The 72,089-nt window shown below is 43.1% G+C and overlaps 2 protein-coding genes across 4 annotated transcripts in view; one reads left to right on the top strand and one right to left on the bottom strand.

The window, feature by feature from the left end:
• Positions 1–31,642: 31,642 nt before the first annotated feature.
• On the bottom strand, positions 31,643–65,965 carry LOC110587267 (solute carrier family 4 member 1 adaptor protein). Its single transcript, XM_021697482.1, has 14 exons — positions 65,303–65,965; positions 64,893–65,085; positions 62,880–63,002; positions 61,815–61,875; positions 61,362–61,501; positions 48,320–48,480; positions 47,488–47,557; positions 46,316–46,502; positions 41,320–41,431; positions 39,273–39,513; positions 37,431–37,517; positions 36,240–36,307; positions 34,557–34,626; positions 31,643–31,962 (listed from the first exon to the last, which is right to left on the bottom strand). Exons 1-14 carry the CDS (start codon positions 65,963–65,965, stop codon positions 31,913–31,915), a joined length of 2,226 nt encoding a protein of 741 aa, XP_021553157.1. The 3' UTR covers positions 31,643–31,912.
• Positions 65,966–67,336: 1,371 nt separating this feature from the next.
• The window catches only part of SUPT7L (SPT7 like, STAGA complex subunit gamma), a 9,959-nt gene continuing 5,206 nt past the window's right edge, over positions 67,337–72,089 (top strand). Inside the window, exons 1-2 of one of the 3 annotated variants that reach the window (XM_044918643.1) lie at positions 67,337–67,350; positions 68,398–68,802. In XM_044918643.1, coding sequence (XP_044774578.1) covers positions 67,337–67,350; positions 68,398–68,802 — 419 coding nt within the window. Of the gene's footprint in view, positions 67,351–68,209; positions 68,803–72,089 lie in introns of those variants that run through there. The other 2 variants (XM_044918644.1, XM_021697445.1) reach the window with 2 other exon arrangements.

Here is a 72,089-nt window from a genome sequence, read left to right as displayed (position 1 = left end):
AGATAAAGGGGCACATCTGCAACTTATTCTCATAGGTTCAGAAATAACTGCACCTGGGTGGTGCAGTTGGTTAAGTGTTGGACTCTTGGTTTTGGCTCAGGTCGTGATCTCATGGGTCTTGGGATCCAGCCTTGCGTGGGGTTCTCTCAGCACAGAGTCTGCTTGAGTTCCTCTCTCCCTCTCCCTCTGCTTCTCCCCCCACCGCCCGCCCTCTCTCTCTTTCTGTGTCTCTCAAATAAGTGAATAAGTCTTAAAAAAAAAAAAAGAAAGCATAATTACATTATTATTCCCCAAACAGTTAAGCACACAGGTAGCATATGACCCAGCAATTCCACTCCTAGGTACATGCCCAAGAGAAATGAAAACATGTGTCCACACAAAAACTTGTACACCTATGTTCACAGCAGCATGTAATACATGCTCATTATGTAATACATGATCATCATGGAAGTTTTGGAAAATGCAGACATTCAAAGAAATAAAAATCACCTGTAACCCCCAAATTCTGTGAAAATCGTTAACATTTGGGATTAATCTGGTGGTGATATAGAGTAAACATAATACAATATTTAGCACACTGTGCACATTATTTTGTAACATACTTTGTTCCCTGTATATAACAGATGTCTGCTGAGTATTTACCATATATCAGGTGCTGGGTTTAGTGCTGAAGATTCTGAAATGAATAAGACAGACATGCAGCCCTCAGGAGTGAAATCTAGGAGCAAAAGAGACTTACTAGTAAATAATCAGAAGGCAAATTGATGAGAGCCACACTAAAAAAAAAAAAGGAGACAGGGCCACCTGACTCAATCTACAGATGTTGGAAGGATTTTTCAGAGGTTCTCCGTAGAAAAACAGACATTTCAGATAGAGAAATGGGGAAGTGTTGTCTGGGTAGAGAAAAGAGTATGTGTGGACCAGCTGGGCTATATTCATGGACTGTTTAGGCAGTGGATCATGGTGGTAGCAGGCAGGGAGGGATAGCCATGGGGCTGAGACCAGATCATAAGAGAACTCGAACTCCAGGGGGGTGCTTCTAGACTACAGCACAGCCTTCAAGGGCTAGAATAGACCTCCAACCTTCTAATTCTCCCTCTTATAACACAGTCCTTAAAGTCCCAACTTAGGAGGCAGATTGGCTGTGTTGCTTACCTGCTTTGTGACCTTGGGCAAGTTACTTAACCTCTCTAAATCTGATTTCTCATGTGGACAATGGAAAAAATAATAGAACCAAGCTCACTTGATTACTGTGAGGATCCCATGAATTTACAGTAAGTTGCTTAGAGCAATGTCCAGCATGTAATAAGCACTAAGTATTTGTTACTATATTTCACCCAACATCACCTCAAGCCTCCCTTCTAGCAGCTGAATTTTCAGTAATTTATCTCCAAGAAAGTGTTATAAGAGCAAGGTAGATGCCCAGGGCCCTGGGGATCACAGGGGCAGACCACTTGCCAAAGCTGGAACCAAGATGTGCAAGGAAGGAGGAGAAGGCAAGAAAGGAGGCTCCTTACTTCGGGGAGCCCTCACTAATGTCTGATTGCCTCCTATCAGGAAGTTGTCCCCTGGGGCTGGGGCTGGAGCTGGGCTTGTCCTTTGAGGGGAAAGCTGTGATGGGAACACTTCTCTCTAGGGAGGAAATGGGCAGGGAATGACATTTGTGTCCCTACCAGTATGCAAATCATCTTGTGAGACAAATGCTTTTGCAGGAAAACATATCCTGTTCTCTGCAGAACATTTCCCCTGACGTCTGGGAGGAACCAATCGGGTGGTCAGGGCCAGAGCAACTGCTCAGGGAACTCCTGACCACTGGCTTACAGCCCTGAGCGGGCGGAGGGGTGGTGGAGAAGGAGGCCTGTAGGCTGGGCAGCCCCAGACTTGGCAGCTGAAAGGGAAGTGGCCCAGGACCCCTCTCCGGCCAGGTTCTCCCAGCGAGCAGGGAAGGCAGTGGAAGCCTGGCAGAGCAGTGTGTGGGGGGCCAGCAGTCCTGGCATCAAGAGCTGACTCAGTCCCTAACCCACTGTGTGACCCTGGACAAGTAATTTCTCTCTCTAGGTCTGAGTTTCCTGATCTACAGAATGAGAGGGTTAAATTAGAGAAAGCATTTGCGACGTGGGGAACACAGATGTTCAAATCATAAATGGGAATTCGTGCCACCTTCAACTGTATGCAGATTTCCGTGCATGTGGTGTTTTTCTGGGGAGGTATACAAAGCTGTCTTCAGTTCACAGAGGGCTCTATTACCCCGACAAAAGTTTTGGCAATCTCTGTGGTCCCCTGAGCTAGCTGCTGGTTAGATGGAAGTCTCTTAAGGACAAGGATGTGTCTTGTAACATCAGCATAACATAGTATCCGGCACACAGTAGATGCTCAATAAATATTTGTTGACTAAATGAATGATACTCGTCAAATGCTGAGTAATGACCATAGCAAAGGGTGGTGTTTGTTGGTGCAGAATCTCACCTGTGGGAGTCAAGGTGGCCAGTGATGATGGGGCTGATATGGGGACAGAGCACTGGGCAGTGAAGGAAAGATGTTGAAAATGGGTCCTGGAATTTGCTCAGTTCGTGAATTGTCTGGCTTGGGTTTCTAGTCTCCACCAGACATGCACACCTCCAGCCCCCCTTGGTTTCTTATGGAAGACTCAGCCAAGCCAAACTCTGCTCAACGTTCCAAGGTTCAGCAACTAGATCTGTCTGGTAGCAACAATTTAAATTCCCATGTTTCTCCAACCGGAAAATCCACTGAACCTGAAGAATGTGGATGAACTGCCTGGTCTTTGGAGGGGTCACTGGAGCTAGTACAGGAGTGAGAGTGGAAGCAGGGGCAGTCGGCCTCCCCATCCAGGACACCTTCAGCCCTAACTGCCCTGGTGCCCTCCCTCCCGGCCCTGGCCCCAGCTTGGGCTCCTGGCTGACCTCCGTCACCCTGCATCTTTGAGCCTCTCTCCACTCACACCTCCTCCTGGTCTCTCCTGGCCTTAATTAAAATGCCTTCACATGTTTTCTATGACCTGGAACAATGTTTCTGATTGGGCGCTATGTGAAAAAAAAAGGGGGGGGGTGGCATAAAAATTCTATCTCTACGGTAAAGCCTCAACCCCCAAATATAAAACATATAGACATATGTATATTATACCACTTTTAAATTACGGATTTATGTAGATGTTTATATAATGCTTTAATGTTTGCTCTGTCTTAAGACCATCCTATTTCTCCATTCAGGAAAACTGCTCAGGTGAGAGGCATTCTGGGAACTCTGCTGCAGAGGAGGCACAGGGCTTGGGGGCACCTGCCTGGCAGAGAAGACCCAAAGAGGATAACCACATGGCCCAAGACACAGAAGTCCTGGAGCAGACATACTCTGGACCTGGCTATACAGAGCTCATCTGCCACTGTGCCCAGGGAGGCCAGGCCTGGGAAGAAAGGTTCCAGCTGGTCAGCCCCTTCCAGGCAGGATCTCAGCCCATTGGGAATGGGGAGTGGGGTTAGTGCAGGACCCAGCAGGATCCAGTTCTCTTGGAGAGGGGGTGACGAGGGCTAGGTCAGGCCTGGGGCTTGGGGCTGAGCCTTTCATGCCTGCAGACCTGGGGCAGACCAGCTCTTTCCCCAGGCAGAGGCCAGCACTCAGGAGGAGGATGGGAGAGGGGGAAAGACTACCCACTCTTGGGAAGTGGGGAGAAGAGAACTGGAAGCCATTTTCTTCTTTCCCCTCTGCAGGCTGGCTTCCAGCCTCACCCGTTTTCTGGAACCATTCTCTTGCTAGAGTCCCATAGGCCTCCTTCCAACAGCATCAGTGTTAACACTGCTGGTGCCCCCCTTCCTGGAACTCTCTGCATCATTAGCTTTCCTGATCTTAAGCTCCTGGTTGTTCTTCCCCTGGGACCACCTATTCTTCCTTCACTCTGCCCTTTACATGCCCTTCCTTCCCCGCTGGGGGCACCCCCCAAGGCTCAATCCTTGAGACTCTGACTTCTTTCTCTACGCTCAGAAAAATGAGCCCTCTCTGGGTTTCAGTTGATGCCTCTATGTTTACCAGTGGATAATGGAGGGACATGTTCACCACTGGCTAAGGGAGAGATTCTTTAAGATACCATTCTCACTTTGCCGATAAGAATTCAGATGACTTAAGTGACTCCCCCAAGGGTCACCCACCCTGGGTAACCTGGCCCATTTTGTCACCTTCTCTTCCACTGTGGCCCCATCTTCCACAGCTGGTGAGGCTATCACACAGGCTAAGGGAGCATTTGCAAAGTGAGCAGCCTGTAAAGGAAGCACCACTTGGTCGTAAGAAGTATGAGTGGCTGGGCTGCAGACTCCCCCTGCCCCACCCCATGCCTCCGCCAGGTCCTTGCCAAACTGTCCCAGGTGTGTGTCGTGGTGACTCCCTGGCCTTGGGAGGAGTCCTGAGCTGGCGATTTGACTTCCTCTTCCTTTATCCCTCTGCCTCTACTGAGAGCATCTGGGAGGAGTTGCCTCTGTCAGCTGGTCCATTTGTAGATTACTACTAAAATAATCATAGATGATAATAGTGGTATCTCCATTCAACTAATATCTGCTAGGCCAAGCAACTACAATATACCCTGAGTTTTCACGGGTTCTGGAGATACAGCAGTGAGCAGTACAAATCCTTATCCCGTACTATAAGAGAATTATACTGAACAAAGCGTTTCGGCCTTCGGTGACACATACGTAAACTCATACAGATGATGCTGGCCCACATGCTTTCACCACAGACATTTACCATTTTGTCTGCCCAGAACAGCACCTCCCTTCTTTGAGGAAACGGCTCCTTGCCCCACCATAATGTATAATTATGGAAGGAGCTGCCCAACATGAGTAGCGTTCCAGAGTTCACAGGGGTGAATGCGTAACCCAGATGGGGCCAGTTATAGAACTCTTGGCCACTGATTGGTCTAGGAATAGTCACACGGCCCAACTTGAACCAATCAGAATGCTTCCATCATTTTTTCCTCTCCACTTTTAATTCTAAATAAATTATACACAATGCTATCATTGAAAAACGTCAAACCTGACAGTCTCCTTCACCTCCCACCCCTAATCTTAGTCCCTCGTTGCTTTTTTGTAAGCATTTGGATACACTGTGAAATATATGTGAAAAACATACACATAGACATATCTATTATTATTTCAAGGCTTTGTTTTCATTTTTGTTTATGCTTGAGTGATACCATATTGTATGCATCATTCTGCAAATTACTCTTCCTATTTACCAAGATGTTCTTAGGGGTTTATGTCAGTACACATTTCATTCTTTTTTAACAGTTTCCATATTTTCAGAGTATAAAATATACCATGGTTTAAAGATGGACATTTAAGTTATTCCTAATTTTGTTCTACAAATAACATTTCAGATAACATCCTTGCATTTATTTCTTTATGCACATGTGTGAGATTTACTAATCTGGGTTTTGAGAAGTGGCACCATCAGATCAATAGTACCCACATTTAAAATCATAATACATAGTGCCACATTCCCTCCAAAGTGGCTGGGACAACTTATGCCCCCTCCAGCAGTGTATCAGAGCATTAAGAAGTCCCCATTTTCCCATCCCTTCACCAACAGTTAAGATTATCTAAGTTTAATATTTTTGAAATCTGACGACTGAAAAATGGTATGTCACTGTTTGCTGGGGCTTTCTATCTGAAGCTGGTGGGAAGATCTCTCTTCTCTCTGGCACAGCCCTGAGAGCTATGGATGAACCAACACCCAAGAGGGGAAGGCAAGTCCCAAGGGCGTCCACTCCTGGAACCTAGTTGCTCCCTCTCTGCTCCACAGTCAGCTTATGTGAGCCAACACCTTTCCCTTGGGGGCTCAAGCTAATTAGAATGGTTCCTGTTACTTTCAGCCAATAGACCAAACTTTTTTTTTTTTGTAATCTCTACATCCAACGTGGGGCTTAAACTCACAACCCCAAGATCAAGAGTCACAAGGCTTTTCTGACTGAGCCAACCAAGGCACCCTTGAACTTCTGATTAAAATGTATAAATGACTGTTGGGTCTGTCACCCTTGTCTCTGAGCTCACAAATCATTGCTCCTTGTCTTTTCTCTTCTTTCCTTGCTCTCCTTACTCACGCGCACATCGCTCACTAGAGGCACCACCTTCAGCGGTCCAGATCACACTGCAGAGCTCTGAGGGCAGGGCAGGGCAGAGCAGCAGACTAAACCACCCCCCCATCCCCACCCCCCAGCAAGAGCAGGAGGAAGGAGAACATTAGCCTGGCTCCCCAGTTGGAGTCTTCACAGAGTGAGCACCAGCACTCTTAGAACCCAGCTTATTTGCCTTGGCCTTGTCAGAGATGGCCAAGGTCAATGTTAACAGAGGGGTCAACACCTCTGTTTTAAGGGAGAAAGAAAGAAAAAAGAAGAAAAGGAAGAGAAAGCAGGATTGAAAAGACGCAGTAGAAGAATCTGCCCTCCTTTTTGTTCTTAATTATCATACTCCCCAGCACTGAGGGAAAACTCATTTTGTTACAAATCTACCCTGCAGTTGCAGCTTCAGTGACAGGCACAACACAAACACATAAACACAGGCTGTCAATATTCTTTTGATGGTAGTGTGTGTTTATTGTTTTATTTTATTAAGAAGAGTGAGAACAAGGTGCTAAACTACATCCAATCTAAAATAAAAGGGAACCCTTACTCCCATAGACATCATCTCCTGAGTTTACAAAACACAAGGACCTGGTCTTCCCCTGGCTGATCTAACACTGAGCAAGATGCCATCAAGTGTGTCTGGTTGAGATGACCCACGGTGCTAGAGTTCTGAGGACAAGTCTTTTCAGATATGAGCTCATTTCACCCTGGAATAATTCTGAGAAGTGGAATGGAAATGGGACAGAGACAACATCCCCACATCAGAAAGCAGGGGCCCTGGAGATTGAGGCCGTGTTCTTCAAGGTCAAACAGTGAGACAGAAACAAGACAAAAGCCTGCCCTCCCAAGACTGGAATGTGTGCGAAACTGTGGGCAAAAGGCTGGCCAGACTGGGAGCTTGGGTTGGGAGGTAGAGGGAGAACGATGTGCCCCCAGGGCCTACTTGCAGGGCTGCAGGGCCAAAGGGGGCCATGGGAGAAGGATTCGCACAATGAGGAGCTATGAGAAGAGCCATAATGCTTCTCACCCTGTCCCAGGAAATCTTCAGTAAAATGAGTCCCCCACCCTATGTTTGGTAGAGAAGGATTTTTTCCTGGAAGCTGGTAAAGGGGCTAAATTTTGCATTACATTTGCTGAGGTCAAAACAGTCAATGTACGAGCAAGAGAGAACAATCTGTGAAGCACCAGTGTGTGCACATCTATTCTATCCTTTAGTATCCCCAGGATCTAGAATGGTGTCTGGCATGTAGTAGGTGCTCAGAAGGCATTTCTGGAATAAATACATACAACTCCTCACATGCGCAATTTCAGCCACGCACACCACTCACTGTGTCTTCCTCCTTCAAAGCCTGGTTCAACATTCACTGAGACTCTGCTGTGACTAACCCACATCCTCACAGCACTCAGTACCCATACTGCTGCCCCAGAGAGGTCCTCTCTGTTGCCCACTCCGTGCCCAGGAAGGGGTACAGATGAGATGTGCTCTGGAAGGACACTCTCTCCTTCAGTGAGAGCTGCCAGCCTGCCTTCTTTGCCTATGGCCAGGGTAGGGCTGTGGCCTTGTCCACCTAGTTTTTAAAGCATGGTTTCAGGGGCGCCTGGGTGGCTCAGTCGGTTAAGCGACTGCCTTCGGCTCAGGTCACGATCCTGGAGTCCCGGGATCGAGTCCCGCATCGGGCTCCCTGCTCAGCGGGGAGTCTGCTTCCCCCTCTGCCCTCTTCCCTCTCATGCTCTCTGTGTCTCATTCTCTCTCTCTCTCAAATAAATAAATAAAATCTTTAAAGCATGGTTTCAGGTCTGCCCCCTACTGTGAAAATGGAGAAACTTCACCCAGAGTGCCAACTCCCATACTTCCTGAAGCAGCAGCCTGGCTGATCACTTTGCTCTGTGCTGGGCGGGGGGCCTCAGCTCTCTGGGCAGACCTGACCTCTCAGCCCCAGTTTGCTCATCTATAAAGGAGAAGGCAGCTGCAAATGCCCTCCTTGCTCACTTGACAAGGACATGGTAAGGGTCAAATGAGACCAGACATGTGACAGCCCCTGAACTCTGTAAAGCCCAGGCCAGGTACGGTGTTGCCATTTTCTATCAGTAGGCCTCTGAAACACACACCCCACCCCACCCCCCGCAACCCTGACCCCACCACCTCCACCCCCAGGGCAGAGCTTACCTGTCCCTTTTCCTCCAGTCCTCTAGTCCCAGGCCTGCTGGGCCACCTCCTGGGCCTGGATGTGACACCCTGGCAGATGCTGCTGACCAGAGGACAGCCCTGGTACCTCATTTGTTAGGTCCCATGATCAGAAGCAGCAGGCTGTCCATCCAGGTGGGGAGCCGCTAGCATGTGGAAGGCCACAGCAGCTTGGGTTAGATGCCCACTGGGCTGAGCCAGAAGCTAGAGGCTATCATAGAGACAGAGCTTGTGTCCCCAGGTGACCTGAGCCCCAGGGCAGCCTGAGGGACACAGAGGTTGTTCTTTTTTTTTTTTTTTTTTAAGATTTTATTTATTTATTTGAGACAGAGAGAATGAGAGACAGAGAGCATGAGAGGGAGGAGGGTCAGAGGGAGAAGCAGACTCCCTGCCGAGCAGGGAGCCCGATGCGGGACTTGATCCAGGGACTCCAGGATCATGACCTGAGCCGAAGGCAGTCGCTTAACCAACTGAGCCACCCAGGCGCCCCAGAGGTTGTTCTTAACATGGTCTCAGACAGAGGAAAATCCCCAAGGCCCTGGTATGCAGTGGCAGTGAGGCACCCCAAGGGTTGCCAAATTTAGCAAATAGAAAAATAGGACAGACATCCAGTTGGACTTGAATTTCAGATAAGAATCAAATACTTTCAAAATATAAGTAAATCCCATGGAATTTTTTTAAAAGATTTTATTTATTTATTTTGAGAGAGAGCGAGCAGGGGAAGGGGCAGAGGGAAAGAGAGTATCTTGAGCAGACTCCACACTGAGCACAGAGCCCATTGCAGGGCTTGATCTCACGACCCTGATATCACGACCTGAGCCGAAATCAAGAGTCAGCGCTTAACCAACTGAGCCACCCAGGCGCCCCTCCCATGGAATGTTTGACATATACTTATCCTAAAAATTATTTATTTATCTGAAATTCAAATTCAACCGGGCATCCCATATTTTATCTGGAAACCTTACCCTCTCTGAAATCCCCAGGGTTAAAAGGGCTCAGGGAATCCAGCCCCCTTCCCCGAGCCTGCAGCGACAGCCCACTGGCTGTTCTGGGAACTCTTCTGAGAGGCCACTTCCTGGCTGCCTGCGAAGGCTGTGTCCTCACTTCCTGGGTGGTGACCCATGCAGCCCAGCATTGGGTGGCAGGAGAAGGAGCACGCCAGAGGGAAGAACCAGGGGTCCCCTTGGGCCCTTTCACCTGTGAACCTCTGTGAGACAAGAGTAACCTGTCTCCTTCACAGGGTCTTGTCCACATGGATGGAGGTCACCGGCAGCAGGGGCCCTAACATACCATGTGCTCCTCCTAAGAGTACTGTCGCAGGGGCTGCACCTGCCTTTGCTCAGCTCTTAAGTGCTGGGGTCCCTAGTGTTCCTCCCTCTTCCCTGAGCCACCTCATCTACTGCCCCACTCCAGTCACTGTCTGTCAAGAGCTCTGGCCCTTTACCATAGAACCAGCATATTCTAATTGACTCAGGGCTGACACCATCCCAGGGGCTGCTGTGCGCAGGCAGAGCACCAGCTCTCACCTGAACTGCAGATAGCCTCCTGGCCTGCCCTGCTCTGAGTCCCTGCCAGACCACACCCCGGGCCCCCTGCTTAAAAACCCTCAAGGCTTTCCCACTGGTCTCAGGATAAAGTCAAAACACCGTGTCTGTCTTCTGCCCCCCGTGCAGCCATATCTCTTGTTGTGTCACAAACCAGCCAGCACCGTCCCTCCTCCCCAGGCCACTGTCTACCCAAATGCCTTGCAGTTCCCTTGCCAGCTCTGCCCCCACCCCCAGCATGCCTCTGTCCACCCCAGCCCTCAGTGCCCTTCACTTATCCTTTTACTATGTCCTTCCCTGCACAGTGGTGATATTCGCCACCCTGCCAGGCTTCACAGGTCTGAGAGAGAATTAAGTGAGAAAAGGGATGTAAAACTAGCTTGTAAACTGGAAAGTATTGTGAGAGGTGAAGAAAAGAATGGCAGTTGGGTGGTGTGGAGGAGCCTTCAAGCCTCCTTACAAGCTGACTTCAGATGAAATTATAGCAGTTTAAGCTGGGAGGTGTGGGTAGGTGGGTGGGCAGTGCCTGGGTGGGGGCCTTAGTGGAACAGCCATAACCTATGCATGAGATCTGGCTGCATGGGAACCCCTGGAGAGGAAGGGATGGTGATGAGGGTGCAGGATAGAGGGGCTTTGGCCCCTTCCTTCCAGCTCAGCAGGATGAGTCATCCGGAGGTGCCGGCCCAAATCTCGCCCTCCTCCACTCAAGACTGGGCTGAAATGGTCCAGAGGATGTGCCCAGAGCATGGAGACGGCAATGCACAGAGTGAGTCACAGAGCTGAGTCAGAGCCCACTCAGCCCTTTTCTGGGCTCTGACGAAGGCTGTGCTAGCAGAGAGGTATTCTTCCAGCCTTGCCCCTTTCCAAACACACCACACCACACACACACACACACACGCACACATGCACACGCACATGCACACTTACACACTCAATACTCAAGATCCATGAACTCACAACATGCTTCCCCTGACTGCTAGCCTCACTTATTTCAAAGGTTCAGTGAAATCCTGGGTCTCCCATATAATGGGCCATCTTCACTCTATCTCCCTCTCATTCATTCATTCATTCATTCATACTTCAGATACCAGGGATAAAAACCTAGTTCCTGTCTAAAAGGAGCTCTCTACCAGGCAGGGAAACAGTTTCCATTCAGGCCCTGCACTGCAGATGTGTGGGCCAGTATGGCCCTGGGAGAGCCACGTACACCACTGGCATCCTGGGTCATAGGAGGGGGAATGAGGGAGCCGGTCCCAGACACAGCCCCCCAGTGTTGGGAGAGCCAGGAAGTGACTGCTCAACATCCAGTCCCAGGACTGCCAAGTCCAGGGCCCTCTACCTCCCCATGAAAACACTGAGCCTTAAGGATGCATCTACAAAGATTTAAACAACATTCTTCTTCTTGCAATGAACATGGAGAAGTTGACATGTGCAAGCATAGCCTAAGCTAATGGTTACAAAACAGGTTCCTGTCTGATCTGTTTTCAGTTGTGAAGATTGACTTTTGGCTTCGAACCTGTAACAGAAAACACCTGCTTCTATCAGAGAATATACAGTATCAGAGGATGAGTTAGCAGTCCTCTCCTTCTACTCTAACTGCTTCTTACAGAAACTGAAACTCAGATACAGAGAGGAGAAAGGAAGCAGAGTTCTTTGACAATTTCCAACCATTTTCCAGCCTTTAAACAAATATAATTTTTGCTACAAAAATAAACCACATTACAGAAAGAATGAAAAAGAAAAACCACATTAATCCCAACACTGTAATATAACCATTGATATCATTCTGCTACTATGTCTTTATGGTTTCTTTTTACACAATTATAATCATATGTGCATGTAACTGTGTGAACTACTTTTTTTCATTAGACTGCATTCTAAGCATTTCTACCATGTCACTAGAGGCTTCATAACCATCATTTTTAATGAGCATATAGTATTCCCACAAAAAAGACAGCTGTCCTTTTTTCCTATTTATTATTTAACCATTCCCTTATTGAAAGACATTTAAATTATGCCCAAAGTTTGGCTCTCATAATGCTAAATTGTACTTTTTCATTTATTTATTTGTGTGGGTTAGACAGACTCCCATAGGTGGAATCATTCTGAGGCAGAAAGTGTGAACATTTTTAAGTCTCCCGATACATGTTAACTAATTGCTTTCTCTAAGATTGTACTCCTTAAACTGCCACCAGCAATGCGAGGGCCTATTTGCACCGCATCCTCACCTTTCATTGCATACCATGGCTTAAAATAAAACCACAACTTGTACATTTCAACGAGTGACCAAAGTATAAGTGTTCATAACTTCCGGCCCCCCCCCAATTCCCCACTGGCATTGTGAAAGGATAATCAAGTGTGGACTGCCCCCACACACAGATGTCCACGGAAGAGCATGACAGTGTGATACCAGGCACTCTAAAATGTAGAAGTGTGTCAAAGTCTATGCAGAGGCACATTGTGGGGAAGGACTTCTATATTTTACTTTGTACACTTCTGTGCTGTTTTAGTTCTTCACGGTGAGCATATTACTTGTAAAATTAGCACGATGACAAAGATATTTCCGGATATTTTTGGAGGAAAAAGCTCGCCAAAACTAGCACCTCCTTTTAATCTGCAGAGTCCTGATTCAGTGCACGAGCCCCTCAAGCCTTAAGCCTTCCCCAACCTTGAGTTTTCTGTCAAATGGTGGTGATACCACTAATAACACAGGTTACACAGTGAGATCATTCCTGTAAAATGCTTAGCATTTTATTAATGCTAAATGACTTGCATTTAGTAAGTATTAATAAATGTTAACTACATCATTATTTCATTCTGACATTTCTTTTAGTCCCCTCCCCACAACCTTAGCCACTATTTCTTACCACTTATTCCAATAATTCCCAGTCTCCGGGGAACAAAGCCCATGTGAAGCCACACTAGCCACATAACGTTTCCTGAGAATTCTGTTCGGCAAATCATAAGCCATTAACCTCAGAGCGACACAAAGACATAACGCGGGAGGGAACCAGTGGCGCATGTATGTGGGCAGCGCACTTGAGCACAAATGAGTGCCCGTTCCATTCCAGATGGTGATGAGGATGCACAGCATTTGAAAATGGCAAAAATGAGAGCACTTATTTTCAGGAGAGGAACAGCTGGGGGGAAAAACACCCAGAGAAGTAAAAATAAGAATATCTGATTTTTTTAAGAACTGAAATCTCCAAGCACCCATAACGCTTAGCATCTCAAATACCTTATACTTATTTTCAGGGGAAAAAAATTAACAAAACAAAGATCATTTTTAGAAAGAAAAGCTGCATAGAAGGGCACTAAGCTAAGAGGCAATAACATGTGACATCTGGCAGAAGGGACCTGCAGTAGACCCCTGGGGCCCAAATCCTGGCTCTTTCACCTGACTATCTCTGTGAACATGGCCAAAGTATTCATCTTTTTGTGTCTCAGTTTCCTCATCTGGAAAATGGAGATAATAAAAGTACCTACTTTTCTAGTGGGAGGTTGTTGTGAGGTTAGGTGAGTTAGTAAGTGCTGGCCAGGTACTATTTTTGTATGTGGTTGTTGGTCTCAGGCAGCACGGTAGCCGTGGGCCCCTTGCTTGGCAAACCTCATAGCCAGTCTTTGTGAGGGTACCCTCTGTGGACGTGTCCATGGAAGGAGGACCATCCCCGGTCTGCAGGCAGAGTTTTTGCTACTGCTCAACCCCTCTGGAGACAGTGATCCAGGTGAAGCGAAGCCTGCCCTCCTGGCCTTTCTGCTGGCACCGGGCTTTGACAGTCTCACAGAGGTGGGGATGGTGCCTGGGCAGGGGTGGTGGAGGGGTCATGCAGTCAGGCAGAGGGAAGCTGACCTTGAAGGTTGTTGCTCCTAGAATGACCTCTGATTGAATTGCCTAGGAAGACACAAGGCCTCCAGGCAGCTTCCTGGGTAAGAGGGCAAGGTGCTTGCAACCCAGAGGCCAGGAGCAACGCGGGCAGGCTCTTGGGGGAGAGGGCAGAAATGGAGGGGCTGGTGTGGGAAAAAACAGAGGGGGAGGGGAGGGAGAAAAAAGAGGAGCGGTTAAGGGAAAGGTAGTGGGTGGAGGAGGAGGCTGGAGGCAGTGGGAAAAAGTGGAAGATCAAAGTCAGGGATGGGAGATTGTGGGGGAGAGGGAAGGAAGAGGCAGATGAGAAGGAACCAGCAGGGAGACAAGCGGGGCCCCAGGCCAGAAAGGGCAGCCCCGCCTTCCCATCCCGAGTGTGACTATTTACTGAGCAGTCCTCCTTCCTTAGCAGAAATGCAGCCTCGGCCTTTCTGGCCTTTTCTGGCCTTTTCTGGCCTGACTGCATCCACACACGCCTCCGACGCACTAGTCAGGCAGCCGCTGGGGAGGACTCGGCAGGAGCCTCAAATGCCACCTACTCCCCAGCCTCTCTCCCAGTTGATGCTTCTATTTTAGGCACCACATTATTTCCTGCTGTGATTTTTTCAGCCTTCTAATTCGGGCTCTGAGGTAAGCCGTGACATCCGCTCCGGCTCCCACAGCCTGCCCCTCCCGCCCCCTGGAAGCAGCAACGCGACCCTTCCTGGGGTGGCCACCCCTGCGCCCCGTGCCGCACAGCACCCTGGAGACTTCAGGGAGTCACTCCACCACCAGGGCCCCAAAGGAGGCTTTCAGAGGAGGGCTTTCCAGCCTGTCCTCCCCACCCCGTGCCCGATGAAAGGCTACCTAGAATATACTTCTGGGCAAGGATTTAGAAAAAATGGCAGGGGCCAGGTATAAATTATACCAGTGTCCCTGTAGATGCTTCGGAATCAGTGGTTTTCAACTCTTTTTTGGACAAAGGCCCCTTTGAGAATCTGATGAAAGCTATGCACCCTTTCCCCAGAAAGTGTCCATATGCACCCCCCCCACACACAAACAGACCCTGCAATTGTGCTTATGTCAGGGCTGTGCGTGCAACCCTAGGAGTCTGAGGACCCCAGGTCAAAAGCCCCAGCTCAGAGGCCCCGAGTAGCCCATAGATCAGCTCCTCTTGCCAGTTTCCTCCCAAACAGACTCACTGTTCCCTTCTTCCCTTCCTCTCCCCTCCCTTGTGATCTGCCTCTTTACAGTCAATCAATGTATGTTTTTTAAAGTGGCTTTCTATGTGCAAGGATTTCACCCCCAAATGGCCATGGGAGGTCAGTTTGTAAAGCGCTTACTTGGGATAGTGGGCATCCCTCTGATCTCCAGTCTAGTTCATTCCCTGGGTCCTGCCTAACTGGTGGTGGCAAGGACATCGCACTTGGACTTGAGGAGACTTGCACTGGAATCCAACACTTAGTAGCTTTGGTGCCTGACCTCCCTGAGCCTCCACTTCATTTGCACAATGGGAACTCTATTAATAAAGCTTCCCTCCCAGGACTACATGAGGCAGTACAAAGGGACGCAGTTCTCAAAGGGATTTCTCTGTCAAAGGAGGGGTCAATTTACTTCTCACTCAATCACTCAGACCTTGTCTGCTGCCCCTCAGAGTAGGCAGCACCCAATAAAGTTTTTGTTTTTGCTTTTTTAATGCTGATAGGAAAAATGAGTCCAAAATAAGGAAGTGATGTGAGATGAGGTATCTCCAGAATGATAAGTGAGAAATCAAGAGCCCATCCCCAAGCAAACAGAGCAGCTACCATGGAAATCAGCCTTTGAAATCTGGCTGCTTTTGATTCAGGATCTCTCCTCTTCCCACGGGGGTTAAAAGGGATCCTCAATCTCCTCCTCTCCGCTGAAGCCTTCCCTACGACCTACAGACACGCCTCCCTCCCCCCATCCCTGTTCCCTAAGCTGCCCTCTGCTTGTGGTCTTAGTTCTTCCTCCCTGCCCTGTGAGATGTCTCTAGAGTGCCAGAGTCACCTCTACTTCCTAAATATGCATTCTCAGCGTGACGCCCTCCTCGTTGTCCAGTTCGGGGACCTTTTCTCAGTCCCTGCTCTCTCGACTTCTGGACATGTTTTCTGACACTACAGAGGGCTATTCTCAAGCTCTCTTCTCCTGAGCTCCTACAGCTATACCCCAACTTGGCTCTCTTCCCGCCTCTCTGATTGCTCCTTCTCTTTGTTGGCTCTCTTCCTCCTCTGCGCCTTTTAAAGGGTGGCTATGCCCAGGGTTCATCATGTTGCCATCAGTTCTCCATCCTGTGTCCTCTGCCCTTTGGTGACACCGATCCTGGTGGTTTCAGCTCTCTCCTCTAGGCTACCAGCTCTGACCTCTCTTTGAGTTCCAGTCCCAGTTTCATCTGCCCGTTGGGACAGTAAATGTAAGCCCTGTTGTCATCTAGAAATGAATTCTTCATCTTCCCCCAAGTCAGCCTTCCCTCCTGGTTTCCCTTTTCTGTTTGGGGCATGACATTCCCCTGGTCACCCAGGCACAAAGGTGTCATCAACTTTGACTCTTCTGCCCTCTCCGCCCACCTCCATGCCAGCACCAAATCCTGTCCATCCCCCTTTGGGCTCTCCCTGGCATCCACCCTTCCTTCCCTTTCCCATCTCCATTCACCTAAACCTAGCTCTCAGCTCTGATGGTTGTAGTAGCTTCCTGGCTAGTTTTTCTACCCATAGTCTCTCTGTTCTTTAAAACAGGTTAACTTGGGAGTCAAGACCCATCTCCATTATAGCTTTCTCAACCATCTGAACTGCTTTAGCTCATCTTGCCTGTTCTAGTCACTTTAGCCAGTACATCTTATCTTGTCAGGTAATATCTATCCTATTGTTATTTAGTGTTTCACATTTTTTACCTAAATGGGAAGACCCTAGAGCTCTTTCTTAGCCCCTGACCTGAGCTTGCCCAGGACCAGCCAGGACCCCTGGTGTTGCACCCTGGCATTCAATATAAGTGCTTCTGATTCCTCATTGTCTCACCTATTTGGTCTGGCTCACTTCAGACCTCTTCTTTATTAAACAAGGAAGGCCCTTCACCATAAAGCAGAGAACCCAAATTCCAATGCCTAGAGGGGCCAGCAGGTCATGAAATGGGTGAGGTAGGCCAAGTATACAATGATAGGGTGATGGGAGATGGCATCTAGATCCCATGTCCCCAGTTAGAGGGGTTGCTGCTACTCGGTCCTCCTTCACTGCCACTGGGCCAGGTAGAACTATATTTTACAGGTTTTCAAAAGAAACAAATTTGGATTTTTACGGGAAATTTCCCAACTTTTAAAACACTGTGTAAGCCAAACAAAACACGACTGCAGGCTAAATTCAGCCTGTAGGTAACCCTGGACATAAAGGTTTCCTGCTTTGTAATTATTCTTGACATGGCAGCAACACTTTGGACTGGAGGTTTCTAGTTACAGTTGTGTCAGTAACAAGCTGTGTAACCTTGGGCCTCAGTTTCCTCATCTGTACACGAAGGATCCTAGTAAATGATCCCCAAAACCTTTTCAACTTGGTAATTCTGTGGCTCCTCAGCTTATCCTAAAGGGTGGGGGAAATGCTGTTTAACTGAATCGTCTGGTTAATGAGATTTACTATAAAAACACACTGAACATAGATTACCACATTTCAAAGAACTAGAATACAATAAGGCATTGGTTAACTGAAATTCTCCAGGGTTAACTGGAAAATCCCCTTTTCATCAAGCTTATTGTTGAAAGACTTTCTGAAGTACCGGAGTTCAGTTTCCTGCCTTTCTAAGCACAGGAGATGCGGCAGTGCTGGGCGAGGGGAACTGATGAGTCAATGTCTGGGGATGGCTCTGCCACCTGGGCTAACAGGGGTGGCCGCAGGGCAGGCCAGGAGCTGCTCATGGTCTGGGACCCCTGGCTGAGGCCAGAAGATAACTACACTGGGGCCTCACCAGCTTCTTTGCAAGACTTGGACCCTTGGGTTTAACATCCACGTTGGGAGCCTAACCTCACCCATAAGCTGGGAATTAGTTGAAAACCCACCCTGTCCAGAATGAGTGTTGAGGCTGAATGCCATGACACCATCCAGAGCTCCTTCCCGCCAAAAAGAGTGAGCTTTGCAGCCCAACACATCTTAGTTGGAATCTAGACTCTTCCACTTTTTAGCTGTGTGACTTTAGGCCAATACCCTAACCTTTCTGAGCCTTAGTTTCCTCATCCATAAATTGGAGGTAACAATGCTCTCTCTCATAAACTTGTTACGAGGACTGGTGAAACAGTGTCTGCTAAGTGGCTCCCGTGGTGTTTGGAGTTTAGTAAGTGCTACATAAATGGAAATCATTATTCTACTAGGACGTAACATCTTTTATCATTTAAAATCCAGTCTGATTCTTTAGTTTTTTTCCTAGGAGTGTTAGAAAGTAAATACCAGTCATCTTCTACTTTCCACAATAGACACTTGAGAAACCAAATGTTTACAAAATTAGATGTTGTCTCCAGCTCCCCTGTCCTTTCCATCCTACACTATCATCTTGAAATAGAGACACCAGCCTTACAATCAGAACCAACATCTCCATTTTGCAACTGTCATACTAATCGACTTAGTCAAGAATCATCAATGGATGGAAAAGTTTGGTGAGGGCAGAGTACTCACAGGCTTAAAATATCTCCCCTTAAATTACTTATTAATTATAAAGGGAGATTCAAAGAGCTGGGACAAATAATCCTAAAATTTGTATGGAACCAGAAAAGACCCCAAATAGCCAAAGGAATGTTGAAAAAAGAAAACCAAAGCTGGAAGGATTACAATTCTGGACTTCAAACTCTATTACAAAGCTGTAATCATCAAGACAGTATGGTACTGGCACAAAAACAGACACATAGATCAATGGAACAGAATAGAGAGCCCAGAAATGGACCTTCAACTCTATGGTCAACTAATCTTCGACAAAGCAGGAAAGAATGTCCAATGGAAAAAAGACAGTCTCTTCAACAAATGGGGTGGGAAAATTGGACAGCCACATGCAGAAGAATGAAACTGGACCATTTCCTTACACCACACACAAAAACAGACTCAAAATGGTTGAAAGCCCTAAATGTGAGACAGGAATCCATCAAAATCCTAGAGGAGAACACAGGCAGCAACCTCTTCCACCTCAGCCACAGCAACTTCTTCCTAGAAACATCGCCAAAGGCAAGGGAAGCAAGGGCAAAAATGAACTATTGGGATTTCATCAAGATAAAAAGCTTTTGCACAGCAAAGGAAACAGTCAACAAAACCAAAAGACAACCGACAGAATGGGAGAAGATATTTGGAAATGACATATCAGATAATGGGCTAGTATCCAAAATCTATAAAGAACTTATCAAACTCAACACCCAAAGAACAAATAATCCAATCAAGAAATGGGCAGAAGACATGAACAGACATTTCTGCAAAGAAGACATCCAAATGGCCAACAGACACATGAAAAAGTGCTCAACATCACTCGGCATCAGGGAAATCCAAATCAAAAACCTCAATGAGATACCACCTCACACCCGTCAGAATGGCCAAAATAACAAGTCAGGAAATGCCAGATGTTGGCGAGGATGCAGAGAAAGGGGAACCCTCTTACTCTGTTGGTGGGAATGCAAGCTGGTGCAGCCACTCTGGAAAACAGTGTGGAAGTTCCTCAAAAAGTTAAAAATAGAGCTACCCTTCGACCTGGCAATTGCACTACTAGGGATTTGCCCCAAAGATACAAATGTAGTGATCCAAAGGGGCACCTGCACCCCAATGTTTATAGCAGCAATGTCCACAATAGCCAAACTATGGAAAGTGCCCAGATGGCAACCCAGATGTCCAATGGCAGATGAGTGGATAAAGATGTGGTATATACGTATGATGGAATATTACTCAGCCATCAAAAAAGTGAAATCTTGCCATTTGCAACTACATGGATGGAACTAGAGGGTATTGTGCTAAGTGAAATAAGTCAATCAGAGAACGACAATTATCATTGTCTCACTCATATGTGGAATTTAAGAAACAAGGCAGAGGATCATAGGGGAAGAGAGGGAAAAATAAAGCAAGATGAAATCAGAGAGGGAGACAAACGATAAGAGACTCCTAATCATAGGAAACAGAGTTGCTGGAGGGGAGAGGGTGGGGGGATAGGGTGACTCGGTGATGGACATTAAGGAGGGCATGTGATGTAATGAGCACTGGGTGCTATATAAGACTGATGCATCACCGAACTCTACCTCTGAAACTAACAATACTCTATATTTTAATTAATTGAATTTAAATTAAAAAATAGAAAAAAATTATTAGGGGAGAAAAACAGTAACTTTACAGTGGAGAAACCTGGCAGACACTTCCTTAGCCAAGCGTTTGAAGTTAATGTCACCAATCCTGGAACAAGCAGACATCATGTGGTTCCTGACAGGATGCACTAAGAAGGACACAACATCACTTCTGTGAGACTCCTATCCACAAATGCCTAACCTGAATCTAATCATGAGCAGACATCAGACTAGACCAAGCTGAGAGATATTCTACAAAATGACAGGCTTATACTCTGGAAAAATATCAATGTCATGAAAGAGAAAGAAAGGCTGAAGAACTGTTCTGAATTAAAAACAAAAGGGATATGATAGTTAAAAGGAATGTGTGATCCTGGGTTGGATCCTGGACTAAAAAAGTATCATTATAAAGAACATTATTGGAACAACTGGATAAATTTAATATGGATTATGTTAATAATCCATATTAAATATGGATTTAATATGGATTATGTTAATAATCCATATTAAATATGGATTTAATATGGGTTATATTAATATGGTAGTGGTATCATACTGATGTAAATTCCCTGATTTTGATTTTGTATAAAACAATATCCTTGTTCTTGAGAAATTCACACATAACTACTTAAGGGTAAAGATGTATATATAATGTCTCCAACTCACTCTAAAATCATTCAAAAAAAGAAAATCAGCATAAACGTGGAAAAATACAAGCCAGGAGAAAGAGAAAATATTAAAACAAATATAGCAAAATGCTTACATCTGGTGAACTTGAGTAAAGAGTACACAGGAGTTCTTTGTACTAGTCTTGTAGCTTTTTGGTCAGTTGAAATTATTTCAAAATAAAAAGTAAAAAAGAAAAAGAAGTCAGAGTCGGGGTGCCAGGCACAGAGCCTTGTGTGGTGAAGCAGAAAGAGCCCTGAACTGGAGACAGTCCTGTGAACTGCAAGATACTTAACATCCCTAGACTCTGTCCCTTCACTCCAAAATATACATAATACCACCTTTCTCTTGGGGTTGTCAAGAGGACTAAATGAGGGAATTTATGAAAAAAATCTGGCACATGCCAACATAGTATTCTCATATTCTACAAGTATGTGCTGCTAAGGGTCCAGAAGTGATCAGTACAAACAGAATTCTTGCCCTCACGCAGCTTATACTGTAGTCAAAAAGGTGGTAAATAACTAACTAAATGAACAGGCAGATGTAGAACTACAAACTGCCGTAAATTCTGAGAGTAAGGGAGTGTGGCAGGAGAGCTGGGGAACCCTACCACATATACAGTGGTCGGGGAAAGCCTTATTGAGGAAATGACATGTAAGCCAAGACTGAAGAACAAGGAGGGAGGGGCTGGCAGTCTAGGTGGTGGGGGCGGCAGGAGAAAAGGCCCTAAGGTGGGCAAGAACTCAGTGCATGCAAGGAACTGTGACATTCTCGCCTCTGCTAGAGCATTCAGAACTCCTTGAATGCTCCTTGAGGGAAAGGGCAGCAGAGCACCTAGCAAAGACTGGACACTCTGTGTTTGCTGAGTGAACAAGGGAATGGGTATCCCTTGGTTTCAGTATCTGCCATGGGGAGATCTCCCCTCTCCCAGCCCTTAGCTGTACCGCGTAGCAGAAAGGAAGCTTTCTTTTGAACTTGCAGCTCAGACATTTACCCCTCTGTGGGCAATCTGCTTAGATCACAGAGCTGGAAGGGAGCCCCAAAATCTCATGCTCCCACCTCTCATGTTGGAAGGAGGAAGCAGAGGCCCAGGCTCAGGACAGACTTACCAGAACTCATGGACCCGGCTGGGGACCCATGTCTGGTGCCTTCCCCTGCCTTGCAGCCTGCCTTGTTTATTTGTTCAGCAAGTTTGTTTCAGCCATGGCACAGCCTGTTCTGATTCTGGAACATTTATGAGATGAGCCAAAAAATCACAGAAAAAATGGTCTGCTATTGGAGCTAAGGGGCGGGGCAGCCAGGGTGGGAGACAGGTTTCAGGCCAGCTCTGGGGCAGAGTTTTGGCTTGTCCTTTGTTGTCTTTTTCCCTTTTGCCCTTGGGAACCAAAGGGACTCTAGTGGGATTTCCTGCCTCAGTTTCTCCAGGACCATGACGTGGACAGACTAGAACATTTGACCATAAAATTTCCAATTCTCATCTCCACCCTCATTAGCTCCATTCCAAAATTCAGCTTCCACCCACTAAGTTCATGCCACAGCCTGATCCATTCGATCAGCCCAAGGGTGGAGGAGGGACAGCAGCAGTGTGGGACTGTTCTGCCCCCTCTGCCTGCTGCAGCACCCTCTTTCTCGCTGCTTAGGAACTCTTGCTTATCCTTCAAAACCCAGCGGTTATGGTCACCATCTCTAAAACGGACTCCCCAGGTAGTCGGCCAGCCACTCTCCAAATTTTAAAAAGCTCAACCAGGATAAACAGGATAGCTAAAATGCTGATTACTTTGCTTTTGTCTGACTGGATATTTACTCGGTGTGTAGTAATGTTAGTTATTATCTTGTGTTGATCAAAAACATTTACTTATTTGCAGTTACATAAATCATTAGTTATGAAGAACTTAGAAGTAAATAATTAACAAATGCAGTTTTTTGGGTGACAACATAATTTATTTAAACTTTAATTAAGTCTAGGGTGGGAGAAGGGATGGGGTAAGGATGACAAAAGGATTTCTGTGGTAAAAATGTGACTCTAAGGTCCTATGCAGCCCTTTGACTCACATGGCTGCCTCATGTCCCCAAAAGGCCTGGTACATAGTAGGTACTCAGAAAGTATTCACTGAAGGTATGAGTGTGTGAGGATAATGATCCTCCCTGGCCCCTGGGGTCATTCCTCTTCTGCCCTTTTACTCTAGGCAGCTCCCCAAGAAGCAGAGTCTGGCCAGCTGTGGGAGGTGCTGTTCTTTCACTTCCAAGATTAGCTCAGACCTTAAACATCACAGCCCTGCGCCTGCTCCTCTCATGCCAAGGAAAACAGTGGATGTCAGAAGCCTCCTTAGGTATCTGGAAGAGAACAGCTCCTTCGGCTCCCTCCCTTCCTTGCATGAGGTCATTGAATCAGGATGACAAAGCAAACAGTGACATGTGTTGGGACTTGTTTTGCCCTGATTCCAAGCTTCTCCAGCCCCTCCCTCCTCCCAATCTTCAGAATGGCGGACCTAGGTGTGGACAACTAAGTGAACTGAACCCAGTCCTTGGGATGCTAGGAAATGCATGCTAATTAGGAGACATCCTCTGCAGCAGTAAAGAGAAAGTCCTGGGGGCGCCTGGGTGGCTCAGTCAGTTAAGCGTCAGACTCTTGATTTCGGCTCTGGTCATGATCTAGGGGTCGCAGGATTGAGCCTGAGTGGTTGGGCTCTGCGCTCAGCAGGGAGTCTGCTTGAGATTCTTTCCTTCTGCTCCTCCCCCCCACTCACGCACTCAGGCTCTCTCTCTCAAATAAATAAGTAAATATTAAAGAAAGAGAGACAGAGACAGAAGGTCCTAGATAAACCTCAGTAAGACAGGGAATTAGGATATTAGCACCACTGGACATTTGCACAGGGGTTTCCCAGGCTTCCATGTGCTCCCATTTGTTCTCATTTGAGTTAAGGAGGGCAAGAATTCTTTTCCAACTTTGCAGAAAGAATGAGAAAACTGAAGCTCACTTAAGGTGAGCAACTTAATCAGGATTACATGGCTTGAGGGTCACAGAGCCAGACTTGAAATGAATTTTGTGACTCTAGTTACATCTTCCCACCTCACAACAATTCCTTGAACTTGAGTCATTGGTACACCTGCTTCATGCTTTTTGGCTATTGCATACCACCATACTATTAATTACTTACCACTTTTCTTTAAATAAACGCACTTAAAAAATTGACTTCATTCTAAGCAACAATACATATGCATCTGTATATATGTATAAATAATATATGTATATATTTATATGTGTAACTGCTAAAATTAAACATTTTCGTCCTCATCCTTTAAAGTCAACTCTCATAACACCAGGGATGCCAGTGCACTCTTTGAGAAACTGTCCAACTGTCCTACATCAAGTCTGCATTACTAAAGATGGGTCTTCACAGACTGGCAGCCAAGTGGCTGCCCCTGTTGAAATGCACAGCCAGTGGGATTGCTCAGGGATATCAACAAATCAAAAGTTACTGAATCGTGGAGGATAAGGGAGAGATCATGGAAGCCAACTCCCACGGGGCAGGGCCTTATACAACACACCCAGTCACAGTCCTAAAAATTAAAAGGGACACTCTTCAGAGACATAAAGATGAATCAGATGTAGTCCTTGCTCTTAAAAGCTCAGAACTGACAAACATAAGCAACTGAAAACTACAAAGAATAAGCAAAGGATCTGGAATCAGAGAAACTCTAGACTTGGTTCCACCATGAACCTGGCATGATAGCATCTCTTCTTGTTACTTTTTAAGACTAACAGGAGATTCAGATTTTTAAAATGGGCATAATATATCGAAACATCAAGTTGTATATCGTAATTATATACAATTTTTATCGAATTGTACTTCAATAAAGATGGGGGGAAACGGGTGTGAAAAATTCTCTGTAAAAAACCATAAAGCTCTACAAATCAAAACCTCAGTGAGATACCACCTCACACCAGTCAGAATGGCTAAAATTAACAAGTCAGGAAACGAGAGATGTTGGCGAGGATGCGGAGAAAGGGGAACCCTCCTACACTGTTGGTGGGAACGCAAGCTGGTGCAGCCACTCTGGAAAACAGTGTGCAGGTTCCTCAAAAAGTTGAAAATAGAGCTACCCTATGACCCAGCAATTGCACTACTGGGTATTTACCCCGAAGATACAAATGTAGTGATCCGAAGGGGCACCTGCACCCCAATGTTTATAGCAGCAATGTCCACAATAGCCAAACTATGGAAAGAGCCTAGATGTCCATCAACAGATGAATGGATAAAGAAGATATGGTGTATATATACAATGGAATACTATGCAGCCATCAAAAAAATGAAATCTTGCCATTTGCAATGACGTGGATGGAACTAGAGGGTATTACGGTAAATGAAATAAGTCAATCAGAGAAAAACAAGTATCATATGATCTCACTGATATGAGGAATTTGAGAAACAAGGTAGAGGACAATAGGGGAAGGGAGGGGAAAAATGAAACAAGACAAAACCAGAGAGGGAGACAAACCATAAGAGACTCTTAATCTTGAGAAACAAATTGAGGGTTGTTGGAGTGGAGGGGGGTGGGGGGATGGGGTGGCTGGGTAATGGAAATTGGGGAGGGTAAGTACTATGGTGAGCACTGTGAATTGTGTAAGACTGATGAATCACAGACCTGTACCCCTGAAACAAATAATACATTATATGTTAATAAAAAAATTTTTTTTAAAAACCATAAAGCTGGGGCGCCTGGGTGGCTCAGTCGTAAAGCATCTGCCTTCGGCTCAGGTCATGATTCCAGGGTCCTGGGATCGAGCCCCACATCAGCCTCCCTGCTCCGCAGGAAGCCTGTTTCTCCCTCTCCCACTCCCCCTGTTTGTGTTCCCTCTCTCGCTGTGTCTCTGTCAAATAAATAAAATCTTTAAAAAAAACAAACAAACCATAAAGCTGTAATATAGCGTGTAAGTACTAAATAGGCAATGCCCAAACTCCTCCATTGAATATTTGCATTACTACTAGAGAAATACTTTCTCAAGGTGAAATGAAGCACCAGCAACAACAGGTTGGGAAGAGATTTAAAGGAGCACCATTTGGGTCTTACCAGCATCCCTGACTAACTTGCTGCTCTCGGGCCTTGGGCCCAGGAAGACACTGGTGAACCGAACCAGCTTGCTACCTATAACTCTTTCAGAATCTTGATTTTCTTTTCTGATTTGTACTCTTTCTTCTGCTTTGAAACATTTTCTTCTTGCTCTCAGCCCAGCGTGCAAGTTGACTGCATAGTAATGGGTCTCTACTGCCCTCTTGTGGCCATTCTCTGACACTGCAGCATTGACTTTTGAAGGGGTGTGCGTGACAGCCTGCTTCGGAAACCAGAGCCAACCCTCAAGATCAAGATTTTCCAGGGCCAGCAGAGGACTTAAAGCCCAAATTAAAGCCAGCTGCTGAAATCCAGAGCTCTTTGACGGGAAGGGGTAGTTCTGCCTGGTTTTGCCCCAAGTAGGACAGGAATCCAGGCCCTCTGCATTAACCCTAATCAAATGGTCAGTTCCTGGATTGTCCAGTTTGTCTGGAGCAAGATCTTGGAAATGAAGGCAGCTCTGAGGTATCCCTTCTCTGCCCAGAAGACCCAAGAGTAGAAAGGGCCAGGACCAGAACCTCCAACCCCCCCTCATTTAAAGCAACAATAAACTGAGTCCTCATTTTGTGAACTGGTAGGTGCCATGGGCTAAGGGTGGGGTACAAAATAAGATATATAATTCCTATCCTCAAAAACTCATAAAGCTTACAAATGTAAATAACCCAAGCATACATATAAACGGACATCAGGCCATAGGAGTATGGGACATCATAGAAGTAAAAAACAAAATGCTACAAGACTGGTGGGGAAGGAGAGATTCATGACGACCATGCGGATCAGGGGTTTCTGAAGGTAGTGAGATTCAAGCTGGACTTAAAAAAATGACAGGCATGAACAGACATGAACAAGGAAGACCACAATGATACTAATAATAGCTACATTTAGGGGTGCCTGGGTGGCTCAGTTGTTAGGCGTCTGCCTTTGGCTCAGGTCATGATCCCAGGGTCCTGGGATTGAGCCCCACATCAGGCTCCCTGCTCCGCAGGAAGCCTGCTTCTCCCTCTCCCACTCCCCCTGCTTGTGTTCCCTCTCTCTCTGTGTCTCTGTCAAATAAATAAATAAAATCTTTTAAAAAATAATAACAATAGCTACATTTGGGGAGAGCTGATTATACATCAAGCACAGCTAAGGGTTTTGTAGTTATCTATTATTTAATCTCCATAATACTATAAGGCATTATTTTCTCTATTTGATAGACCAGGAAACCAAGGCTTAAGGCCATGTACAGCAAGGCTTGATAGAAAATATAGGAAGAAGTAAAAGCAAAAAGTGTGTTTGGGGAAATAATCTATTATTACTAGAGCATCAGGTACACCTAGTGAGGTGGCAGAAAGGAAGGGACAAGGGCATATGGGATGTATGATGATCAGAAAGTACAAGAACCCTATAATCAAGGATTTTGAAGCCTCAAATGAATTTGGACCTCACCCTTTGGATACTGAAGAATCTCTGAGATTTTAGAGCACAGGACCCTGCTCAGGGATAACTCAGATGTGTGGAGGAGAGCATGATGAGGCAGGGACAAGAGGAAGGGAGCTCTGTGAAGAATCATGGGGTGAGGGGAGCTTGGGTCAGGGCAGTGGGCAAGCTAAGAGATAAATCTTAAAACCTTTACATGCAGAAATTGTTAAGTCTGACTTGGGGGATGAAGAGAATGGAGCTACCTTTGGTGGGAACCACTGTCCCCTCCCATGCTGAACCCTCCAACCCACCTCATCTTACTGGGGGAAGGGAAACTTCTGGTCTCCCACAGAATGGAAGCCTCAGTCCCACCCTGGATTATGGTTGTGCCAAACCTCTAAGACCAAACAAAGCAGGGCGAAGTCTGCTCTGAGACCAGAGAAGAATCTTGAAAATTGTTCTCAATGCCCACATCAAGTGAGGAATCTCAGGATCAAAGAACAGCCTGTCACAGAAGAGACCACGCCAGTTTAATGCTGTGACCCACTTCCCAAAGGTCAGGGAGAGTTTTATGTCATTTCCCAGCAGTCTGTCAAACCTGGATGGGTCCAAACAGGGTTGGATCAAACCCTGTATGGGAACACAGCTCCCCTGCCAGGGGCCTGGATGCCTGCTTTTGACTACCTCGGGGCTGGGCTGGCGGGCTTCCCTCTGGTTCCCACTTTCAGGAAGCCGGCCACAGCTGCTGGCTACTTGTCACACCCTATCCGGAAGGTGGCAGCATTTCAATGGTAAAGCAACAGATGCCCAGGCGGTGGCTAACAGCCTCAAAGTTTGTTGGGAATTATGTCATATTTCCCAAAAGAGCTAACTCCATCCAGTTCCAATGAAGTGGTAACTGGTAAAGGCTTGGGCTACAAGGAGACAGCGAGGCTTCATAATTCCTATCCTAGACTGGGGCCATTCCAGGGAATATATTTAAGGCAGGCCTCAACAAACATTTAAATGTACCAGGCACTGTGCAAACTCCTTAGAAATTTCCTAAAGCAGACAAAGAGACTTGTTTTAATGTTAAATATATATCCTTGACTTTTTTTTCTCCAGAATGCTGCTCACAGTGACATTTACTTTACCTTTTTCCTCCAATAAATGAGTCCCCATACCAAGAAAAAGTGCTCCCAATACCAAAGAAAGGGCAATCAGCTGTCCAAGCCTACGGTCGGCCTGCAAACTTCCTGCCTGCCTCCCGGTCTTTAACCCCCAACCGCTGGTGCCCCCTGACTCCTAAGCTCACCAGGTGGAAGACAGGACTGTTCGCCAGCCCTCTCTCCTGAGATCCAGCCTGCTGTCTCCAGCTGCTTTCCTGACATCTTTACTTAGATGTCTCAATGGAACATCAAGCTCAACTTGTCCAAAACTAAACTTTTATTCTCCTCTGGCTCCACCCCCTTCTCCCACCAATCCATCACTCAGTCTCAGCCACTCCACTTTTCAAGATATTGCTAGGACCCCATGTACCTCTTTGCATTTCGATCTCTACTTAGTGCAATCTGCCACAATCTCTCACCTGGACTTCTATAGCAGACTTCCAACCTGTCTTCCTGCATCCTCTTGTCCTCTTCCCTCCTTCCTCCATACTGTACCTTTGAGTGTCCTTTTAAAAACCCAAATCTGATCATTCACCATCACTAACACCCAAATGGCTTCCCACTGCTCTTTAAATAGAAAGGCAGAAGTGATACAGAACTCCTGGGGAGACCAGGACAGCTGACCACGGACACCTTGCTTTTAGTTAACTGATAGTGTTCTTGCTGTAACAGTATTTTTTGTAATGACTAATAACCTTACTTTTCTTTCTTTGAAAAGGAGACTGGATTACCTTGATTTCTGGTGACCATAAAACTGCAACCTCCCAGTTTAGGAGGGTATAATTAGCCTTTTGAATAGAAACTTATCAAATATCCATGAACTGGGGCACACATTACTTCTTAAAGTTCTTGTAAACACCTTGAGCCAGATGGGACCTTGAAGATGAATTAGCCTAGAGCAGCGGTTGGCCAATGATACCCTGTAGGCCAAATCAAGTCTGCCACCTGTTTTTATAAATATTTACTGGAACACAGCCACACTCATCCATTTGTGTACTGCCTATGCCATTTGCCCTCCAACGGCAGAGTCGGGTGGCTGTGACAGGGACTGCACGGCTTGCAAAGCCTGAAGTACCCGGCCATTAACCGAAAAGGCTTGCTAACTATGCTGTAGAGGTTGGGCTGCACATTAAAATCACCTGGAGTGCTTTTTATTTTTTATTTTTTTAAAAGATTTTATTTATTTATTTGACAGAGAGAGACACGGAGAGAGAGGGAACACAAGCAGGGGGAGTGGGAGAGGGAGAAGCAGGCTTCCCGCGGAGCAGGGAGCCCGATGCGGGGCTCGATCCCAGGACCCTGGGATCATGACCTGAGCCGAAGGCAGACGCTTAACGACTGAGCCACCCAGGTGCCCCCATGTGTGTCTGTTTCTTTCTTTTTTTTTTTTTAAGATTTTATTTATTTATTTGACAGAGAGAGACAGTGAGAGAGGGAACACAAGCAGGGGGAGTGGGAGAGGGAGAAGCAGGCTTCCCGCGGAGCAGGGAGCCCGATGCGGGCTTGATCCCAGGACCCTGGGATCATGACCTGAGCTGAAGGCAGACGCCTAACGACTGAGCCACCCAGGTGCCCCTGGTGTGCTTTTTAAAAGGGATCACATCAGAGATTCTGATTAAATTCATTTAAGGTGGGACCCAAGCATTAAAATGAAAAACTTAACAAATTTCCAGAGGTGATTCTAATATGCAGCCACAGTTGAGAGTCATTGATTTCATCCAGTCTCCTGTCTCACAGATGAGGAGCAGGCCCACAGGTCAGGATTTGTCTCCTGTTTGTAATGAGTGACAACTACTAATGCCTACAAAGCCCTATATAGCACATCCCTCTACATTATCTCATTTGATCCTTAGAACAAATCTGAGGTTCAAAGAGCAGGAAGCATTACTGTCCCTGCTTCACACATGACAGAACTGAGCCTCAGGGGATTTAAGTCATGTCCCCAAAGTCTCCTATTTGGTAAAGGGAGCTAAGACTCCTGCGCACATCTTTTCAACCAAGTCCACCGACCACTGATGTTCATTGTACAAGTGACATATTTATGTTTTATTTTGGCATATGGAGTCCTATTTGCTTTCGGGGTCTCCAGAACACTTAGAAATCTGCCTTCCTAAATAGACTCTGCTCTGTGAGCCCCTAGGATTCCTTAGGAACACCATGAGGGAAGATGGAGAGGATGCATGCGGGAATGTATCTATCGATCCCATTTCTGTGCCCACACTTAACCAGAGTAGATATATTTTTACCTGTTCAAACCTAAGGATCCCACATATGATTTTGCCTGAATAAAGAGTTCCACCTTTGAGGACCACTGACATGGCTTGGACCTTTGCTTACTGTTTCAATCCAAGATGGAATGGTCACTCTGCCCCTGAATTCCAGTCACTTCTTACATCAAGTTCTTCCCCTGTTGGTCTAAATGAAGTCCTAAATAGTAGTTTCTCATAATACCAATATTGGTATTGTTTTTTGAGAAATGAAAGGCATCACTTTCAGAAGACCAGACTTCCCACATCTGTCAGGGAGTTCTGAAGTTTCTCATTACTGCTCCTTGCCTACTTCACGTATACCATATAATGAAGAAAATATATATATACACACACACCATATAAAAAAAAAAAAAGGAAAACATCACCCTCATCCACTCTCTTGCTGGGCCACAGAGTTTCTCCTGCCTGCTCACTGGGTCTGCCTCCTGCCTAATCCACAAACTCTCCACCTTGCTTCCACTCTTAGGCTTTCATTCCCTGTGGAAGTGGGGTGTTCACTAATGTTGGGGCGGGGAGAGGGTACACTGGGGGAGATAAGACATCTTCTCACATTTCTTTGTGTTTCCAGAGAGAAAGAACTTTTATTCTCCTCTCCACAGAAGTGAGAAGCCCCACAATGGACAGAACACATCCAGCTTTTCATTCTATGACCCTATTTGCACCTTTCCACAGGAGAAGGAGTGACTAATCTGACTGGTCAGAGTCCAGGACATTCAAAGGACTGAGGTTTTATCAGGACTGGTGCCTGAGTGCACAAGGTGTACTATGGTCCTGAACTGTGTCCTGATAAATCAGGGTCTGTTCTCAAACCTGGCAGAAGGATTACAGTGGGAGGGAGGAGGAAGCCCCCACTCTGTATCTACTTTTAGTTCCAGGAATGACAGGGACACCCAGGGTCACACTATGGCATGACCTCAAATTTGAACACTTATTTGAGGAGGCCCTATGAGTGAAGCCTAAAGTCTAGCTGCCAGAAGCACCCTATTCCTCAGGAGAAGCATAGTCCCTAAAACTTAATGAAAGACATTGTGGCCTTAAGCAAACATGAGACATCTTCACCTTCTCTTTTAATAGAGTCATATCTCATTTTACCAATTCTCAAAATATACGGTTTCTTTTTACATACATACACAAACACTTTTAAACGAGAATCAGATGAGTAGATAAATTTAGGGAGCCATGAGAATGGAAGAAAAGGCCAGTCACCAGATTTTACAAAAGATCACCTGAACTCCTTCTCTGGACATTCAACTTGATATAGGACCCTACATATCCCATGTCACATGGTCCACAAGGTCTTCCTTTAGGATTCTGAAGCAGTCAATAGCCATACTTGTCATTCAGATGGGTCCTGCCATCTCCACTTTGGCCTAGATCAGAGTATAAAGAAAGAAACACATTCACTTTTCCAAAGTCAGGAGGGAAAAGATACCCAGACATTAGTGGGCTAAAAAGTAAAACAGACAAAAGAGGTTTCTTCTATTCTAGAACTCTGCCTTTTTGCATACAATTTCAAAATTTGGTTCTCTTTCCATTTCTACCTTTATATTTATTAGCCAATAAAAAGCAAACATTTCTAGTAACAAAATTTCTATTAACTACTAGTATACTAGAAACCTGATCCATAGAAAAAGCAATCTGTGATGAGCATATGGGGAACAAGCATCTCATATATTGCCTTAAGAGTGTATGTATGAACATAAGCTGTACCCCCTCTACAGAATGCAATTTATAATGTCTTAAAAATGTTTATAGCCTCTGATCCAGCATGTTAACTTTTATGATTTTTTCTACATATGCACCTCTGTACTTGCAAAAGTATTATGTTTGAGGTTACTTATTGCAGAGTTGTTTTTTTAATTAATTAACATATAATGTATTATTAGTTTCAGAGGTAGAGGTCACTGAATCATGAGTCTTATGTAACACCCAATGCTCATTACATCACGTGCCCTCCTTAATGTCTATCACCCAGTTACCCCAGCCCCCAACCCCTTCCCCTACATGCAGAGTTGTTTGTAATGGCAAAATTGGAAACACAGCATATATTCATTGAGGGAATGGAATAAAAAGTAAAGGTATTATCTATACCATAAAAAAGAACTATGCTACAAAGGAAGGAAGGAGGGAAGGGAGGGAGGGAGGGAAGAAGGAATCTATAGCTATGGAAAGATCTCCATAGTGTTAAGTGCAAAACAGCAAGGTATAGAATATGCTTCTATTTGTGTAAAAACAACAGTGAAATATTATGTATTTAATTGCTCACACAAGCATTTTATGTGACATATATAAGAAGTCACAAGAAAGTGATATTTGGCACCAAGTAGCTGAGGCAGAGCCAGTATTTGTTGTTTTTATAACTTTTTTTTTTAAAGATTTTATTTATCTGTCAGAGAGAGCACAAGCAGAGAGAGAAGCAGGCAGAGAGAGAAGCAGGCTCCCCGCTGAGCAGGGAGCCCGATGCGAGACTCGATCCTAGGACCCGGGGATCATGATCTGAGCTGAAAGCAGACGCTTAACCGACTGAACCACCCAGGCATCCCTGTTTTTATAACTTTAAAGAAAATTTAAAAGACATGCAGAAGTAAAGAAAAAAATATAATGAATCTCCATGTACTTATCACCCAGCTAAAACAACTATCAATATGTGACACGTCCTGCTTTATCTATTACCCCCTCCACGCTCCCTCATCCTCTACTTCTATAGGATTATGTTAAGGCATATCCCATATATTCCATCTGTGAACACTTCTGTACACAGTCCTAGAAGATAAGGACTTTTTCAAAAACATAACATCATTCCACACTTTAAAATAATTAATAATTTCCTAGTATCATCGCATATCTGGCTAGTGTTCAAAATTATCTGACTGGTATATAATTCTTTTTTTTTTTTTTAAGATTTTATTTATTTGTGAGAGAGAGAATGAGAGACAGAGAGCATGAGAGGGAGGAGGGTCAGAGGGAGAAGCAGACTCCCTGCTGAGCAAGGAGCCTGATGTGGGACTCGATCCCGGGACTCCAGGATCATGACCTGAGCCGAAAGCAGTCGCTTAACCAACTGAGCCACCCAGGCGCCCTGGTATATAATTTTTTAATAGTTGTTTGTTCAAATAAGGATTCAAGCAGAATCCACAAATTATATTTGGTCGATATGTCTCTTCAGATCTTTTACTCTACCTGTTCCCCTAGAAGGGAGAACTTTCCCACTACATACTTTTTTTTTTTAAGATTAAAAAAAAGACTTTTTTTTTTTTTTAAAGATTATTTATTTGAGAGAGAGAGAGAGAGAAAGAGAGCACAAGCAGGGGAAGTGGTAGAGGGAGAGGGAGAAGCAGACTCCCTGCTGAGCAGGGAGCCAGATGTGGGGCTCGATCCCAGGACCCTGAGATCATGACCTGAGCCAAAGTTAGACGCTTAGCCAACTGAGCCACCCAAGCACCCCTATTTATTTTAGAGAGAGAAAGAGAGGGCACGAGTGAATGGGAGGGAGGGGCAGAGGGAGAGAGAATCCCAAACAGACTCTGCACTGAGCGAGGAGCCCAACATGGGACTCAATTTCACGACCCTGAGATCACAACCTGTGGTAAAATCAAGAGTTGGACAGGGCGCCTGGGTGGCTCAGTTGGTTAAGCGACTGCCTTCGGCTCAGGTCATGATCCTGGAGTCCCGGGATCGAGTCCCGCATCGGGCTCCCTGCTCGGCAGGGAGTCTGCTTCTCCCTCTGACCCTCCCCCCCCTCATGTGCTCTCTGTCTCTCATTCTCTCTCTCAAATAAATAAATAAATCTTTAAAAAAAAAAAAAAAAAGAGTTGGACACTTAACCAACTGCACTACCCAGGTGCCCCATCCCACTATATACTCATAAAAACTTTCTTATTTTGAACCTTAAATATACATTACCTATTCAGAAATATAAATAATTAAGTCTTAGAAGAGAAGAAAAGTAATAAAAACAATCTACCTTCAGGTGGGACCCACACACAGTAGTCTGGGTCATCTTCTGGATATTTGGAGGAAAGTGTTGCTGGAAGCTGCAAAGAAAAGAATTTTACTCTAAAGAATTTTAACTCTAAGAATCATTGTCCCTATGCCTGTCAGCAAATAAAAACTAAGAGAAAAGCTTCCATTAATTACCTTAACATAAGTAACCAAAAAATGGGGGAACACTCTCTTTCTGAACCTTGACTTTTTGCCGTAAAGCCTCAACAAGCTGATTTTCAGCCAGTGAGAGTGAAGTGATGTTTTCTAAAAGGGGCTGTTAACAGAGGTATGAGTTCTAATGGTATAACCCCCATAGAGGGAAATTTGGAATCTGTCTTTTGATCTAGGTGCAGAAAAGAGTTAACAGGGCAAGTCTGACTGCTATCCTTTGAAAGGCCTGTTTACAAGGTTGGCCCTCGCCTGGTATCTGGGGACTTGGATTTCTGGAGGGTTCCTACTACCCTGATAAAAGTGGCTTACTATGCCTACAATGTCTATAAAAACAGTATGGTTCATGCTGAACATCAACTTTCCTTCTGGGAGAATGGAATTTGAGGGCATGCCAGGCAGAAGGTGCCTATGTGATCAGTCCCCAATAAAAATCCTGGGCACTGAGTCTCTAATGAGCCTCCCTGGTTAGTAACATTTCATAAACTGTCACAACTCATTGCTAGGGGAATTAAGCACATCCTGTGTGATTCCAATGAAAAAGGACTCTTGGAAGCTTACGCGTGGTTTCCTCAGACTTTGCTCCACGTGCCTTTTCCCTTTGCTGACTGTACTTGGTATCCTTTTACTCTAGTAAATCATAGCTATGAGTACAACCACAGGCTGAGTCCTGTGAGGCCTCCTGTGAATTACCTAGCCTGAGGGTCTTGGGACCTCCTGACACAATCTAGCAATCCCACTTTTGGGAACTTACTGTATCCACACAAAATTATGTATACACAAGATTATTCATTATAGCACTGTTATAATAAAAGACTAGAAACAACCCAAGTGTCCACCTATAGGGAACTGGTTAAGTGGAGTACATCCGTACAGTAGGAAGCTCTTGGTATACTGATACACAGTGATTTCCACAATAAGTTAAAAAAAATAAATCCTGATGTAGAATACAGCACATTACATTCTATCTTCTGTGTAATAAAAATAGTCAAATAAGAATATATTATTCAGGGGCACCTGGGTGGCTCAGTCATTAAGCATCCGCCTTCGGCTCAGGTCATGATCCCAGGGTCCTGGGATCGAGCCCCGTATCGGGCTCCCTGCTCCGCGGGGAGCCTGCTTCTCCCTCTCCCACTCCCCCTGCTTGTGTTCCCTCTCTCGCTGTGTCTCTCTCTGTCAAATAAATAAATAAATAAATCTTTAAAACTTTAAAATGCCTTTGTATGGCATAAAAGGATAGGAACAAAGATTGACAATTAATCAAAGAGGTATATGTGGAGTTATAGGGAACTGTGTGGATGGAGAAAAGAACAGAGAATTCAAAACATAAAAATTCAAAAATAAAAGAGAGCCCAGACTTCTAGAAAAGGGAGTATTAGGCAGTTGGGAACTCTGCTAAGACAATCCTTAAAAATTCACTCTTCTGAATGTGGTCTATGACAAGGGGATTCACTTTTACTTCTAGAGAGGTGAAGATTATGGCTAAAGTACTTACTTTGCCTGGACCAGGAGCTTTCTTTGTCTTCAATTCATCTCTGTTTTTCTCATATTCATTCTCTGATGCTAATTTGAGAAAAAGAAAAACAAGAGGCAATAGCTATTTCAGAATAAGTAAAATAGAAAAAAACAAATTCCTCCTAAGAGAGCATTATAAAAATTGAAGAAAACATGTAACAATCAAATTCTCAAAAATTCCTTCTACTATAAAGACTATCTTAAGAGAACTTTCTCTCTGCTAATAACCCTAGTTTTCAAATCCTAAGGCTGTTCTACAAGCTTGAATATAATCACACCATTTAAAAAGGGAAAGGAGGGGCACCTGGGTGGCTCAGATGGTTGAGCATCTGCCTTCGGCTCAGGTCATGATCTCAGGGTCCTGGGATCAAGCCCCACATCGGGCTCCCTGCCGAGCAGGGGGCCTGCTTCTCCCTCTCCCTCTGCCTGCTGTTCCCCCTGCTTGTGCTCTCTCTCTGTCAAATAAAAATAAAATCTTTAAAATAAAATAAAATAAAATAAATTAAAAGGGAAAGGAAAATGAGGCTGATTTTACTATTCTACAGTTCAACCATTACAGTTAAAACAGTAGAAAACCAGTCCTTTCTTTTTTTTTTAAGATTGTTTATTTGAGAGAGAGAGAACATGAGTGAGGGGAGGGACAGAGAGAGAGAATCTCCAACAGACTCTGTGCTGAGCATGGAGCCCGATGCAGGGTTCAATCCCACAACCCAGGAGATCATGACCTGAGCTGAAACCAAGAGTCAGACACTCAACCAACTAAGCCACCCAGGTGTCCCAAAACCAGTCCTTTCAATTTATTTTATTTATTTTAATAGTTTTGGAATCACTCCCATGATAGGCAGACTCATCTCTGGGAGATGAAAAGTTGGAGAGGGCTTTGCATGGCCAGGGCTTTCCATGCCAGGGAAGCGCAAAGGCAGTAGGAATTCTGTAGGTCAGGGAGACAGAACCCCAGGAGGTAGGAAAGGAATAAAGAAAGGCAAATGGGATGGCGCCAAACATAACCTCTCATATATTCCAGTTCTGTCCAGGGCCCTGGCAGGAGCGTCTGCCCAGTGTCTGAAAGGCCATTCTCTGTGCTGCTTCAGCTCAGCTCCCAACCCCTCCTGTCTGACACCAGCTGGTTGCTCGTGTGCAGGGCAGCAAGGGAGTCGGCTACATTACTTGCCTGAGGGTTCCTCACATGATGCAGCTGTTTCACTGATCTCTTGATAATCTTTATTCTGTTCCACTTGGCTGAGTTGAGACATGTTTTCTATAAAATGCAGAACCAGAGCATACTGTTATTATTTAATTCATGGTGGGGAACGAAGAAAACAAAAACAAAAGCAAGAAAAGCTAAGTAAATACATAATCATCCAGCTTTACTATCATTAGCTTCAATAAACTTAATTAGATTTTCAAAAAAATGTGCCTCCATATGTTTAACAGAGAAATCAATTTTCCACTTTAAAAACTGGCCAACTCTGAAGTAAAACTTTTCAGCACTACTTACCAAAAGCCTTAAAAAACGTACATATTCCTTGGCCTAGAAATTCTATTTCCAGGAACATATTCAAAGAAAATAATCAGATGAGTACCAAGATTTATTATATATACAATATGCTTAGAATAGCAAAAATTAATAAATTACGTACAGGTCTACAGGGAGGTGATTAAATAAATTATGGCACAAGCATGTGATGGACCACTATGCTCCTTACTGACTCCACATTTTAAAAGAAAATTTTAAGACACAGAAAAAAACAGGTTATAAAATAGCATGTACAATATGATCCTAACATTGAAAAAAAAAAAAAAGAGGCCTAGAGTCATCCCTAATCAGCTGCAGATTTACTCATTAATGTATCTTTACCAAATTTTAAAATCTGCTATTTTTACACACACATGTATTTCCTTTAGTCCCTTAACCAAAAAGTACTTATTGCTCGCCCTCCTACTAACCTGTTTATGCCACCTTCACAATGTATGGATCAAAGACGGGACTCATAAAAAAAGCACGTGTAAGCATCTTGTTGGAAAAGGCTAAGCATTTTGCCAGTAACTAAACAAAGGAAAATGCAAAAACAAAAGATCTCTCACAGATGAAAAAACGGAAACTTTTCTTTTCTCAAACAACTGAGGATGAATCAAGAGAAGGCCTCCATACCAGGCCTGGCACTTTATGCAGACAAACCGGATTTGTTTTGGAAGTAGACATGCATGCATTCCCATGCATATTTAATGTCAGTTTTTGTTTTGTTTTTCCTCATGCTCCCTATTTTCTGTGAAGTCTTAACACCCTGCAGGAAAATAACTCCTGCAGCTGACAAGGGACAAGAGGATACTGAAAAGATGAACAATGATCTCTGGGGGTGAGATTGCAGGAGATTTCTCTTTTCTTCTTTGGACTTTTACGTATGATCCAAAGTTTCTAAAATGAATACACCTTCCTCTTACAATCAGAAGAAAACATATTTAAAAACCAATCAATTCCCTCTTTTGTCATTTGTCATCAAACCTTGGCTGAGGTGGGTGAGTACTGTGTGCCAGGTTGCCCACTAGGTACCACGGACAAAAAGATGAATAAGGCACTGTGCTTCCTAAGAAGTGTGTACCGAGGACACAATTATGCTTAGCCTCTGTTTTAGAGATGGGAAAATAATGACTAAGGGGAGGTTTACCTGATCAGGCCCCATCACGCACCCTCTTCTACTGCCCTCCAATCACACAATGGAGGCGGCTCAGGGCTGTTCCACAGCAGCTGTGGTTTCAGATTCCACAGCTTTCAATGTTCTGTAATTCTAGAATACACTGGAAATGCCTGCTCTGATTTTGCAATGAGGATAAATAATGACTGACGGTCAAAGAAAGACCAAGAAAGTATGTTTCCAGAGTCAGCGGTATCACATATCATAAAGTGCCACAAAGTCAAAATGCACAAGCAAGAACTGGCTTTGCTTTTCAAACCTGTGCACAATCAATGCAAATGCCCCACTGAACAGCACGGGAAGGAGAAGACAGATATTACCATGGGTTTTTGTCTCTTTAGAACACATGAGGTCAGTGGCAGGCCTCGCTTCCTGCACTGCATCTTCCGGCTCTGTCTCCTGCTGCAGCCTACTGCTTCCAGCCTCCATTTTTCCCCTTTCATCCCCCTCGTTTTCCCTCTCATCTTCCTCTTCCTCTTCCTCCTCCTCCTCTTCTACTTCAGGCTCATCCTTCATTCTCATTAGAGCTGGAGGGAGTTCTGGACGCTTAGGGGGTAACTTCTATGAATGAAACAAAACCATGAACAAATAGTTCCACATAATGATAGAGACAAATCTCTTCAAGGAAATTAAGCTAAATGTGTAAAATGTCTAACCTCTCCAGGCTGATGGACCCTGCAGAAGTCTGCTGGAAGTAGGACTCGCACATGAAATTTTACTCATCTATGGACCTTTAACACATATCTTTATTAGTTTCTAGGGTCAAAAGAATATTAAGTACGAGTCACTTGAAACAGCTTGTAGGGGACTAAAACATTTATTGCAGGTACCAGCTGCAGGAATTCTGTCCTGTTACCCCTCATGGTGTTAAAGGGTCTTAATTCATCACAAAATCTTCCAGGGGTAAATCAGACACACATTTCTGAGAAACAGATCATTTGTGCAGCTTTTTCATTTTAGATTTAACACAATTTCAAAGAAAGGAGACATGTAAATCAGTAAAACAGATCCTTAAGACATTTTTTTTTTCTTTTAAGATTTATTTATTTATTTTAGAGAGAGAGCAGCGGGGAGGGGCAGAGGGAGAGGGAGAGAATCTCAGGCAGGTTCTGCACTGAGCGTGGAGCCAGACCCGCAGCTCAATCTCACAACCTTGAGATCACGACCTGAGCTGAAACCAAGAGTTGGACGCTCAACCGACTGCACCACCCAGGCGCCCCCTGAAGACATTTCTTAAAGAATAAAGCCAAATATTTTAATCAAGACCTTTTAATAAAATTATTAGAAAAAGTTGATTGAAGCTTAAGGGATAGAGAGAAAGTACCAAAGTATATGTTGGGCATATCATTTTTAAAATATAGGACTGAATTCAGTAAACCTCTAAAGAGAGCTTTTTAGTAAAGAGTTTTCCCTCTAACTAAAACACAAGTACCTGCTCTCCCCCCGCCCTCACAGAAAAGCCTGCATCTCAGGTGAACCTGAGTTTGCCCTAATTCAAGGTGCTGGGGGCTGAATTCTGTCCCCACAAAATTCATATGAAGTCCCAACCCCCAGTACCTCAGAATGTAACCACATTTAGAGGTAAAATTTTTAGAGGTAAGTTAAAAGAAAGCAGTTAGAGTGGGGCCCTAATCCAAGATGACTGGTTTTCTTATAAGAGGAGGGGGAGACACCACAGGTGCAAGTGCACAGAGGGATGACCACAGGAAGATGCAGGAGGAGGGGCGGCCACCTCCAAGCCAAGGAAAAGGACCTCAGCAGAAATCAACCCTGCTGGCATGCTGATCTTGGACTTCCAGCCTCTGGAATTGTGAGAAAATAAATTTCTGTCATTTAAGCCACCCAGTCTGTGGTGTTTGGTTAGGGCAGCCCTCACACACTACTACACAAGGTTCAGCTTTTTAGGTATGAAGACCTTTTAAAAGCTGAATCTGTGAAGAGGGTTGTACGCAAAGCAAAAACATTCACCAGTGAAGTGTTAGAGGACAGCAGAGAGATCACAAAATTCAAGAAACCGAGGACCTGGATTTGATTGCCAGTCTAGTCACCTATTGATGATGTGATCTCATATTTAACCTCTCTGAACCCGTTTCCTCACCTGTGAGAGGTAATAATTCCCACACGTCATGAAGTGTTGGAGGGAGTAAATGAAGTGTGGAAGGCCGTATGGCAGGGCCAGGTGCAGGGACTATATGACTAGCAAATGTTAGCTGAGTCCAAATGCTACAATATCCACCCACCAGGAAAAGAGACACTTCTTAAATGCGACATTCATCACAAATTAATAAATTGATGTTCAATGTACAAATCAGTTACATGCAAATTGACTTGAGAGCTAAAAGTTTAACACCATGACCCCCAACTTACCCCTACTGTTCCCGTTTTTAATTTGAATTTGCTTCCTCCTTTCATGGCACCAAAGAGAGGCAACGTAAGCTTTTTAGCTTTGTTTTCCACATCTGTAGGCTGACTTTCAGTCCTAAGAAGAAAGAAGAATTATACATATCTATTCCAGTGAAGCCAAGATTTTTTCTAAAAACACCCTGGACAATGACAAAGAAACTTTTGGCAAAACAAAAATTTCCACAAAATGAGTACTGAAGCATATATTAATAGGGAAGGCCAAGAGAATCTGAATGGACAATGACACTGCTGACTCTCAGAGACACAGGGCTATTAAGGGCAAGATGAGGCTCCAACTTTAGTAAGTTGCAACATGCTACCTGACTTCACCTTCATAAACTGATACTGATAGTACAAAGATCACTATCTTTGGGGGCAAGACCCCATTCCCACTGAGTGGTAGGAGATAGATCCATGGGGTAAAGCCCTATTTTCCACCAACCTCTCAAGAGGACTCACAGTGTCTTACTTATCTGGAGTCCACACTGACATCATACCACACACAAAGGCTCTGATCACAAAAGTTTAAAAAAAAAAAAAAGTGTGTGTGTAGGGGCTATACTGCATGGTGAATAATGACAAAGACATAATGAGAGACCTTACAACTGATGAGCTTGTCACCAATCTCACTGGCTGGACAGAGTTATAACAGCTAAGCCCACTCGGGTAAAGCTGAGGAAGAGCAAAGAGAAGAGATTGTAGAAATTAGGAAAGAGCAGGTGAAAACAAGAAATGAGCAAAACCAAAAAGGATGGCAGTTGAGTTGACCAGACACTCAGAGTAGGCAGCATGAGGGGACAGAGGGAAGGACAGGCCTGCATTCTGGAATACAGGGAGAGCGCTGGCACGCCTGATGCACAGTGACCCATACAAGAAACTGACCTCGCTGCTCCAGCTAAAGCCCTATTTGCCACTGCTGCCTTCTTCTTCTTACCCTCTCGGCAGTGCTCTTGGGCCTAGCCTCACCCCCTTGCTCTCTACCACAGACAGACCCATTGCCTTGCTAAGGCCACCAGCAGAATCCTGCCTGCTTGGCCTTAAATATTATCCTTCACAGCCCCTCCCCAAAGGCCTCAAAGACAAAGTGAAGAGCAACACAGATATTTTTCAGCTCCATTAAATAGCTTGGCTGGTCTGGAGGACGAGCAAAGACACCCCAAGGAGACAAAAAGGCAGAAGATGGGATCACAATCAAGAGCTGCTTGGCTCAGTGGGAAAAGGTGTTAGGTAGAAAGTTTGAAAGTTCAACCCTCGAGTGAGAAGAGAGGGAGAAGGTACACACATCTAAAGGCCAGGATCTAAAGTAGGAAAGGGAGGTGAAACTAAGCAGACACACAGCAAGAAGGGAGGCTCTGGAGGAAGCTGACATACCCTCTCTCGCAGGGATGACTTATCAAGGGAAAGGATTTTGGAGTTAGAATTAAAACTCACTGTCTGTTTACCCTGAACTATGCCTCAGGAGTTTTTATCCTTTCTCCATAAATACGACATTGCGAATAGCTGCTAGGTGTAGCAGAAATAGGACAATGATGACAACAGTAATACATATACGCCAGCACTTTGTCAAGTGCTATTCATGTCATCTTTTCCTTTTTAAAGATTTTATTTTATTTCATTAGAGAGAGAGCACATGAGCAGGGGGAGGGGCAGAGGGAGAGAGAGTGCAGAGCTCAACATGGGGCTTGATCCCACAACCCCAAGATCATGACCCAAGCCAAAACCAAAAGTCGGATGCCCAACTGACTAAGCCACCCAGGCACCCCTATTCATGTCATCTTTCAACATCACCTGTACTTCTAATTTACAGAGGAAAGCAAAGGTCAAAGAAATTACATAACTTGCCTCAAAATGCCCAAAAAGTAATTCATAGAGCTGAGAATGAAAGCCAGGGAGTCTAACTTGAGTGCTAACCCCCCTCCTTACTATCAGTAAATGAAATACCACTTGGGTCATAGCTTTTGTGAACTGACCTATGAATCACTGTATGAAATATCCAAACTACACATAAATCTTTTAACAAACCTGCTAGTAATTTGGGGATTAATTTTCTGTACAGATGATCAAGGGCTCCAGAAACATTTTGTCTTTACATCTCTATTAAAAAAAAAAAGGTGCCTCCCAATATCTAGATATTCATCTATGCAATGCCCCCAGCATTAAATTACAGGTTTTGTACACAGTGCTAAGTGGCTACATAAATGCTTACTGACAATCTAAAGTAACACTGTCTGATGTTTATAGCAGCAATGTCCACAATAGCCAAACTATGGAAAGAGCCAAGATGTCCATCGACAGATGAATGGATAAAGAAGGTGTGGTATATATATACAATGGAATATTATGCATCCATCAAAAGGAATGAAATCTTGCCATTGGCAACGACATGGATGGAATTGGAGGGTATTATGCTGAGCGAAGTAAGTCAATCAGAGAAAGACATGCATCATATGATCTCACTGATACCAGAATTCTTAATCTCAGGAAACAAACTGAGGGTTGCTGGAGTGGTGGGGGGTGGGAGGGATAGGGTGGCTGGGTGATAGACATTGGGGAGGGTATGTGCTATGGTGACTGCTGTGAATTGTGTAAGACTGATGAATCACAGACCTGTACCTCTGAAACAAATAATACATTATATGTTAAAAAAAAGAAGATAGTAGGAAGGGAAAAATGAAGGGGGGGAAATTGGAGGGGGAGACAAACCATGAGAGACTATGGACTCTGAGAAACAAACTGAGGGTTCTAGAGGGGAGGGGGGTGAGGGGATGGGTTAGCCTGGTGATGGGTATTAAAGAGGGCACGTATTGAATGGAGCACTGAGTGTTATACGCAAACAATGAATCATGGAACACTAAACTAACACTAAACACTAAACACAAAAACTAATGATGTGATGTATGGTGATTAACATAATAAAATTAAAAAATTAAAAAAATAAAGTAGCACTGTCCATGGGGCACCTGGTGGCTCACTTGTTTAAGCAGCCAACTCTTGATCTCAGCTCAGGTCTTGATCTCAAGGTGGTGAGTTCAAGCCCCGCACTGGGCTCCAGGCTGAACCTACTTAAAGCAGCACTATCCAAACAGAACTTTCTGCAATAATGGAAATGTTCTACATCTGCGTTGTCCAATATAGTAGCCACTAGTCACATATGGCTATTGAGGACATGAAATGGGACTACTTGACTGAAGAACTGAGTTTTTAATTTCATTTAATTTTAATATCACAGGAGACTATTGGGTGCTGTACAGGCCAGCACAGATCAAAAGAAAATAAGAAACTTTCCAGAGTTAATTACCTTCATAAGTGAGTGATCCCACCTAGGCAATACCACTTTTTGAGATGCCTACCTGAATTGTGCTCACTGGGAGTTGCTCATTTCCACAATAACCTACTCAACATTTTCAAAATTTGTTGAGATCACATAGAACAAAATGTGAAAATAATGTCAAATTGAAAGATTGGATCTTATGCTCTCTCTCTCTCTCACACACACACACACACACACACACCACACATACATTCACACACTCACAAATACTAGCCAAATCTGGGAAAAATTAGTCCCAAAATCTTGTTCACAAACTACTAAAAAAAAAAAGGATTAGGTTAATTTCTTCCAATAATTTTCACAAAATCAAAGTTAACCAATAAAATCAACTTTAGGGGGTTATGCCTTCCCCCATTTTAAAGGAAGAAATTCCACTTTAAAAGTATTTAAATATGGGTCGCCCAGGTGGCTCAGTCAGTTGGGCATCCGGTTCTTGATTTCAGCTCAGGTCATGATCTCAGGGTTGTGGGATCGAGCCCTGCATTGATCGGGCTCTGTGCTCAGCTCAGAGTCTGCTTGTCCCTCTCCCTTTGCTCCTTCCCCTGCTGTGTTCTCTCTCTCTCTCTCAAATAAATAAATAAATAAAATCTTTTTTAAAAAGTATTTAAATATATTAAAATTGTCAACTGGTTCTTAGGAATTACAAATCAGGTGCTAAAATAATCTGCACTCACATATTTTCATCTGTGGTTTTAAAATCATAGATTAAAAAATGGTATTACATTATTATATTTGTATTCCTCTTATAAGCAAGATTGAGCATTTTTTTTAAATAGTTAAGAGCCATTTGTATTTCTTTTTCAGTGGCTTGTCAGTTGATATCCTTTTCCCATTTTTTTCTTCGGTAGATGGTTGTCTACTTATTCAAAGGTCTTTATATATTAGGGAAATTAGCCTTTTGGCATGTTTCTCTTTAAAGAAGTTTACTCTGCATTAAAAGATTAAGTAAAAAATTCAATAAATAAAATCTTTTAAAAAGGCGGGGGGGGGGCACCTGGGTGGCTCAGTCGGTTGAGCGTCTGCCTTTGGCTCAGATCATGATCCGAGAGTCCTGGGATCAAGTCCCACATCGGGCTCCTTGCTCAGCGAGGAGCCTGCTTCTCCCTCTGCCTATGCCTCTCTCTCTCCCTCTCTGTCTCTCATGAATAAATAAATAAAATCTTAAAAAAAAAAGATTAAGTAAAAAATTCAGAGCCTTGGGGCACCTGGGTGGCTCAATCTGTTAAGCGTCTGCTTTCAGCTCAGGTCATGATACCAGGGTCCTGGGATCGAGCCCTGCATCAGTCTCCCTGCTCAGCAGAAAGCCTGTTTCTTCCTCTCCCTCTGCTGCTCCCCCTGCTTGTGCTCTCTCACTCTGTCAGATAAATAAATAAAATCTTAAAAAAAAAAAATTCAGAGCCTTCCAATGAAACAGGAATCAATATAGTTTTCTCTAAAAATCCTACAGCAGTCTATATTTCACAAATGAAATGGTTTTGACTGTATGAAATCACTGCCTCCTGTGCTTTAAAGGATTTCTTACATTCTATTTCTATTCTGTAATGATTATCTAAGAAAACAACTATATAATTAAAAATGTTATCTTTGCAAACATGTTTATTTAAAATTTCAAGTATAACTAAGACTTACTTTTTCAGCTCTGGAATCTCTGCTGGTTTTACAATTTTTATCAACCCTTTAAGTCTCTGTTGTTCTTTCCTCAGTTCAAAAGTTCTCAGGTGGAGCTTCTTCCGGGACACACCATCCAATGCACTCCCTGATTTCATTTCTGACATAAATGCATCTAAAGAGTCCTGAGATGGTGACTCTGACAGAGCTGTCCAAGAAAGGGATAATATATATTCAGAAAATTGGCCTCAAATATTTTAAAATTCAGCCAAAGTTTCCATAGAAAAGTCACTAACAGGGGCACCTGGGTGGCTCAGTCACTTGAGCGTCCAACTCTTGACCTCAGCTCAGGTCATGATCTCAGGGAGTCTGCTTGGGATTCTCTCTCTCTCCCTCTGCCCTCCCCCCACACTGCACACTCTATCCCTCTCAAATAAATAAATAAATCTTTTTTTTTTTTAAGTCACTAACATAAAGCTGGGCAGAGGACATTACTCATATCAGGAATAAGAAAACAGGGGCACCTGGGTGGCTCAGTCGGTTAAGCGTCTGCCTTCGGCTCAGGTCCTGATCCCAGAGTCCTGGGATCAAGCCCCGCATCAGGCTCCCTGCTCCGCGGGAAGCCTGCTTCTCCCTCTCCCATTCCCCCTGCTTGTGTTCCCTCTCTCACTGTATCTCTCTCTGTCAAATAAATAAAATCTTAAAAAAAAAAAAAAGGAATAAGAAAACAGGTTATAGCTTGAAGACCTCGGGACATCATTTTGCCTCAGTGGGCTTCATTTTCCTCATCTGTTATATAAAGAGTTTAAAACAAATAACTTACAATGTTCTTTCTAGTTCCAAGATGCTATGTTGCTCCTTAGAAAGACTCCATGTGGGGCGCCTGGGTGGCTCAGTTGGTTAAGCCGCTGCCTTCGGCTCAGGTCATGATCCTGGAGTCCCGGGATCGAGTCCCGCATCGGGCTCCCTGCTCAGCGGGGAGTCTGCTTCTCCCTCTGACCCTCCCCCTTCTCATGCTCTCTCTATCTCATTCTCTCTCTCAAATAAATAAATAAAATCTTTAAAAAAAAAAAAAAAAAAAAAAAGAAAGACTCCATGTTCTGTATATCTTATTAACTAGGCTCAGTGCTGGCAGAGAGAACTACAGATGGTAGACACCCAATACATACTTGTTTAATGGGTCATTAACTTACCTTTGCTTGAGGCTTTCAGTTTCTCAGAAATCTCAGAGAGTTCCTTTTCAGCATCATTTAACTTTGCAACCTGTAACACCCAAATTAACAGGGTTAGCAAATGTTTTTCTTCTTTCAAAATATGGTAGCTTTTCTGTCTTCTTCCTCTTATTTTCATAATTGTTACAAGGTTTAAGAGGACTCATTCAGAATTCCAGTTAAATCTGCATCTTATGGAGTTAACAATTTTCATGTGTTTATTTAATTTGAACTAACTTCTGAATTAACTCAAAATTAAACAGAATGAATGTACAGAACACAGACTTGACATTACTCAAAAGAACTCAAGGCATTTGTTTTCATTGATGAATCAAAAAAAGATGTTGGGTAATGTTTTAAAGCTCTGAATACTACTTAATACAGTGAAAACACATGCTATCTTATGATGATTTCATAAAGGATATACAGTTTAAGACTATTACCGAACTATACTCCTCAAAATTCCTTTCACAATTCTTGACTGCCAGAAGTCTAAAGTCAGTTTCACCTCAGAATGGCCGAATTTGAAACTTTTTCCTTTCTTTTTGTAGGATTAACATCATATCCAAAGAATGCTCTTTCATCGATCAATATCCACCTATAGATAGACAGAGTCTCTAGCAGCAAGCCAAACTTTTTCCAACTTGAGTAAGACTGTTTGTTACTATCAAATTTACAGATCAAGAAAGCTATACTTCAGTACCAAATTTCAATGCTACTGCTTTAAAAATTATAATTATAAAACAAATTTGAATAATACATTATCTTATTTAAAAATTAAACTACCACAGCTACTTCTATAATTAAAACTTGCCAATGATTCAAAGGTCTCTGGCTTCTCATCAATCTTCCCAGCTTTCTTCATTCGGTTCAGACGCTTCTTTTCAACCAGGCCGGTCCGATCAAGAAACGTGTCATCATCACTATCATAAAAGTCTTCATCCTCCCAGTTCTTGGCTTTCCTTTTCCGAGATACTAGGAGATAAAATAAATGGTAATTAAATGAGTTTAAAGGAAAAGAAGACAAGTAGGTAAGCAGCTTAAAATATTACCATGAACTATTTGAAGACTCAACAAGCTGTCAAACTACATATAAAAACAAAGAGTTAAACTTGGAGGACATTATGCTAAGTGAAATAACTAGAGCAGCCCAATTCACAGAGATAGAAGGTAGGATGGTAATTACCAGGGGCTGGGGAAAAGGAAGAATGAAAAGTTAGCAACCAGAGGGTACAAAGTTTCAATATGGGAAGATAAGAAACTTCTGAGAGGGATAGTAGTGATGGTTGCACAACAATGTTAATGTATTTAATACACTTAATGCTTACAATGGTAAATTTTGTGTTATGTATATTTTACCACAATAAAAGAATTAAAACAAAGGGCTAATTTATTTAATGAGCAAGAAGTTCTCAAAAATCAATGTGTAAAAAAAAGGAAAAAGATAAACAAGGAAAAGGCCAATAATCCAAAAATTTTTTAAAGGATAATGAAAGCCGTTCACAGAAAAAGAAACATAAATGGCCAAAAAAAATTTTAAAGATGTTCAACACTTTTTAATAATTAAAAATATATACATTAAGGGGCGCCTGGGTGGCTCAGTCATTAAGCATCTGCCTTCCGCTCAGGTCATGATCCCAGGGTCCTGGAATCGAGCCCTGCATCGGGCTCCCTGCTCTGCGAGAAGCCTGCTTCTCCCTCTCCCACTCCCCCTGCTTGTGTTCCCTCTCTCGCTGTGTCTCTCTCTGTCAAATAAATAACTAAAATCTTAGCCATAGTATCCTCAACTCTTATAAAAAATAATAAAAAAATAAAAAATACAAATTAAAATAATGAGATACCACTTCTTACCTATAGACTAGAGAAAACATGAGAAGATTAATAATGCCCAATTTGGCAACAGTATGGGGAAATGGACTCTCAAACAGTTGGTGGGAATGTACACTGATACAATCTTTTTGATGATCAAACTCATAACATCTGTCAATAATTAAAATCCAATTGACCTAGCAATTCCACTTATAGGAATTTATCCTACAGATATCAATGCAACATTGTTTGTAACAGTGAAAAATCTGGAAAGCTCATCAAGAGGGGACTATGGTAGCTATTACTTTTTTGACCCTGTGCCATCTTACTCCCCTTGTTCTGGTAAAAGTACCCCTTTTCTTCTAGAAAACTCCTCCCCCATTCCATCTGGATTAGGGGTAGTCAAGTGACCAAAGCCAATCAGTAAGAATCCTCATATTTGGGCGCCTGGGTGGCTCAGTCGTTAAGCGTCTGCCTTCGGCTCAGGTCATGATCCCAGGGTCCTGGGATCGAGTCCCACATCGGGCTCCCTGCTCGGCAGGAAGCCTGCTTCTCCCTCTCCCACTCCCCCTGCTTGTGTTCCTGCTCTTGCTATCTCTCTCTCTCTGTCAAATAAATAAATAAATAAATCTTTAAAAAAAAAAAAAGAATCCTCATACTTATATTTAGATATAAGGAAAAAAGGGCTCTTTTTCCAATGAAGTTATGAAAGAGGGAAGATATAAATTCTGTAAGCAGCCAGCTTTTCCGCACAGGGTAAGAATCTATCTGCAAAATAAAACCATGTGCTCATGAAACAGATCACACAGATACACATATACAGTTTTATAGTGTCCTGGTGATACTGAGAGTTCTGGTTTGATAGGACCAGAACTTAAGGTCCTGGTTCATGCACTTCTTCCTTCAATCCTGTAAACTACTCTTCCCAGGCTCTGGAGCCAATAACTTTTCTCCCTAAGCTAGTTTGAATTGGGTTTCTATTATTTACAACCCAAACAGTCTTTATTAATATAAACTTCATAATTTCCAAGTTAAGATGGTACACTGAACATACATATCTAATTTCATTCTTTCCCCATATCCCACTAAAGCTGAAGTAAAAAGATTTTTTTTAAAAAACATTAATCTAGGGATGCTTGGGTGGCTCAGTCGGTCAAGTGTCTGCCTTCGGCTCAGGTCATGATCCCAGGGTCCTGGGATCAAGTCCCACATCAGGCTGCTTGCTCAGCGAGGAGCCTGCTTCTCCCTCTGCCTGTCACTCCTTCTGTTTGTTCTCTGTCTCAAATAAAATAAAATCTTAAAAATAAAAAAATAAAAAACATTAATCTAAAAATAAATGAATAAATTAAATAAATAAATAAATAAATAAAACACTAATCTACTGGGGCAGCTGGCTGGCTCAGTTGGTAGAGTATGCAACTCCTGATCTCAGGGTTGTGAGTTTGAGTCCCATGTTGGGTAGAGAGCTTACTTAGAAAATAAACAAACAAATAAAAATTCTAAATCTACAAAGACAGGGAGAATGGGAGAAGGGATAGCAACACCAAATTTTTGGAAATTAGAAAATAGACAGACAAGTGGAAACCAAATTAGCAGAACTAAAAAAGATGAATCCTAAACCAACAGTGAGGAAAGCCGAGAATCAATCTGATGATACTGTAGAATCTACAAAAGGATCTTGAACTGGGGATGGTTAGTAGTGCTAAAATAAGCAGACGAGAGTAAAAGCTGTCAAGAAACAGATCCCCTTCCCTGCCTACTTACCTCCTTCCCATCCCCAGAAAAAATCCAGAAGTTAATCTCTAGAAAGGGTAAGACAGAAAGTCTTTGCATTGTGGACTGACCAGTTGAGTTGAGGGCATGGGTACTATATTCTAAAAATAGTACTATCCTGAAAATAGGTGAATATTGAGAATCTGCTCAGCCATCTTCCAGCACTTAGCTCTAGAAATTTCATGCAGGAGACTGGAAGAATATTCTCTGAGGAATCCTGCCTGCAGAAGAGGAAAAACCTAAGGATATTTAAATGAGGAGTTCCCCAACAAAAGGCCCACCAACATCATTCCATATTGTTGCTCAAAGTTAGTAAGTCCCACCTATATAATCCAAGCTGTCAATCACCTTTTTTGTCCCCAAATAAGAATCTACAACCAAGGACTACACCACTGAGAAATACCTCTAACATGCAGACTAGAGACCACACAAAGAAAAAGAAAAGGCAACCTGGAGAGCACAGATTAGCAGTGAGATTAGCTACTTACAATCCATGAGACAACAATAGCATATTATGTTTTAAAAATGAATATTCAGGGGTGCCTGGGGGGTTCAGTTGGTTAAGCATGAGACTCTTGATTTTGACTTAGGTCATGATCTCAGGGTCGTGAGATCAAGTCCTGTGTCAGGCTCTGCTTCCCCATGGAGTCTGCTTCAGATTCTCTCTCTCTCTCTCTCTCTCTCCCTCTGCTCCTCCCTCGACTTGTGCTCTCATGGGCATACACGCGCTCTCTCTGATAAATAAATTAAGTCTTTAAAAAAATGAATATTCGAGGACAAAAATGAGCCTTGGAAATTAAAATCTTGATAGCAAAATAGAGACGGAAAGATAAAGCTGCAGAAATCTCCCAGAAAGAACAAAAAGATATAGAGATAAAAAAAGCAAAGAAAAGGGGCACCTGGGTGGCTCAGTCATTAAGCATCTGCCTTCGGCTCAGGTCATGATCCCAGGGTCCTGGGATTGAGCCCCATGTCACGCTCCCTGCTCAGCGGGAAGCCTACTTCTCCCTCTCCCACTCCCCCTGCTTGTGTTCCCTCTCTTGCTGTGTCTCTCTCTGTCAAATAAATAAATAAAATCTTAAAAAAAAAAAAAAGACAGAAACTTGAGACGGTCAGTCTAAGATGTTCAATATCTAAGCAAAATTCCAGAGAGAAAGAGAAAACAGAGGGATGAAATGATTAATGGCATAATTCCAGAAATGTTCCTGAACTGTCAAAGATTTCCAGATCAGGGGCGCCTGGGTGGCTCAGTCAGTTGAGCCTCCAGCTCTTCACTTTGGCTCTTCACTTCGGCTCAGGTTATGATCTCATGAGTCATGGAATCAAGCCCCAAGTCGGGCTCCAGGCTCAGCACAGAGTCTGCTTAGGATTCTCTCCCTCTGCTGCTCCTCCACCCTGCTCACTCTCTCTAAAATGGATAAATAAAATCTTAAAAAAAAAAAAAAGGCATTTCCAGACCAAAGGACCCAATAAGTACCTAGAAAAATGGATGAAAATAGGCCAACAGAAAGGTACATCACAGTTAAGTTTCAGAACCTTGAGAACAAAGGGAAACTCAAACTTCTAGTGAAAGGGGGGAAAAAATAACTTATAATTGATCAGGGTTTGAACAGTTTTGGACTACACGAGCAACACTGGATATAGGTGATAAGAGTAATACCTTCAAAGTTGTGAAGGAAGTTATTTCCAATTTAGAATTCTACTCCCAGCCAAACTATTAACTGAGAATAAAGCTAGCATAATTATATTTTCAGAATGGAGAATTTAATAAAGTTTACTTGCTATACATCCTTTCTCAGGAATCCACTAGAGGATGTCCACCAAAACAAGAGAGTAGACCAAGAAAAATGAAAGATGTGAAATCCACTGAAGACTATCATCATCCATGCCCTCTACTATTATATCAGCTTTTTCTTTTTTAAGATTTTATTTATTTATTTTTCAGAGATAGAGAGAGCACAAGCAGGGAGAGCTGCAAGCAGAGGGAGAAGCAGGCTCCCCACTGAGCAAGGAGCCCAATGCAGGACGCAATCCCAGGACCCCAGGATCATGACCTGAGCCAAAGGCAGATACTTAACTGACTGAGCCACCCAGGCGTCAGTCCTGCAGCAAGTCTAGAGAGCAATAAGCCCTAAAAGAATAGTGCTCTTCAGGAGAAATGTTTTCAAAAGAGTCAGAACTGATCAATTACTGAATGTGATTGACCATGTGGAAAAATATACTGAAAGGCTATTAAAAGGTGAGAGAAGAATGACCAAGAGCTATAAAATCCAAACACATGAAAAACAAACACAATTATTCACTTTAGGAAAAACAAAAAGAAAAAACTGCTCAGTTGCGACTAATATTTGCATAAACATAATCATGTAAATACTAATTTAAGTCAGTAGATAATGTTTTAAAATACATGACTCAAAGTCAATAACACAAGATGGCATAGGAGTAGGAGACCTTAGTTTCGTCTGGTCCCTGCAATTCAGCTAGACAGCTATCAAATCATTCTGAACACCTGTGAACTCAACCAAAGATCTAAGAAAATAGCCGCAATTCTACAAACAGAAAAGCAACCACTTTCGGCAAGGTAGGAGGTTCGGAGAAGTGAATCTGAGGCAATATATCGGAAGATAAACCATGGGGGAAGGGAGCCTCCATAAGCCGGAACCAGAAAGTGATATAGCAGCAGAGCACAAAACATTTAGCACATTTAGAAGTCTGCTCTGGTGAGGGACATCACTCAGGTGGCTAAGTGGGGGCAGAACCCTAGCTGGGACACTGTGGTCTCAGGATCCCCAGGGTCACAGGAAGACGAGGGGTGCCTGAGTATGTCAGAGTTCCCAGGCATTGGAGTGGGGAAGCCGGCTGCAATCAGCGTGCACAGGAGTGGGCTCTTAGCTCAGGTTGCCATTAACTGTGAACTGCAGCACAGTCAAGCGACTGAACAGGGGCCCAGCAAGCAGCAGAACTGTGGCAAGACCCGCGCTTCATCCCCCAGGAGGAGCGCCGGGGGCGTGCACTGCAGAAGTCTTCAGGGTTTGGAGACTTGAAACAAGGCCACATGTCTGATAATAGAGACAATCTGTCACCTGCTAGGTGAGCATGGAGTGCAAACAGAGACCAGAGAGACAGGAATGATTGACTGCTTTTCCCTGAGAGCCCACTGAGGAGTAGGGCCCCAGCTCTCAGCTCTGGGGCTGGAGATTGGGAGGCTGCCATTTTCATTCTCATCCTCTAAAGTGGCATGGAAAGCCTTCAGGGAACAAAAGCCACATAGAGCAATCTGGAGCAGATTACTTAGCCTGGCCCCCTGGCAAGGGCGGTACACTTCTGCTGGGGCACAGACGCTTGAGAATCAACACAACAGGCCCTTCCCTGAGAAGATCAGCAAGAACATTGGCTAAGACCAAGTTTACTGATCATAGGTAACTGCAAAACTCCAGCACTAGGGGAAAGTAGTATATAGAATTCATGGCTTTTTTTCCCCCTACGATTCTTTCATCTTTAATTTTTTTTCTCTTTTCTTTTTCAACCAATTTCTGATTTCATCAACTTTTTTTCTTTTTAAATCTTTTTTAGTTTTCACTTTTAGTTATATTCTATCCTTTCATTGTATTTAATTTTAATTTTGTACATATATAAGTTTTTCTTTCTTTACAATTTTGGGGTCTAGTTTTCTAACAAACAGACCAAAATACACAGAGGATCCAGTGTATTCTCTATTCTGTTCATCTGTCTGATAATATTCTCTCTCTCTCTCTCTTTTTTTTTTTTTTTTTCCAGTTTTGGGCCTCTTCTGACTTGTTTAGTGTCTATTTCTCTGGGGTCATTGTTGCCATTTTAGTATTTGTTCTCTCATTCATCTCTTTTTCTCTAGCTAGAATGACAAGATGGAAAAACTAGCCTCAAAAAAGAGACCAAGAAGCAGTACTGACTGCCAGGGACCTAATCAGTATGGATATAAGATGTCCGAACTGAGTTCAGAATAACGATTATGAAGATACTTCACTGGGCTTGAAAAAAGCATAGAAGACACTACAGAATCCCTTTCCGGAGAAATAAAAGAACTAAAATCTAATCAAGTCAAAATAAAAAAGGCTATTAATGAGATACAATTAAAAATGGAAGCTCTGGGGCGCCTGGGTAGCTCAGTTGTTGGGCATCTGCCTTCAGCTAAGGTCATGATCCCAGGGTCCTGGGATCGAGCCCTGCATTGGGCTCCCTGCTCCACGGGAAGCCTGCTTCTCCCTCTCCCACTCCCTCTGCTTGTGTTCCCTCTTTCACTGTGTCTCTGTCAAATAAATAAAATCTTAAGAAAAAAAAATTGAGGCTCTAACTGCTAGGATAAATGAAGCAGAGGAGAGAATTAGTGATGTAGAAGACAAAATGATGGAGAATAAAGAAGCTAAGAAAAAGAGAGGTAAACAACTACTGGATCACGAAGGGAGAATTCAAGAGATAAGCGATACCATAAAGCAAAACAATATTAGAATAATTGGGATCCCAGAAGAAGAGGAAAGAGAAGGTAGATGCAGAAGATATACTGGAGCAAATTACAGCAGAGGACATCCCTAACCTGGGGAAGGAAACAGGCATTCAAGCCCATCAGGCAAAGAGAACCCCCCCTCAAAATCAATGAAAATAGGCCAACACCCCAACATATAATAGTGAAACTTGCAAATCTCAGAGACAAAGAGAAAATCATGAAAGCAGCTCGGGACAAGAGGTCCATAACCTACAAGGGTAGAAACATTAGACTGGCAGAAGACCTATCCACAGAGACCAGGCAGGCCAGAAAGGATTGGCATGATATATTCAGGGTTCTAAATGAGAAAAATAAGCAGCCAAGAGTATTTTATCCAGCTAGGATGTCATTCAAAATAGAAGGAGAGATAAAAAGCTTCCAGGACAAACAAACTAAAAGAATTTGTGATCACTAAACTAGCCCTGCAAAAAGCATTAAAGGGGATCCTTTAAGCAAAGAGAGAGCCCAAAAGTAACACAGATCAGAAAGAACAGAGAAAATATACAGAAACAGTGACTTTACCGGTAATACAATGACACTAAATTCATATCTTTCAACAGTTACTCTGAATGTAAATGTGCTAAATGTCCCAATCAAAAGACACAGGGAACCAGATTGGATAAAAAAGCAAGACCCATCAATATGCTGTCTGCAAGAGCCTCATTTTAGACCCAAAGACACCTCCAGATTTAAAGTGAGGGGGTGGAGGGGCACCTGGGTGGCTCAGCTGGTTAAGCGTCTGCCTTTGGCTCAGGTCATGATCCCAGGGTCCTGAGATCGAGTCCCACACTGGGCTCTCTGCTCAGCGGAGAGCCTACTTCTCCCTCTTCCTCTGCCTGCCACTCCCTCTGCTTCTGCTCTCTTGCTCTATCTGACAAATAAATAAATCTTTAAAATAAATAAATAAAGTGGGGGGTATAAATCCATTTATCATGCTAATAGACATCAAAAGAAAGCTGGGGTGGCAATCCTTATATCAGACAAATTAGACATTAAACTAAAGACTGTAATTGGAGATGAGGAAGGACACTATATCATAATTAAAGGATCCATTCAACAAAAAGATCTAGCTGTAAATATTATGCCCCTAACATGGGAGCAGCCAATTATATAAACCAATTAACAAAATTAAAGAAACACATCAATGATGATACAATAAGGGGTGCCTGGGTGGCTCAGTCGTTAGATGTCTGCCTTTGGCTCAGGTCATGATCCCAGGGTCCTGGGATCGAGCCCCGCATTGGGCTCCCTGCTCCATAGGAAGCCTGCTTCTCCCTCTCCCACTCCCCCTGCTTGTGTTCCCTCTCTCACTGTGTCTCTCTCTGTCAAATAAATAAATAAAATCTTTAAAAAATAATAATAATGATATAATAATAGTAGGGGACTTGAACACCCCCCTCAATGCAATGGACAGATCATCTAAGCAGAAGATCAACAAGGAAACAAGTGAATGACACACTGGAACAGATGGACTTTACAGATATATTCAGAACATTCCATCCTAAAGCAACAGTACACACATTCTTCTTGAGTGCACATGGAACTTTCTCCAGAATAGATCCATACTGGGTTACAAATCAGGTCTCAATGATACCAAAAGATTGGGATCATCCCCTGCATATTTTCAGACCACAATGCTTTGAAACTGGAATTCAATCACAAGAGGAAATGTGGAAAGAACTCAAATACATGGAGGCTGAAGAGCATCCTACTAAAGAATTAAAAAAGAATTTTAAAAATTCATGGAAACAAATGAAAATGAAAATACAACTGTTCAAAACCTTTTGGATGCAGCAAAGGTAGTCTGAGAGGGAAGTATATATAGCAACACAAACCTTTCTCAAGAAACAAGAAATACAACCTAACCTTACACCTAAAGGAGCTGGAGAAAGAACAGCAAATAAAGCCTAAATGCAGCAGGAGAAGAGAATTAATAAAGATTAGAGCAGAAATCAATGAAATAGAAACCAAAAGAACAGTAGAACAGATCAACAGATCAACAAAACTAGGAGCTGGTTCTTTGAAAGAATTAATAAAATCAATAAACCCCTGGCCAGACTTGACAAAAAGAAAAGAGAAAGGACCCAAATAAATAAAATCATGAATGAAAAAAGAGAGATCACAACCAACATCGAAGAAATACGAACAATTTTAAGAACATATTATGAGCAACTATATGCCAACAAACTAGGCAATCTGAAAGAAATGGATGCATTCCTAGAGACGTATAAAATACCAAAACTGAGGGCACCTGAGTGGCTCAGTTGGTAAAGGGTCTGCCTTCAGCTTGGGTCATGATCCCAGGGTCCTGGGATTGAGTCCCACATCAGGCTCTCTGCTCAGCAGGGAGTCTGCTTCTCCCTCTCACTCTCCCTCTGTGTTCTCCCTCTCTCTCTCAGATAAATAAAATCTATTAATTAATTAATTAATTCTTAAACTACCAAAACTGAAACAGGAAGAAATAAAAAACTGAAAAGACCCATAACCAGCAAGGAAACTGAAGCTGCAATCAAAAATCTCCTAAGAAACAAGAGTCCAGGACCAGATGACTTCCCAGAGGAATTCTACCAAACATTTAAAGAAGAATTAATACTTACTCTTCTCAAGTGATTTCAAAAAATAGAAATGAAAGGAAAATTTCCAAACTCTGTCTATGAGGCCAGCACTACCTTGATCCCCAAACCAGACAAAGATCCCACCAAAAAAGAGAATTACAGACCAATATCCCTGATGAACATGGATGCAAAAATTCTCACCAAGATACTAGCCAATAGCATCCAACAGTACATTAAAAGGATTATTCACCACGACCAAGTGGGATTTATTCCTGGACTGCAAGCGTGGTTCATCATCCACAAATCAATCAATGTGATACACTACATAAATAAAAGGACAAGAACCATATGATCCTCCCAATAGATGCAGAAAAAGCATTTGACAAAGTACAGCATCCTTTCTTGATTAAAACTCTTCACAGTGTAGAGATAGAGGGAACATACCTCAATATCATAAAAGCCATCTACAGAAAAGCCCACAGCGAATATCATTCTCAATGGGGAAAAACTCAGAGTTTTCCCCTAAGGTCAGAAACAAGACAGCGATGTCCACTATCACCACTGTTGTTCAACATAGTACTAGAAGTCCTAGCCTCAGCAATCAGAAAACAGTAAGAATAAAAGGCACCCGAATCATCACCAAAGAACAAGTCAAATTCTCACTCTTCACAGATGACATGATACTCTATGTGGAAAACCCAAAAGACTGCACCCCAAAATTGCTAGAACTCGTACAGGAATTTAGCAATGTCACAGGATATAAAATCAATGCATAGAAATCAGTTGCATTTCTATACACCAACGAGACAGAAGAAAGAGAAATTAAGGAGTTGATCCCATATACAATTGCACCCAAAACCTAAGATACCTAGGAATAAACGTAACCAAAGAGGCAAAGGATCTGTACTCAGAAAACTATAGAACACCCATGAAAGAAATTGAGGAAGACACAAAGAAATGGAAAAACGTTCCATGCTCATGAATTGGAAGAATAAATATTGCTACCTAGAGCAATCTATACATTCAGTACAATCCCTATCAAAATACCATCAACTTTTTTCACAGGGCTGGAACAAATAATCCTAAAATTTGTATGGAACCAGAAAAGACCCCGAATAGCCAGAGGAATGTTGAAAAAGAAAACCAAAGCTGGTGGTATCACAATTCTGGACTTCAAGCTCTATTACAAAGCTGTAGTCATCAAGACAGTACGGTACTGGCACAAAAACAGACATATAGATCAATGGAACGAGTGTCTGCCTTCAGCTCAGGTCATGATCCCAGGGTTCTGGGACTGAGCCCCGCGTCAGGCTCCCTGCTCAACGGGCAGCGTGTTTCTCCTTCTGCCTCTGCCCCTCCCCCTGTTTATGTGCATGCTCTCTCTCTCTCTGTCAAATAAATAAAATCTTAAAAAAAAAAAAAAAGACATACAAATGGCCAACAGACACATGAAAAAATGCTTAACATCACTTAGCATCAGGGAAATACAAATCAAAACCTCAATGAGATACACCAGTCAGACCAGTCAGAATGGCCAAAATTAACAAGTCAGGAAATGCCAGATGTTGGTGAGGATGCAGAGAAAGGGGAACCCTCTTACTCTGTTGGTGAGAATGCAAGCTGGTGCAGCCACTCTGGAAAACAGTGTGGAGGTTCCTCAAAAAGTTGAAAATAGAGCTACCCTATGACCCAGCAATTGCACTACTGGGTATTTACCCCAAAGATACAAATGTAGTGATCCGAAGGGGCACCTGCACCCCAATGTTTATAGCAGCAATGTCTACAATGGCCAAACTATGGAAAGAGCCCAGATGTACATCAACAGATGAATGGATAAAGAAGATGTGGTATATAGATATATATACAATGAAATATTACTCAGCCATCAAAAATAAAATCTTGCTATTTGCACAACATGGATGGAACTAGAGTACTATGCTAAGCAAAATAAGTCAATCAGAGAAAGACAATTATCATATGATCTCACTCATATGTGGAATTTAAGAAACAAAACAGAGGAGCATAAGGAAAGAGAGGAAAAAATAAAACGACAAAATCAGAGAGGGAGACAAACCGTAAGAGACTCTTAATCATAAGAAACAAAATGAGGGTTGCTGGAGGGAGGGGGTTGGGGGGATAGGGTAACTGGGTGGACATTAAGGAGGGTGCGTAATGTAATGAGCACTGGGTATTATATAAGACTGATGGATCACTGACCTCTACCTCTGAAACTAATAATACACTGTATGTTAATTAATTGAATTTAAATAAAAATAAATAAATTAACAAAAATAAAATAAATGACTCAAAATAAAGTAGCATACTCTTCCTTATTGGAAATATGGATATTTTTAAATGCCAAAAGGAATAACTGAAAGAGTTAAAAAGCCTTCCAAGGTTGAAGACTGAGGAGGGGCAGGGCAAGGAATAGGTATATTTTGTTATAAGCCTTTGGTAGTTTTTTTGTTTTGTTTTGTTTTTAGATTTTATTTATTTATTTGACAGAGAGAGACACAGTGAGAGAGGGAACACAAGCAGGGGGAGTGGGAGAGGGAGAAGCAGGCTTCCCGCGAAGCAGGGAGCCCCATGCAGGGCTCGATCCCAGGACCCCGGGACCATGACCTGAGCTGAAGGCAGACGCTTAATGACTGAGCCACCCAGGCGCCCCAAGCCTTTGGTAGTTTTAAACTATACATAAGTTACTTTGCAATAATAAAAACTAATTTTAGAATAAACAAAAATATAGCATAAGCCTTTATTAATAAACGATGATATAACCAGACAGGTTTTTTAAATGAGATAAATTTAATGCAATCACATAGATAATATCCATTCTTACATTAAAAATGTAAGTACGAAAGAGTATAAGTAATGTAAATGCATTTGTGTATGAGTGTTTGCTTTTTATTAAAGGATCTAGTTCTGAACACACATCTATATTCATAAAAAATGTCTAGGAGAATATAAACAATGGCTTCCTTTGGGTATTGAGATACAGAATCTTTTCTTTTCACTTCATAGAATTCTAGACAATTTACACTTTCCCCCTAAAGAGATATTTTATTGCCTTCTGTGTTAAATTTTCCTCTCTTCTTTCTTTTTCTTTCTGCCTCTGTCCATCTATTTGTATCTCTCTCCCCTCTCTCTCCGTCCCTCTCTTTTCTTTCTTTCTTCCAAGGAAAAGAAGTGTTCCCACATACCTGCCTCCTGACGCAGCAATCCCAAAGTATCAAGGATTCGACAAGCTTCCAGTGAACACTGGATCATTGCTTCTTTTTTCTTTCCTGAATGAATTGCCTCAGCTACCAGTTGTTTTCCGGTTGAATCATCCACAGGTAATCTGTATTGGTTTGGAGGAAATCACAGCACAGTACTAAGCTCCAATTCTCATGAAAAAAACTAATATGCTGTGATAATAGTCATTTTTTGACATGCCTTTTTAATCTCTCCATTCATCTCATTCTATCTTACCAAGGTCAGACTTCAAATCTTTTCCTTAGACCTCTGACCCATCCCACCCCACATGCCAAATTATCAAGGCCCAAATTCAAGAAAAGCCTAAAAATAAGGCTAAAGTTACTCTTTGGGTTTGTTGTCTATAACCTGAAATTGACCATTTTTCAGAAATGGACATTAATGAGAACAGAACATACCTCACCCTACAGAGCCAAGTGCTATGTCCCTGTTCATCAAATTCATATTCTAGTTCTTCTCCTGTGGGAGGAAGAAAGACAAAACAATTTTAATAACATCTGAAAACTACTAGTTGAGACAAAGGGAAAAGAGAGGAAAGGTGAAGTAAGAGTATCGAGTTCCCGTACCACACTGAACACTAAATTTCAAAGCATTCCACTTCTTATTCCTACAGATTATCATCTGATAATAAAATTAGGATGCGCTTGGGGAGCCTGGGTGGCTGGCTTAGTCAATTAAATGGCCAACTCTTGATTTCGGCTCAGGTCATGATCTCAACGTCCTGGGACAGAGCCCTGTGCTGCGCTCTGTGCTCAGCAGGGAGTATGCTTCAGGAAATCTCTCTCTCCCTCTGACCCTCCTGCCTGCTGTCTCATTTTCTCTCTAAAATAAATAAATAAATCCTTAAAAAAAAATTAGGATGAACTTGAGGCAAAGAAAAGCAAACTCAGATCAAAATAATCAACTCTCTAAAAACAGCTTTGTCCACTACATAGCAGCTTTCACACTTACTTAAGTTGTAGATGTAAGCTGTTAATTTGTCACAATTGCCTGGTTTTTAGAAGCATAAATATTAAGTGCAGAATGTAACCAATTCATATATATATTCATACACACACACAGATATTTTCTCAAAGCACCTCTGTTGAAACAATCCTCTGTGGGAACATTCTTTAAATCATATAAAGTGGACATCCATGTTAAGAATTACAAAAGATCAGATGAATTAGAAACAAAAAATTTTAAGAAGTTAGGTCAATCTCCCCACCACCCAAGTTTAGGATCACTTGAGAAAGTCACAAAAAAAAAAAAAAAAAAAAAGGGCAATCCCTTTTTTCCAAGATGGGAAGACTAACAAGACTTTTACTATTTTCCAAATAAACCTGAAGCAATCGACCACAAGAGCAAGAACTGATTAAGGAGAACAGCAGATAAAATACAGCATTTCTAAGTACCCTGAAGATCTACAAAACAACACTGCTATGGATACCTTTTACTAGCAGGGTCAGAATCTGTTTACATACCTTCTCGGTCAAAAAAACCTTGGAGAGCCTTTTTTGGATCCTTTATATAAAAAGCCTCCCTTTCCTGCTGAAACTCTAAGACAATGGGGTTCTCTTCAGCCTCATCTTCTACAGCATCTTCTCCTACAGGAAAGAAAGAAAAGACAGACATAGGAAGAGACTGTCTTAATGACACCCACTTTCCATTCAGCCTGCATAAATATACAGTTATCAATGAAAAGAAAGGTGGGGGTGGGGGAGAAGGGGGCAAAGACAAAATCACCAGTATAAATATCTTGAGTTTTTCTAAATTGTGTGACAAATTAAAACTTGTTTTCATGGCACCTTGTTTTTGTTTTTTTCCTCCATCATTATATTTTATTTTATTATTATTATTTTTTTAAAGATTTTATTTATTTGACAGAGAGAGACACAGAGACAGAGGGAACACAAGCAGGGGGAGTGGCAGAGAGAGAAGCAGGCTTCCCGCTGAGCAGGGAGCCCCATGCAGGGCTCGATCCCAGGACCCTGGGATCATGACCTCAGCCAAAGGCAGATGCTTAACGACTGAGCCACCCAGACACCCCCATCACTATATTTTAAAAACAAAATTACCTACCTACCACTCTGTCCATGGAAAAAAATCTAAGCTTCTTGGCCTGGCATTCCTGCTCTCTATCACCTGGGTCTAATACTCTGCCTCCAATATAATTTCTTAATATTTACCATATCTGTCAAATAGACTGGTAAACTCATTACTCCCTTAAAATCATCAATTCTGCCCTGAAAACCATACTCAACACTCAGCTTCCTGGAGGCTAATTTTCCTTTCCTTCAAGTTCCAGCTCAAGACCTGTTTGTAAATTTAAAAACTTTCCCAAATTTTAAGTCAGTGTTGCCCAAAAGAAATATAATGAAAGCCGTACATGACATTTTTCATTTTCAGGGTGCCTGGGTAGCCCAGTCTGACTCTTGATTTCGGCTCAGGTCATGATCTCAGGGTTGTGGGATCGAAACCCTCCTCGGACTACACACTCAGTGCAGAGTCTGCTTCAGATTCTGTCTCTCCCTCTCCCTCTGCCCTTCCCCCTGCTCACACCCATTCTCTAAAAAAATAAGTAAAATCTTTAAAAAAGAAGTTTTTCATTTTCTCATAGCCACATTAAGAAGGAGAAATGGGTAAAATTATTATCAGGTATTCAGTAAAAAATATTATGAATATTTTACATTCTTTTTTTACACTAAGTCTTTGAAATCAAGAGTGTATTTTACATTTATAGCACAAGTCAGTTTGGACTAGCCATACCATAAGTGTCCAATAACCACATGTAGGTAATGGATACTATATTGGACAGTGCAGGTGTAAGTCCTCAGTGATTACTCCCTTCTCTGAACCCTTACTCTGGCATACTTACGGTTTCTAGCTTTTGTTTTGCACTTACAAAAGTAATTTCATAATATTTATCCAGTCTTCCCAACAACATATTAAGGCCATCTTCTTTTTATATTCCTAGATCCTGAATACCCATCCTCCAAAATGTCTGGCATTATGGAAAATTCAATTTATTCCTCTGGCTAAGGGACAAGCTTTCTCTGATTAGCTATTTCACATTTCAGGGAATTTACATAAAGTACAAAAAAATTGAGGGACTATCCTATACTGAACATTCCATGTTATTTGATTGAATATAGCTCCATCCCCTCCAGTGATGATAATCAAGGTCAGTACTATATGTATATATTTATATATATTTAAATGGTAAAAATAATAAGTTAGTTGTGTGCTGAGGAAGAGTTTTGAACAAGGAAGTGTGATGTAAAACACATTAAAAGAAATCCATAGTGCCCATAATTCAATTGTTTGACATCAGAAAAGTTAACAAATCTCTGTGGGTTTTGGTAATCTCATGTCCAAATTGTATTTGTCTCACCTATCTCAAAAAGTCATGAAAGCTGTATGATAGAAAACAATTAATGATACCCCTAGTCATGAATTTAAAATATTAATCTCTGGCAGCAATTTTAATTTCTTACCCATTCCCCAGGTGCAGCCCATTTCATCATCTTGATTACTAGTATTTCTCTTCTTTTCAGCGGTATCCACTTCTTCCTCATCGGAGTCTTCCCCTAACATCTTCTTCTCCAACATCATTTGTTGCTGCTTCCGCAATTCCTTCAGTTGCGTTACCGTCAACTCGGATTCTGCCTCTCGGTCTTCCTCTGGTCCCTGATGAACCAAGCGAAAGAATTCTTTCAGAGTTCAGGGTTGCTGGATTCACTTTCTGAAGTATGGCAATGCGTAGAGCGGTCTGGAGAGGGCCCAGACTCCTCCACTTTTGTCATCGCTGACTGGGAGAATCTCCTCCCTCAGTGAAAGCTTTAAGGAGCTCTGGAACCCAGCCCGGTGCACTCCAGAGATTGCAATCCTAGGTTTTTCTACTTACCTGAAGAAGAAAGAGCCGGGTGCTGCCTCCAAAGCGAAGAACATGCCCGACGTGGACGCGACAATAGGTGCGGGGTGGGATGCGGGTTTTGTTAAGAAAAGTGCCGTGGGTGCTTCCCAGATCGTAAAGGTAGAAGCCCGGCCCGTGGCCGTCGCATTCTCCTTCGAGGCCGGACGCCCGGTGCTGCAGTACGGCGTGGTACCGGGACACCGAAGGGTGCTCCAGGCACACGTCGCAGCTAGACAGCCTCCCGAAAAGGCAGCAACTCGTCCCTTTCAAGCTACGGGTGCCAAGGATCGTGCCGCCCTTGAGTGTCTCTAGGCTGTAGGGGGCCGTCGCGGGGCCACCCCACGGCGGCTCTCGGTAAGGGGGAGCCCGGGCCGGGCCTCCAAGGGAAGGAGCCGCTGTAGGGGGCTGTGGCTGCTCCTTCGGTGGACTCCTGGTGCCCCCGCTGTCCGGCCGGGCTGGCGGGACCTCAGGTTCCCCGGAATCGGGCTCTAGCAGAGCCGCGGGCCTTTCCTTCTTCACCTCTTCAGGGTTTGAAGGATTGGTGGTCGGGGCCTTGCTCCGCATAACTGGGGACACCGGCAGGGTTGGCTTCTTGAAGTCATCACTGAGCTCTTGCAAAGCCAGAGGCTCGGACTGAGAGGGACCATCAGCCATCCTCAGTCAGATGCAGTCTCGAAATCTGTTCCTGGGAAACCATCCCCTTCGGTCTCTAAGTTCCCCCCCACCCCCCCTCCTCTCTTTCCTCCCAGCGGCTTTTCTGGGCAGCGATAGCGGAATTGCTGCTTCACCACCCACAACGTTACGAAGAGGTGAATATCACGGGACGGGAAAACAGAGAAAGGTGCCCAAGGTGCTGTGAGAACGGGGACATCTTTAGAGGTTGCAACCGAATTGTAATAACTTCCTGTGGCATAGCCCGATTGAGAAGAAGCGCTTCCGGCAGCCTAGGACCCCTAATCAACAAGCCAGCCTTCTGGGCCTGGCGCGACCCTCGCCTCAGGCCTTTCGGAGTCACACAGTCGTGCAGCCCAGCTCCTAAGACGGGGCAGTGAACAGTAACGCTTCCTTCCAGGTCCAGACCTCCTCGTCTCCCGGCCGCCGCCGGCATCAGGTGACTCCAGGACCCTGCGCCTGCTGACCGTGACCGAGGAGACCCCGCGGTGCCTGGGCATTCTTTGAACTTGCTGCTTATTCTTCTTGCTCTTTTCGGTGAAATTAAGGAATAGGGTGGTTTTTTTTTTTTTTTTTTTTTTTTTTTTTTTTTGTCCCTTCGTTGATCCGTTTCTTTGTTCCTTTTGTTTTTTTCGGAAACCAATTATTGAGACTGCATAGTGTAGTGGTTAAGAGTACAGACTCTGGAGCCTGTCTTGATTTTCTCCCTCCCTCATTTGTGACATTGGGCAAGACAGTGGGCCTCAGCTTCCCCATCTAAAAAATGGGGTAGTTGGGGAAATTGAATTAAACAATAAAGGCAAAGCCTGGCACATAGTAAGCACTCAATAAATGCCAGATACACTGTGTGCCAGACACGGTACATAGATCATGGTTGTGGGGGGTTGATTGGGAGAATAAACTCGATTGAGATAAGTCCTAGTTTAAATCCAGGTATAAACGCTGTGGTGGAGACATGGGAAGTGTTATGAGAATATAATGAAGATTTACTGGGGAGGTGATGGAGACTGGTGACTTAAACTATTCTTCAGAGTGAATACAAGTCTACCAGGGATGTGGTGGGCAGCAGGGCATTTCTGGCAGAGATCACAACTTAAAGGATCAACTGGAAATACATGACATTCTCAAGAAACTGTGTAGTATGATATTGTTAGAACTAGGGTGGTGATTTCCTCCAGGAAGCTCCCTCTTTGTGCTTCCACTGCACCATGTCTGTGTCTCTAGAACAGTCCTTACTGCATGCTTTCATACTGAAATGTGGTTTATATTTCTCTCCCTTACCTCAGGTCAGGGATCTTGCAGTGGTCTTTGTCCCCTTCTGTAATGCCTGGCATTTGAAGAGACATATGGGCAATGAACCTGGAAAGGTGGGTTGAAGCCAGATTGCAGATTTTGATGAATGATAGGCCCAAGAATTCTGGCTGACTTTTTCCAATAGGCAACGAGAAGCCATTAGATCTGAGTTTTTAAAAGATTAAGTCTAACAGCACTGGAGAATAGACTAGATACAAGGAGACACTGGAGGTAAGGGATACAAATTAGGAAGCAGCAGAAATCACTCAGATTCTTCCCTGTATGTGTCAGAAATTGAATGCATAAGACCAGTTAGATTACTGGTCAATAAATTTTTCCATCATGGGTGCCTGGGCGGCTTAGTCATTAAGCATCTGCCTTCGGCTCAGGTCATGATCCCAGCATCCTGGGATCGAGCCCCACATCGGGCTCCCTGCTCAGCAGGAAGCCTGCTTCTGCCTCTCCCACTCCCCCTGCTTGTGTTCCCTCTCTCGCTGTGTCTCTCTCTGTCAAATAAATATAAAGAAAGAAAGAAAGAAATTTTTCCATCAGGACCAGGGAAAAGGTTGCCTGTGTTTGACACACACACAATAAGAACCACCTCTTCCTATCTTTAACTCTATTCCCCTTTCTCCTACTGATTCAGGACAGATGTGTCAAGATACTCTGAGAAATATTCCAGGTCTCATTTAAGTATCTTGCCTTGCAAATTGTTCAGGATTGAGCATGATGATAGTTCTAGTAATGAGTTAGTGGGGTGAGATGGAAAACATGGACACTAATGCTCCCGATACTATTGCAGCTATTAGTCTACTAATGATCCAAATTCCACCTGTGGTTCAGTCCAGTAGGAACTGTCACTGTATGTGACTGGGGATGACTGGCATCTAACAGTTGTATTTCTCTTAATTTCTTCAGGGAGAATGTCTTCGGTCCTACAGTGTTGATGACACTGACATTTTCTGAGTGGTCTTGAACAGCCTACTTTTTATGTAAATAACTGGCTAGACTTCATATTTTTCACTAGAGAAGCCTTTAACCTAGAGATTTAAAAACACTGCTTTTAGCTTACTACTATTTTTAACTTGAAAGTTCTTCCTTTCTTATTCCAAAATGTTGAGATACTGGGGAGAGATACCAATCTCATCAAGCCAGACCAACAGAAGTTCCTTTGATTTGCTCCCACGGGAGTTCCGTCTCGTAGAAGTCCATGACCCACCCCTGCACCAACCCTCAGCCAACAAGCCCAAGCCCCCCACAATGTTGGACATCCCCTCAGAGCCATGCAGCCTCACCATCCATACTATCCAGCTGATCCAGCACAACCGACGTCTGCGCAATCTCATTGCCACCGCTCAGGCCCAGAGTCAGCAACAGACAGAAGGTGTAAAGACTGAAGACAGTGAACCTCTTCCCTCTTGCCCGGGGTCACCTCCTCTTCCTGATGACCTCCTGCCTTTAGATTGTAAGAATCCCAATGCACCATTCCAGATCCGGCACAGTGACCCAGAGAGTGACTTTTATCGGTAAGACAAGGCTTTGCTATATCTTACTTTTCTCAAAAAACCTTCACAACAGCACTGTTAAGAATGTAATAATATTTCCATGAGGAAACTGAGGATAAGGGTAATTGACATGGCCAGAGTTGCTCAGGTAATTAGTAGGAAGTCTAAGACTTGAATTCTGATCTTCCAAATCCAGAGTGTGTATCTTTTATTTTTGATGTAGCAAATATTTACTGAGTGCCTATTACGTGCCAAACACTTTCCTGGGAGCAAGGTACTACACCAGTATGTAAAATAAGCCATGGCCTCATTCCTCAGAGCGTAGTCTTTCTGTTTAATTTGAAATGTATTTTATGGGTTTAGCTCAGTGTCCTCAAATTGAGATTCATGGACTTATTCTCATATTATTAGGAATCCATAAGTTCTATATAAGAATTTTTTAATTGTGTACAGTTGACCCTTGAACAACATGAGTTTAAACTGTGTGGGTCCACTTACATGTTGATGTTTTTGTTTTTTGGTTTTTGGTTTTTTTTTAAGATTTCATTTATTTATTTGACGGAGAGAGACAGCGAGAGAAGGAACACAAGCAGGGGAAGTGGGAGAGGGAGAAGCAGGCTCCTGGCTAAGCAGGAAGCCCGATGCGGGGCTGGATCCCAGGACCCTGGGATCATGACCTGAGCCGAAGGCAGACGCCTAACGACTGAGCCACACAGGCGCCCCCATGTTGATGTTTTTACAGTACAGTACTGTAAATGTATTTTCCTTATGATTTTAACATCTTTCCTCTAGCTTACTTTATAAGAATATAGTATATAATACATATAACATACAAAATAAGTGTTAATCGACTGTGTATGTTATCACTAAGGCTTCCAGTCAATAGTAGGCTATTAGTCATTGGGGTACCTGGCTGGCTCAGTCAGAAGAGCATGTGACTCTTGATCTCGGGGTCCTGAGTTCAAGCTCCATTTTGGGTATAGAGATTACTAAAAAAATAAAATAAACTTTTTTAAAAAAAGATTTTATTTGAGAGAGAGTGAAAGAGAGAGAGCATAAGAGAGAGGACGGTCAGAGGGAGAAGTAGACTCCCCACTGAGCAGGGAGCCTGACAAGGGGCTTGATCCCAGGACTCTGGGATCATGACCTGAACCAAAGGCAGACGCTCAACCTCCTGAGCCACCCAGGCACCCCTAAAATAAAATAAAATTTTTTTAAAAAGTAGACTATTAGTCATTAAGTTTGGGGAAGTCAAAGCTGTTTGTGGATTTTCAACTGCACAGGGGGTCAGTACCCCTAACCCCACATAGTTCAAGGGTCCAACTATATTTTCATTTTGTTAACATCACTTAAGAAATAATATAAAAATGTTCTTGATCCTTGCTGCTCAAAATCTGATCTGAGACTAGCAGCATCAACATCACCCGGGAACTTATTAGGAATTCAGAGTCGCAGGCTCTACCCAGCCTGCTGAATCAAAATCTTTATTTTAACAAGATCTCCAGAAGATTCATATGTCTATTTAAGTTTGAGAAGCCCTGCTCCATATCTTCTGAATGACTGCCTTATAACCTAATGCCTCTATTGGGCTTCGGTATGTAAGTTTGCATTTGGTGCCAAATAATTACTTTTTCTTTTCATTTTGCAATTTGTCAGACCAAAGAAAAATTTAAATAACAGTACAAGAAATGCCCAAATACTCTTTACCAGGATTCACCAATTGTTAACAGTTTGCCACATTTATTTTCTCTTACATATGTATAAGCGTGTATACACACATAAACACACGTAAATATATGCATAACAAACATAAACAGATACACGTACACTTTTTTTTGCCAAATATTTTAAAGTTGCACATATCCCAGTATTTCACCCCTTAATTCTTAAACATTCCCTACATAATCCCAATACCATTATCACACCAAAGACAATGAACACTAATTAAATAATATCACTTAATAAGTCCCCATATTCGGATTTCTCCAGTTGTCTGCAAAATATCTTTTGTAGATATATTTTTCCCTAATGCAGAATCTAACAAAGATTCATGGATTGCATTTGGTTGTTTAGTGTCTTTTTTTTTTAATTAATTTATTTGAGAGAGCGAGAAAGCGTGTGTGCAAGCAGGGGGAAGGGCAGAGGGGAGTGGGAGAGAGAGAATCCCAGAGCAGACTCCCCTCTGAGCGAGGAGCCTGACTTGGGTCAGTCCAACAATCCTGAGATCATGACCTGAGCCGAAACCAAGAGTCGGAAGCTCAACCAACTGAGCCACGCAGGTGCCTCTGTTTAGTGTATTTTAAACCAAAACTCTCCTTCCTCCTTTTTTAAAAAACATGATAATTAATCTTTTTTAAGAGTTCAGGTCATTTGGAATGTAGAATGTCCCACTCACTGGATTTGCTGATTATTTCCTCAAGTTTAGATTCAGGTTAAATATGTTTGGCAAAAAAAAAAAAAAAAAATTCATAAGTAATATTGTATAACACTTACTGCATCTGCTATTGATGATAATAGTTACTACTATTTGAACTGTCCCAAATTAATGAGAAAAGAACAGAAATGGACTTAATATGTAAGGGTTGCAGTTGGGCCAAATGAAGGCCAGATGATGTCCTGGTGCACTGTATAATTGAAGGTTCTGAAGTCCTTGGAATAGTGAAAAAGGCAGGGATAACTGTATCATTGCATGCCTGGCACATGTTCGTACAGATAGGGCCAGCTTCAAAAAACTTGTTCCATACTGATAGTACCATATTTACATTTTTTTTATTCTTATGTTAATCCCCATACATTACATCATTAGTTTTAGATGAAGTGTTCCATGATTCATTGTTTGTGCATAACACCCAGTGCTCCATGCAGAATGTGCCCTCCTCAATACCCACCACCAGGCTAACCCATCCTCCCACCCTCCTCCCCTCTAGAACCCTCAGTTTGTTTTTCAGAGTCCATCGTCTCTCATGGTTCGTCTACCCCTCCGATCATATTTACATTTTGAAGGCAATTTAGTTTTAACAAAATAATATTGTCCATCATGTTAAATTGATGCTGTTATTTAGCATTTTATAGTTTTGCATCAACTTCTAATTTAATTCATTTACGTCCTCATCAGAGGGAGGCAGAAAATAGGAATTTTCATAATTAGAAGTTTGTTAAAAGTTATTTTTAGGAGATCAGACAGCTTTTTGAAATTTTTTCTTAGATTAAGATTTCTACAGCAGTGATTAGGGGCAAAATGGTATATTACGAAGAACATGCGATCTGAAGTCAGAAGCTCCACCTTCTGATAATACCGAAACAGCTTC

Source organism: Neomonachus schauinslandi, chromosome 10 (assembly GCF_002201575.2).
Source record: "Neomonachus schauinslandi chromosome 10, ASM220157v2, whole genome shotgun sequence".
In the NCBI taxonomy this organism is placed as follows: Eukaryota; Metazoa; Chordata; class Mammalia; order Carnivora; family Phocidae; genus Neomonachus; species Neomonachus schauinslandi.
Note: the sequence above shows the minus strand (reverse complement) of the source record. Positions and strands in the feature narration are given on the sequence as shown.

Bases quoted from the DNA above. Each gene is read 5' to 3' on its own strand.
- LOC110587267 (XM_021697482.1), bottom strand. From the start codon at position 65,965: ATGGCTGATGGTCCCTCTCAGTCCGAGCCTCTGGCTTTGCAAGAGCTC. The intron at 63,003-64,892 runs GTAAGAAATTAA...TCTTTCCTGTAG, and splicing joins GGGCTGCACCTGGGGAATGG to GAGAAGATGCTGTAGAAGAT. The intron at 61,502-61,814 runs GTATGTTCTGTT...AAACCAATACAG, and splicing joins ACTTGGCTCTGTAGGGTGAG to ATTACCTGTGGATGATTCAA.